The sequence below is a fragment of the Nestor notabilis genome, unplaced genomic scaffold (assembly GCF_000696875.1).
Source record: "Nestor notabilis isolate BGI_N333 unplaced genomic scaffold, ASM69687v1 scaffold33640, whole genome shotgun sequence".
NCBI classification, from domain to species: Eukaryota; Metazoa; Chordata; class Aves; order Psittaciformes; family Psittacidae; genus Nestor; species Nestor notabilis.
Window position 1 is genome coordinate 8,238 of NW_009911247.1, and position 64,795 is coordinate 73,032.

General features: G+C 46.3%; 2 protein-coding genes across 2 annotated transcripts; both read right to left on the reverse strand.

Moving 5' to 3' along the window:
• Positions 1-14,095: 14,095 nt before the first annotated feature.
• Positions 14,096-50,547, reverse strand: LOC104405237 (collagen alpha-1(XXVII) chain-like). The gene is made up of 10 exons (XM_010013889.1): positions 50,140-50,547; positions 41,029-41,082; positions 32,925-32,978; positions 28,046-28,099; positions 26,038-26,091; positions 20,847-20,891; positions 19,900-19,953; positions 17,801-17,845; positions 15,420-15,473; positions 14,096-14,197 (listed from the first exon to the last, which is right to left on the reverse strand). The coding sequence occupies exons 1-10, from the start codon at positions 50,545-50,547 to the stop codon at positions 14,111-14,113; spliced, it is 909 nt and encodes a 302-aa protein (XP_010012191.1). The 3' UTR covers positions 14,096-14,110.
• A 139-nt stretch (positions 50,548-50,686) lies between these two features.
• LOC104405245 (collagen alpha-1(XXVII) chain-like) lies at positions 50,687-56,840 on the reverse strand (the record flags this gene model as incomplete). Its single annotated transcript, XM_010013900.1, has 3 exons — positions 50,687-50,792; positions 50,978-51,572; positions 56,770-56,840. Coding segments are annotated over 3 exons (772 nt in total), but the record flags the coding sequence as incomplete, so codon positions are not given.
• Positions 56,841-64,795: the final 7,955 nt, after the last annotated feature.

Here is a 64,795-nt window from a genome sequence, read left to right on the forward strand (position 1 = left end):
GGAGAACCAATAAAGCCATTCAGAAAATAACTTGGAATAATTAATACAGTGAGAACTTTTGCAATCCACAAGGGCAAGTTTTGTGTGTAGCGAAGAACACAGCGCACACCCAACTGTTTGGTATTAAGCGCTACAAAAGAAGAGCAAAATAAACCTTATCAGCATCCTGCTGCTTAAATGGTCTCTGTGACCATCCTGACCCAATTCCCAGGAGGCACACCCCATTCTTAGAAAGCCAGCAGGGGTCAGATGGAGACCAGAGAGAAGCCAAGAACTCAGGAGCCTGAAGACTTCTCCCACTGCAGTCCTGGGAGCAGGGCAGCAGAAGCCTGGGCTATGGTGGCTGTCTCTCAGTGCTCCCAGACACTGGAATGGGGAATCTGGCACTTCTTGCACCAGTATTAACATTCATCTCAGACGAAGAATGGTGCTGAGCTTGGACTACTTTAGAAGCTTACTTCTACAGGTTAGAGAGATGCAAACCAAGCAGTACCAGTTTACTAACCTTCGTCATGAAATAGGATGTGATGAAATAGAGAAATGTGCCTCTTTATGTACCCCAGACCTCTACACAATCGAGTACTTGACCTGCTCCTCTGAGGGCTCACATGCACTCTAGTAGCCGCCTGTGGTGCCTATATGACCTTCTGCCTGTGGGCCCTTATCTCCCTGCTATGTTCATTCGAAGCTTCATGTAGAGCACACTAGTCAACAAGGTGATTCCTGCGGCTATCACAGGCTTTGCATCAGCCCCTGTGGTACAGACAACATGCTCCAACCTCTGCCTGCTCATCAGGAGCAACATCCCTGCCTTTTCTCTCTTGATTTCTCTTCTAGTGATACCCTCAGGATGAGGAAGCATCTATTGAGACTAAGGTGCAAGAAAAGCAACAGATGGAGATGGAAATCAAATGGTAATGTGATGATCTGACAGTTATGGGATGTTGAGTTGAACATGGGAATTCACAGCATGCTTGAGCAGAGCAGGGATATACAGTTGTTTTTCAGGAGGGTCAAACTAAATGCAAGCAGCTGACAGCAGATTTACAGACTTCTTTCAGTCTAAGTAGCATGATGCAGAATAGTGCAATCAAGAGATGAGGGAAAAGCCATTAACTTACTGGGTTCCCATCGATGCCTGGAGGTCCTCGTTCCCCAAAATCACCAGGAAAACCCTGAGGAAAGGAGGCAAACATGAGTATTAGTTATTGATGCACCCTGGTGTAAAGACAGTCAGCTTAAATGCTGCCCCCCCTGCACTCGGTGCAGCACTTTGGTAGCCAGAAGGTCACAAGGAAGCATGGACCTGCCTGGCCTCATCCAAACCATTCTTGCTCCGTCAGCACATCCTCTCAGCAAGGAGCTCTACAGGGCTCTGATTCACTGCTCTCTCCTGGGGCCAATGAAGGGTAACCAGGAATACCATTTACAAGGCTCTGCCATGAGCTACACGTGAACTGACGGGAGCATCGAGGGGAAGAGTCAGCGAGGAGACAGGAAGGCTTCTTCCTTGGCCAGGCTATGAAAAGCACCCAATGCTGAGGCTGCTGGACCTGACTTGTTCATTCCTTGTCTTGGATGCTGTGTCCAGCACTCAGACAGCCTGTTGGAGATGCCATATCTAGGCAAGGCTTTTGCAGTGCCATACTGAAAGACAATGTAAGTGTGCATAGCAGAGAGAAGGGGTGGAAATCAGTGCTTCTGTCCTCCTTTTGGTTCTTGCAACTACTCCAGTATGTCCAACAGCAAATAGACAGCCCTGAAGATTAGGTCGTGTATTTACATATGAAATGACAATCCCACATTTGGAAGATGAAGTGCTGTGCTTTTTATCCTCTTTCAGGGAGAAATACCCTACTAATAGGATCCTTCCTTAAAAATCAATTCTTCCTTAAAAGTCACTCCCAAATCCCTCATGTTGTGGAAGAATATAAACCTCACTGCAATGACTCTGCACAAAAATGGATTGTCAATCTGAGTTATTTCATCCTGTCTCCTAACATAACCATTTTGTTGAAGCCTGTGCAGATGCTTAATGGAGCTGATCAAAGATGCCTAGTGAATTCACTCCAATGCATTCACAACCTTTCAGCTTGCCAGAGGAACAAACAGTTCCAAGCTCATTACGGTCCACACCCCAGAGCTGTGAAAGACCATGTTTACTACACGAAACAGTCACCACAAAAGACTTCATCATCGTCTCATTATATCTGATACACATTTGGAAGACTTCAAACAATCATAGAGAACGGGGCGGAGGTACTGAGCCAGAACCAGGACATGGTGGTGTACACATATTCCCTCATGCCCTTGGGCAGATCCTGTGCTTCCCTAAGCCCCCCCAATTCCCTATTATAAACCATACAGTAGTTTGCCCTCCTTTGTCCTGTCGTGTTCTGTCTCCCTTAGGAAGAGCTCAGCAGAGGGGTACACAACCTCTGTCATTGGTAAACCCTCTTAGTCACTGCACCAACAGTCACAAGGAGGAAACAGTTGAGTTTAAGATGGATCGGACTCAATTTTCCCCTGGGTTTGAACTTCATTCAAAGGACTGGCAGGGACCAGGCTGCCAAGAGCTATCAAGGACCACTCAGACACCAGCAACTTCAGGGCTACTCTGAACTTCAGCTGCAGTCGGACCTGTTTTGGGAGGCTGTAACACCGAGGTAAGAGTGCTGTGATTCTCCACTGCTTTTTCTTGCATGAGCCTTATGATGGAGCGAGATAAAATATGACACAGCATCCACCTCTTTGGGCCAAAAGGGGACTTGTTTCCTGCTAGAGGAGCTCCCCATGGACAGAACACATGTAGAGCCTAACTCCAGGCTCTCTCCTAGACTTGGTGAATTCAACCAGGGCTAAAATCTTGCTTTATTTTCCACACTATTCTGAAAACTAAGGAATATATTTGCATATAAAAGGCTTCCCAGCCAAAGCATCTACTTTAGTGCTTCACTTCACAGTGGGAGCTTGTGAAGCAAAGCTCTGATCACCCCTGTTTCCTCTTTTGCTTATTGTGGAGCAGTCTTGGGGAGTAAACAGTATTGCTTAGATAAGGCTACACCAGAAGATGTGATCCAGAGACACACCAACAAGCTGCAACTGCTCGTGGGTACGTTACTTCTGACTCTAACTGGAACTCACAGTAATGCTGCCTTACAACCTTCGTTGGCTCCACCAGACCATGAGATACAAAGGACAACACAACCATGTTCTGAGCTAGGTAACAGCTTAAGAGACAGGGGCGGAGCAGGCAGGAGGAGGATGGTCCTTGCTGGCATAGAAGGATGCTCTCGCTTCCTGCCTGCTCCCCTGGATACTACAAACACTGGTTAGCCTGGAAAAGTGAACCCGAGGGAAGCAAAATGAGACAGCCAACAGCAACACACCTTCTGGAAACCCATCAGCAACACTGAAAACTGAAACAATCACAGCAAACAGAACAGGGAAACTACACTGGGATGCTCTGCAGTCAGATGTCAGCCCAGACCTCCCTTCGCCTCTGAGGGTTTACAACTCCTGGTCATCACAACTAGGTAGAAAGATACTTGGTCAAATGGGAGACCTGTTTAAGACAAGCAAAATTGCATTTCACCTCTTCTGTACCAGTTCCATACAGCATTCAGTACACAATCCTGAACAGACACAAGCTATCAGTCGCTTGCTTGGATTCAATACCTCTGTTTTATGGGCATCACTGCAAAAAGGAAAGTTATCTGCCTTTTTCCATCTGGGCACTACATCCCTCAAGCCTGTGCACATGCCAAGAAGCTGTGGTAAGCAACCACTGGAAACAGTCTTCTGCCATCTAGAGACAAAGACGTCAAATATAACAAGGCAGGGGGTGAGGGGGAGGCTACAGTTTTCTTTAATGAGAAAAAGGGGAAAAATAACTCTGCTACATGCTGAAGCAATAAGACCAGGACAGAAACGTGTGGGGAAAACTCATTGCTCAGGCAAGGAAAGGAAAAAGCAGCCTGTGTTGGAATATTTTGCTGTTTACAGTCAGATAACTTGCCAAGGAAAATAGGAGCGTGCACAGACTGATACTGTACTTACGCTGCTGCAGATTTCAATCACAGCCTTCAGCTGCATCTTTCCTTTCTCAAAGGGCAGATCTGGACACAGAGTGACCCATAGATGCCACTGAGCAGCCTGGGGCTGCTGGGGTGTCTTCTGCCAAGCTGAGGTCTTGCCAATGGGAAAAGGTTTTACTACTTTGAATAATACCATTAAATCAGTATCACTACAGCAGCATAATATCATCTAGAGGAATGCTTGCAGACTAAAAGCATTTTCTAAATTTGGTTAAAATAACTTCCAAAGTGATTAAAAAATACACTCTTCTGCCAGGATAAAAGTGTCCAGATAAGAAACTGTTTAAATTCTTATGTTTCCCACTAATCTCTTTTTATGCCTTGATTTCTAGTACTAACCTCACTGCTTTGGAGATCGGAGGCCCTTAGAGATAGAGTTAATAAAAAATACAGCTTTTACACAGGCTTTCCAACAGTAGATGTCCAAGCATTTTAAAAAGCAGATTATTCCTGTGTATTGAAGGCAGAGAGCTGAGCACCCGGGGTCACTTGGCCAGTGCTACCCAGTAAGCAAGAGATTCATCAATACAACCCATTCACAGCATCCTGCGACTCTCTGCATAGACAGGGTTTCTGTCCACCCTCGAGATGGGGTGGAAAAGGGATGGAAAAGGGATGGAAAAAGGTCAAAGTGGGAGGAAATGGAGAAGAAAACCCAGAACAGTGTGGAGTGGCCTCACTGCTCCAACAGCCAGGCCAAAACAACACTCATCAGTAAAGCCCTGTCCTTGCCAACGTCTGATCGCCCGTAGCACACCATGTGCTCTGCTGGCACAAGCACCCCACCTCTGGGGTGGTGGGTGGTCCCCTGGTGCTTTGTGGCCCAATGCACCGAACAAACTCAGAGGATGAGACGAATGGAAAGAGCAGCTTCGATTCAACTAACCCCAGGCATCCTAGCCCAAGATCTGAGCTTGGCAACGCAAGTATTAGCGATCTTGTGTACACTAAATGAGACCAAGGCTGGTGGCTATGGCATGAAGCAGGATATTCCAGCATCCATACAGCCTCCAAAGACCCAAACCAGGTTGTGAAAGTTATCCCAACACAGTCCAGTGCACAGCAGGAAGCAATCAACCCTCTAAGTCCCTAACAAAGAAGAAAGCACTTTCTTTCCATGGGGTAAGCAGTAGCAGTCTAAACCACAATAACAGTTCCAGTGACCACAGTGTCCTAATTTATTGGCCATCACGTGTCTGTAGAGGATATTTTTTCAGTGCTTCTCCCCTCCTGCCTGAGCCTAAAGGACAGAGATGCTCCCCAGGAAGAAAACTAGCACTATTCAACCAAAACAAGTGGACTTTGTTATCCCATTTGTTTCATTCCTGTAAGTGGCACAACCTCTCCTCTCTATGCACTGCTCCAGCAGCCTGAGAAGCCCAAACTGAGGGAGAACACATGGGGCAGGAAGCTCATTTTATGGTGCTGGCAGATAGGCAGGTTGCAACTGGCAGCGTGTTACAGGAGACTTGTGAAAGAGATTAAAGAGCCCAGTGCATTCAGAGCCTCCTGACCTTCCCAAAGTGAGCGCAGAGCGGGGTTTGGTACAGAAGATCCACTGGTTTTCAGGGTGCAGCTGTTTTTCCAGGAAAACTGGTCCCTGGAAATTATGTTCAAGAATTGGGATGTCAAAAATAACACCCTAGTGAAAAACTACTGAGCCATGCATCCTGCAGGCTCTGTAGGATGAAGGGGACATGCAGAGAAGGACCAGGACAGGGAAGGGATGGCAAATGGCATCAGAGCTAAGGGGAAAGTGCTTGACTAACAAGTCCTGTTGGCCAAGAACCAGTGGGGGGCTGCTTTGCAGTGGCTGAAGTCAAGTATGACGAAACTTTTGGCTCTATCTCACAGCTGGGAAATACAGAGGAAATGAGGAGAAAAGTCCAGCTGAATGGATTTCATGTTGTCTGAAGGAGAAGTTCAATGGAAGAAGCAAGATGAAGCTTTGAGAGGAGTTAGAGAAAAAGCATACAAGCTCATGCTTTGCACTAAGCAAGATCAAGGTGCTTCTGCGCTCTCCTGTCCGAGAGTTTGCATAGTTTGCCCTCGCTGCCCTGGGTTGAAGCTGAGAAACCACTATTAGAGAAGGAGCTGAGATAGAGAGATGCAAACTGATTTATGCCAGGTAACACAGAGAAGTCCAAAGCTGAACCAGTTACAAAATCTCTATTTTTGAGATCCTACAGCACTGCCTTAATTCCTTTTTGTCCACAATCCCTGCCAAGGGCATCCTTTCATGCACCAGGAGACACACACTGAGAACAACCAGACCTGGACAGGCACTGGAACCAGCTCCTCCTGCATAAGGAGATTACATCTCCCTGCACCTCTGCTTCCTTTCTCCCTCTGCTTAAAACAAAGTGGCCTTTCCCTTCTTGCTGTTGTCAGCCAAAGGGCTGCTCTTGGTCTGAGCAAACACCACCACTTCTAGTCTCCTGTCCCTGGAAGCCACTGTCCTCCGGGAAGCAGAACGTGGTAAGACACACCATGTCCTTCACTTCCCAAAGGCCTTTTCAGGTGTGCACATGTGGGTGGGTGTGTTGTATGTATACAACATCTGATTCAGTTTAAAGCACTTTCCCTGATGGAGTAAGGGAGGCAAATCTGGCAGCGGCCGCTCCGAGGAATCCTGGCAGGTCTTCGGGCCAACAGAATCCTTCTCCAAAAATAGGATTTTATTTTCCTGTTGGCTGAAGGTGAATCTGCTCAAACCAACCAGCCCTCCTGTCTTGTCTGCGAAAGACTCTACTTGCCAGTTGGCTCCGGCCAGGTGAATCACTGCCCAGGACTTTCCCCAGGGATGGAGATTGCAAGTCGAACAACTCAGACCAAAAGCAAGAGGTGGTGGTGGGGAAGCGGGGCTGAGGGTGAGAGAAGGCATTCACTGGAAAAGAAGGAGAGTAAAATAAACAAGTGTAGCTTATGTTGGCAGCTACGCCTCTGAGAGCATTCTTGGTGGAGAGAGCAGACATGAGCCCCTCCGCAGGTGGGCTGAAGGCAAAGCAGGCTGGTTCAGACCCAGTGATGGTTCCTAGAGCAGCAAGAGTCACCCCAAAGGGAGCTGGGCAGATCTGGTTCCTGTTCACTAGCTTAAATTCACACAGCTATACAGGAGCCTTTGCCTTCTGCTTAGACTAGACCTGGGATGGTGACGGCTTCCAGCCCTGCGAAGAAGGGAGATGCCATCCTCAACTGATGGTCCCACTGCAGTTCTGCTCCTTTGTCACCCAAAAGGGAGGTTTGCTTTCTCTTCCTGGGAGACTTCACAGCTCTGGGTCACATCCTTTTTGGATGAAGATTTCACAGCACCTTAAAACAGAGCTATCCCTCTGGCTGTGGGAGCACAGCCCTCCAGCGCCTCCCATTCCACCTGAACGTGAGCAAATGTTCTTGAAGCCTCTTCAGCCAAACATCCCTGAAGTTAACTGACAGACCCTCCACACTCTTGCCCATCTGCTTTGTTCCTTTTACACCTGTACATGATCTCTTCTCCCACCTCTGGGGCTCTAACAGAGAGCAGATGACACAGACACCACTACCTAATGCCAAAGAGCACTGAATCTGCCACCACTTCTAATTATTTGTGGCCAAGATTTCCAAATCAAGCATCCTCCTATTTAAGAAAGACAAGCAGGTTTGGAGTTTGAAATGTTTTCAGACTTAAAAGTGATAGTTGCATTGTTTTTCCCTTATAATTTCTAAAGAGAATAATTTTTGGGGTTTGATCTGATTTATCAATCAACATTTCCCTGCAGGAAGAAGGATGCTCTTGTTCTTAGCATATCTTGGTTCAATTCTCATGAGTTTTTGAATGAGAAAAACAAGTCACTTAGGGACATTCTTGGAAATAAACCATCTGTGGGTTTGTTTCTTTTCTCTCAGTAGAAGTTATGAGCTTTGGCACCTTTCAAACCCTTTTCCCTGTGTTTTTTCAGTACTGTTTTTTTGCCCATTCTTTAACAAAATGAAATACGTGCTAATACTGTCCACCTTGGCAGGTTATGTGAATGATGTAATCATGAACAGGAACATATGTTGATATCAGAGTGATAAGTAACCATGCAGGCACCTGACCACGAAGATTTGGGAAACTCCAGACATGTGAAACACAACTGAGGTCAAAAAGAGATGGTGACATTTGCTCTGGGCTCGTGCCTGCATTTCAGGCCCAGAAGGGAGGAGACACCAGTGCCCAGCTTCAGTGTCCAACTTCAGCATTAAAAAAGTCACTGATTGCTCAAACCAAATCTATTTAAAAAACTAGGTTAATAAAGAATGATTATAACAAAGAATTAACTTAGATGACTAACAGGAAAAACCCGATTTATGGGCTAAAGCAGTCTCAGTAACAGAGGAGTTTTGTTATTACTAATTTTCAGGACCTCCACTTGAGTTTTCATGCAAACAGAATAATTAGAGTCATATTTTATTAATCTTTTTAAATCAATCAGTTCCTGAAGAAGGAGCCAAGCTTTCTGGTGCTTTGCTGGGGTATTGGCACAAGGCACAGGAGCTACCCAATCCTGTGCATCAACTACAGTGCTCCTTCCTGCAGCTCATCCTGTGGATTCACCTGTACAAATAGGTCCTCAGCCTGTGCATTTCTCCACTAACTTTAGCTGGCCACATCTGAAAGTGCATCTGTATGTGGACAGGGCCTGCAGCTGAACCTGAACTAGGACACCAGCTGGGAAGGAAAGCTTTATGGTTTGGATAAGTCCAACCCATCCAGCTCGGTGGATGAGTCCAGCAAGTGCTCAGGTGAATCAGACCTGAGCTGTGAAGCTATGTGGAAGAGAAACATTAATTTTTTGAAGATATATATGGATAACATCATTTAGGATCAGTTAAAGTATCATACCCATTTCTTTCAGATCTTAAGAAATGGTTTGTGGACCAACACACTGAACTACCACCCAGCTAAGTGGGAAACCACAGTTTACCCCTACTTCTTACATAGAAATGTTTCTGTTTTAATTACAGTATTTCTTTAAAATGTTTCTCAATGTTTAAAGAGAAGAACAGCTCCATTCTTCCTTTTCTTTAGTAACTAACAGCATCTCAGTGACAGGAGACATGTTAGACCCTTAGCAGCCCATGTGCACCATGGTACTCAGTAGGTGAGAGCTCTTAGGGTGTACGCCTATGTCCTGTTTCTTATGAGAAAAGCCATATAGAATCATAGAATGGTTTGGGCTGGAAAGGACCTTAAGATCATCTAGTTCCAACCCCCCTGCCATGAGCAGGGACACCTCACACTAAACTATGTCGCCCAAGGCTCTGTCCAGCCTGGCCTTAAACGCCTCCAGGGTTGGAGCATTCACAACTTCCTTGGGCAACCTACCTTGGGCTGCCCCTCTGCAGCCCAAGGTAGCCCACTCAAGTCAGATGGAGTTTGGAAGAGGTACTTTGAAATGCTGTTACCAGTTTCTCAAATCTCAGCTTAAGTGGTGCAGGAGCCTCTGATTTGGTTCACTCCAAACGCAAGGAAGGACCTCAGCTGCATCCAAAGCAGAGAAAAGATTGGAGCAAGAAGAGAGGAGCTGTTCATCATCTTATTCCCCACAGAGAGGAGCAAAATCTATTTTCCCAGTGATTTGTGGTTATGCCAGCCTTTCCAGACACATGGCAAACCATGGCCCCATTGTTTGCATGGACAACAGCTAACACTGTGTAACTTGGCAATGCCCCGTGCACTTACGTTCACCACTAAGTTATCTTAGCCATATATCAACAGGTCTGGGGAAGCTATGAAACAAACCCTCCCTAACCCAAAGGCAGCCCTGCTTTGTTGCTCTCCAGTGTCTCCTACAGGGCAATGCCTTTCCATGTGATGCCCATATCGGTGGGGAGCACCGGGGTATCACTTGCACTTCCAAGAACTTATCAGATGAAACAAAAAGAACACACTGAGGCTCGGAGGCAGGAGCTAAGATGTTAACTTCCTAACTCAACATGGGAGAAGACAGCAGACACGAAAAACAGCCTGCCAAGACAGCACCACAGCGTTACAAGCTGAGAGCTGGCAAAGGGGACCCTGCCTGTGGTCAGCTCATGGGAAGCTGATGCCAGATGCGGCAGCTTGCCACCGCGCTGATGCTCACAACAACTACTGAGGCTACGCTGGAGTGGCTGCCAGATCATTGCTGGCTCTCACAGCCTCCACGCTGTGGCTGACAGGCAGAGGGAAGGGAGACTTCTGGGCTCACCAATGCACTGATACCTAACACCTAAAATCCACGTGCCACTTCATAGCACATCTTCCTTGACATCCGAGCAGTATAATCCTTGATATTTATATGCCAAGTTGCAGCTCAGATGAGAGCTGATTGTGTTATCCTTTTTTTGGCATGCAGCCGAGAAGCTGCTTGTCTGAAGTTGCATGCCACAGGCATAAACCAGGTCCTATATCCTTTTCCTCCTCCTGTGCAGCCACCAAGCAATGCATCTCCCCAACTTGCCTTGCAGACTCCAGCCATTCTCACAGGTTGCATCAACTTTTCTGGCCACACATCCAAGCACAAACCCTCCCTCTGGGCCTGCTATTAATGAAGTAGTAATCGACTCTACCTGTCAAGCTGTGTCCTCAGAGCAGCACTTCAGCAACACGCTGGCACTTGCCAAAGGCTGCTCGAAGCATGATGCTTGTCAGGATGTGTTCTCCTCCCTTGCCTGAGGGTAACAGGCAGCAGGAACCCCCATCACACACCCGGCAGCTGGTGGGACAAGGTTGTGTATCATCACAGATATAAGCAACCTGATCTAGTGGAAGGTGTCCTTGCCAATGGCAGGGTGTTGGAACTGGATGAGCTTTGAAGTCCCAGACTGATGGACCCTTCGGGCCAGGGCTTTTCTTTCGCAAGGTGTCTGCTCTGATGTGATGCTCCAAAGGGTTCAACTGAGCTCCAGGCATGGGACCAGCAGCACTAACAGGTTCTCAGGAAGCTATAAGGAAACCTCAGCTATGTTTGGCTAAACTGTGAGTAGACCTCAGCAAACCCAAGAATTAGTAAGTATGTGTTGGAACTAAACTTTGCTCCTTCCTTTCTATCTCTGTTAAGATCATACTACTAGTAAAACACATTTCAAGCAAACATCAAGCATGGTAGTGCAGCTGGTATTGACACTCTATTGTGAAAAAAGAGAGAGAAGCACGCATAAGTAAAAAAGATGAACAAAAAGAGAGATCAAAGCTCTTTGGATGTGTTTCTGGAAAGTTTGCCTTTAAGTCCCTAACAGAGCTTGAGAACTTCTGAAAACATTACGCTCTATTTGAAGTTTAATCTAACCTGCAGTGCAGACATTTCTGATTGTAACTACCCATCTCCCACAGCGTAAGAAAATCATACCACTAACAGCTTTGCACTTCTTGACTGATCACTAGCTATAGCACCTCTTCCTGTGGGTTACATCCTTCAGTGACAGTCCATCTCCTTTCTAAAGATGAACTAGGACTGGAACATTGGTTCTGCATGCCAGTACAGCATGTAACAGCAACTTCTCTCATTCCTTTTCCTCCAGCACCGTGCAGACCACAACCCTGCTGCCCTCACAGCAATGGGGCCTTTTTTATTCTCCTTTTATTTATTTTCCCTATCTGCTCAACTGAACACCATCAAAATCCACAAAACCACCATAAAAAGCCATTCTTTTCAGCCACTGCACTGGCAAGACTGAAGGCTCAAGTGACCACCAAGTTCAGCTCCACACCTCCAGCCTACCTCTAAACCAGGCAGCGGATCCAGGCACAGACAGACTCATGTTATTTCAGTCTCCCTAGTGCATTGTACGTTAATCACAGCTCTCCACGTAGCCCACCAGAGTTCACCAGGGCCCATGTGTTAGAAATGCACTTGCCTCCTGCACTGCCGATGCACTGCAGGGAGAGCAGAGTGGGAGGTGGAGTCAGCTGGTTCCACGACACATTCACCATGTCCCTCCTAGCTCTGCAAAACTTAACTTCTCTGGAAGGGTTTCAAGATCTGACTCATGTCCAGTTCTTCTATTTTAATCATTCCCTCTTACATCATTCTCGGAGGCCCACGGTGTCACATGCAAACTCCCCCAGCCCCTTGCTCCTCCTCTGCTGAGCACTTAATCTGTTGCCATCTCTCATCCCAAACAAAACTACGTACAGACATATGTTTGACACCAGCTCCTTCCCTGCTCTCCAGAGCATTTACCAGCTTCGGATGGCAGCTTCCAGGAGCCCTCCTTTGCAATGACAACACTGAAATAGAACAGGAACAGTAGCCACGCCAGCAAACTGAGTGGCGTGGGGATGAGAGAGAGCAGAAACAGATCACGGCAGGCTCACTAATGCTGCAAACCAGCTGGGAGACAGCACAGGCCAGGAGATAAGTGTTGGGAAAGGAACCAGGGAATGGTTCCTACTCTCCGTTCTCCCAGTGACTTCCTGAATAACTCTGGATTGTCACTTAATCTTTTCGTTCATGCTCAGAGTACAAATCATCAGCATCAGCCCATTCAAAATTTCTTATTAAGCCTGATATCATGAAATAGGGATGGAGCCAAAGCTCTTTGAAGGAGCAGAGGAGAACAAAGGTGCTCGTGCACAGCTGTTTAACCCCTTCTCTAGATCCCAGCCTAAATGCCTCCATGGTTGAGAGATTCCCTGCTGATCTCAGGGGAGCCCCTTGTTTGTAACAGTGACCTCCAAATAAAAACCTCTTGCCTGGAAGATTCCAGATGTTAGCCAAACAACAGCTGGAATGCTTTGAGCCTCCAGCGTGCTCTGTGCAGAAACAAGGCAGAGAGCAGAAACCCTGTATCTAACGACAGTTGCTTTGTTTGTTTTACTCTGGTCAGTGAGTCACCGTCCCATCGATGGGCTCTCTGCAATTATTCATCACAAAGGTTTCTGGTGCAACCAGGGGCTTTACAGAGCTGTCAGATCTGGTACAGATTTCCACTAGCCACCCTCAAAAGAATCTGCTCAACTTCCCTCCCCATCCCAAGGAGAGAGAAACAGTCAGAAGTGATGAATGTGACACTGTCAGGATGCTTGCATGGCTTTGACTGTGAGAACACCAGTGAGTGTGGGACTGTGGAAAGCAGGTGTTCACATGCGAGGGTGACAAGGGGAAAGCACTGGGTTTTTCCCTGTGTGGGTGAGTGGACATCTTACAAGGAGCCTGTGAGTGCAGCAATGTCAGGGGATCAAGAGAAACTCAGGCTAACATGAAGGACAAGGTGCAAAGTCAATGGGACGCGCCTGATCGGCCACTCGGAGCAAAACCTATTCTGCCCAAGGAACACACAGTATTGCCTGGAAGAAGGCTGTTGAGGGAAAGGCTTTTCTTTCTGTCCTTTCCCTGTTGCCTCTGCTCATTTCAGTACTTCTCCCACCTGCTTTTAATTTGCTTTTTGCTACAATCAGCACAAGCGCCCTTCTTCTTCTATGCAGCTTTCAGTTTTCCCCTTGTATTCAGCTCTACCTGCAAACGCCTCTTCCTCCTGGCCAAGCTCTCAAATCTACCTGGTCTCCTTACTGTGAAAACATATCTTCATCTGATCTGTAGCTGCATTACCTCTGTACCAACACCAAGGATAAAAAGGTTTCTATACAGAAGTGCATGTGCATTATACAAACCTAGATGGTACAAGGGCTGGGGAGAATCACAGCAAAAAAGAGGTGATGGGAGTGATGGAGCACAGAGCAAGCACAGACACCTGAGATGCTGCCATCATGGTGGGCATTAAAAAGTGCATTCAGGGTAGGGGCAGGTCATAGAAAGGACAAAGGGGAAGATGTTGCAGAAGAGAATGTGAGCAATGTAGTATCCAAGGCAGCATGGAGACAGTGCAAAATAGAACAAAAATGCATAGAAGAAAGAGCATCGAAGAAAGGAAGAGAACACTATTGTTATCTTTAGTTTTCTTCTTGCTTGAGAAAACAGATATGGAAAGGTTTGTTTGATCTCCCCATTCAGTTCCCATCAGAAGATATGAAGGGCCCCAGCCAAAAGCCAGATGTTTTGTTTCCAGTTTCATTCAACAAGGTCTGCATAATAGACGAGGAAAAACTTTACCGGCCTACCCATCTTGCCCTTCTTCCCAGGAACTCCAGGGATCCCCTGCAAGGAAAACACACAGAGAAAGAAGAAAAATAATAGGTCTGGTTGAGAAAGCAAACAGGCAACCACCAATACAAACCAAAACTAGAAGAGAAAGGGGAATGCAAACCAGGCTAATGACTGCGGCATTGTTCAGGAATCAAAATGTCAGCTACTTGCAGTCAGCTGCGAGAGCAGAAGACAATTAACCTTCACCCATTAGCTATAGCCCTCCCTGAGGACACGCAGGCAACATCCACACCCAGGGCAAGAGGCTGGAGCTGTGCTTAGCAGGAGCAGTCATTAAGCTACTGGTCTGGAAGCGACTGAAGGCCACCGCGAAGGCACTCGCTGGAGAACTTGTGTTTGTGTTTCTTATTTAGTTATACAAGCATTAAATCAGCCACTCTAGAGCACAGGGTAGTCCCCTCCCAGGCAGGCACACACACACGCTCACTCCCACACGCTCCCAGACCTCGCTTCTTTCTGGAGCTTCCATTGGAGGGACAAAGAGCTGGAATAAAACAGTCTTCATCGTACAATGACCTTCCTTAGGAGCTCTTGCAGGGGGAAAAGGGGGTACTTGGATGGGTTGAGGTCAGGCAAGTGGAGGGATATGGGAGAGAAGAGCAAAAAAGCAAAGGGAGGTCCTGCAAAGCTCTGAATATGTGGGTTTGCAGAAGGCTTGATGAAAAGGGTGGAGGGAAGGGAGGACACATGGGAACAGCAGCCACAGCTGCCCATCCGCAGGCCCCAGTCTTGGCTGCCCAACCTGATGTAACTGGAAGGAAAGGCATTGTCAGAAAGCCCCAACCACTGCCGCTTCCAAGAGCCAGGCTCTTTCCAGACATCTCTAGTTGGACAGTCAAAATGCTGGGATGCTGTGGCTGGGATGTTACTCCTGTGGGAGCAGGGAATTTCCATGTACATTCTTACCCCTGCCCCATCCCATGAAGATAAATCAGTAAGGAGGAAGAGGAAGGCAGGTTTTTAAGTGAAGAAAAAACTCTCCTCTCTACTCAAGTGAGGTGTGATGACCCTCTCTGAAGCATATTTTTTCCTGAGCTGAATGTCAATATTATACAGAGACATAGGTCTTCATGCAAGGGTAGAAACAGGCTAAAGAAGGCATGATAAAACATTAGGGATGCTCTCCTTTTCCCTCCAGAACAAGGGACAGAGAACGTCACAACAGGATCTGAAGAACTGTATTCAAGCAAGTTTTTCTTCACAAAATACTCACTCGTTCTCCATCAGCCCCTGGTAGCCCAAATAGTCCTGGGAGACCAATGTAGCCCTAAAGAAAAGAGGAAACAAGTAGTCAAATACATTTCTCCCATAGCAACCAGTCAGTCTGTCTTTCCTGAACAGCACAGCATCCTCCAGCGTTGGTCAATGGCAGCCGTGATGAAATAAACCTTGAGGCAAGTGTATATGCCCATGGACTGCATGGTGCTGGCTTCCACGATGTAGTCCAAGGGCACATACCCTCACACCAGGGATCATGAGGATTCCAGGCAGGGAGAGGCCAGCAAGAAGAAACCTTACCTGGGCTGGCACTAAGTGTACCTGGGGGAAACAGAGCTTGGATCAAGGTTAGCATGAGCGATAGCAGAAGTAATCCACATGCCTGCACCTCCTTGCATGTCTCCAAGGGTTCTTTCCCTGCCTTGGGGACTCGTTCCCAATTGTGTTGTGAAAGTGTCCTGTTGTACCAAGCCCTTTCTGCTTGTCTTCTACCACATGGTGGTGGCACACTGCAGCCCTTTCTCATGCAAACACCACCACTTCCTGGATTCAATGCTGTTGACCCTCCAATGCTCTGTTGCACCACCAAGACCTGCTGCAAACACTGTCAACCCAAGCACCAAGGCTGGGACTAGGCAGAAAGAGGCTGAACGTGCCACATCAGGCTCTTTGGATCAGTGTACGAGGCTCAGCCTGTACATACAGACCCTCAGACACCCTACTAATGAAGCCTCCTTTGCACCAACATGTTTCACACAAAATCTGCTCCTTCCACACTCATCGTTTTCAAATATGTGGCCCTGGGATCCTGCTCAGACAAGACACGCTGCATCCAATGCCACATTTCCCTTCCCTTCAACAATTGAAGCCTTGTGTTTAATCCTCTCTGCTCAGCAGTTAGTACAAAGTTACCTTGTGTGCTGGTCCTTTGCAAAGAACTAATTTCTGCCAAACATGCAGAATCAAAAGGAAGCGAATGTCAGCAGGGAGCCCCCTCAGTGGCACCTTTCTGTTACAGGAGCCAAGTGTTAACACTGATTTTCTCTCATCTTTCTTTCTCCATCATCACTACTTCTCCTACTGTCAACCCCACCAAAACTTTTCACCACTCCCTTTAGGTGGTGTTTCCTTTGGGGATAATACCTAGCTGGGAAATATGGCTGCATTAAAATGGTGCTGTCTGCCTTTGCCTCCTGAACGCCAAGGAAAACCACATAACTCCTGAACTACTGTCTGCAGGAGATAACAAAGAGAGGTAGGGGGTGGAGAGGAGCCCACAGTCGGTTCCCTGAATCCACAAATGCTGATATCCCATTTAGTACCCAGTTGTGATTGACTGCAGCTCAACTGAGAAATGGCTTTCTTGAGTAGCTATGAATATTTCTGTCCTCAGCACTCAGGGTGCAAAGTGGAAAATAGCTTTCAAGCCTCACATGCTGCACATCCACCATGTGGTAATTACATGAGGTGCTGGTTAGGCCATTGAAATAGAGGAGAACTTCACCACTGGCAGAAGTGAGGTGAGCAATCTCTGCTATCACAGAATCGTTAGGGTTGGAAAGGACCTTAAGATCATCTAGTTCCAACCCTATCTGAGATCTCCCTCTCTCCTGCAGGACACTGAACATGCCACCTCCCTTCCCAGCTCACAGGTAGCTACAGGGTCAGCATTTGTTTATTCCTTGCAGTTTTCCTAGTGATGGAAGCCAGCTGCTTGAATTTACTGCATACAGAGACAGCATCATGTTAGAGAAATGGGGGATTTTATTGGGTCTGAATCTCGTTGTGAATTGATAATTGCAGGAAAAGAACAAATGTGGTTAATGAGAACCTTCAGTGGTAAAAAAGAAAATAAAAGTAATCCTTTGCAGTGGGAATGAACGTCCAGCAATTCAATCTGATGAGCAAACCCAGGCAGAACAGGGATGCTGTTTGTATTTGCACATGGCTTCAAGATGCTGGCTTGCTATTCGGCATGATATAAATCACTCCCAAACCCAGGACTATACCCAAAAGAGCCCATATTCAGCGTGGTCAAAGACCGCTGAACCACACTTATTGAAATTAAAGAGGCCTTTGGGAGATGGGGCTTGCAGAAAGGCCAGGCTTTGGTCTTTGGTAGGAATTTGTATGCCATTCTTTCCTCTCCTGTAATGTAAGCTCTGACTTTATATCATCAGCACTTTAATCTCGGCGCATTCCATGTTTAATATAAAAAATGGAGCAACGGTTCAATAAACAAGCCGTGCATGGTTCAAACCCTCAGAATCCAACAAATAAAACCAAATAGTTTCAGGATTGCAAAATTAAGCATAAGGTTTCTTGAGAAGCATTTGGTAAAAACAAGTAGAGAAAAGACAATGAAAGGCTGCTTACCCGACTGCCTTTTGGGCCAGCTTCCCCTATGGGGCCAGGTAAACCCTAGAACAGAAGGGGAAAAAAGAGACAAATGTGGACAGGCTTTAACTTAACCCATCGAGCAGTGCCAAATCCCCAGCACCGTCCCTGTGTGGTTCTGCTTTCAGTGCCGAGTCCAGGGCATAGCAACAAAGGAGAAAATAAGGACAAAATATACAAATAACAAATCTCCCATTGTTGAGGAGCTGGGACTCTGCAGAACCTGAGACTGCTACACATAGTGAGCCTTCCCCGGGGCTGAAGTGCAGATTTCTGATCAAAAAGCCTAATGCAGCAGGGTGCACAGAGCTTGTGTTACACTTGAGATGCGATGGACAGTGATGCTCTGTACACAACAGCCCTCGATTCATTTTCCTGCCTAACTGAACACATGTAAAGCCAATCACAAATGTATTTCAATACCTGTTTAGGGAACACAGGCCCTGGTGCACTGAGAAAACATCTCTAATTCCTACAGCCTAGAAAGTCACTTAGCAGTGTGAGTAGTGCAATATCTCTAACCTCCTGCAGCATCAACAGCTATGGAAAGAGTTGAAAATACATTCCCCATTCTACGTCAATTGCTGTTCATTTAAAGTGCTGTGGAAATAAACCCTGTAAAAATGCATAATGGATTTTCATGTTTATTGTCTTCTAGCAAGTTTCCAGGTCAATTTTTTTTCTAGTTCCAAATGTTGTTGGGCTTTTTTGGAAGGGAAAATAGAAAAAGGAGAGGCTTAGTCTATATTTTCTGTAGCTGGCAGCAGTGTACACACCGCCTGGGATGTGAAAGTCAGGTTGTGCTCTTTCCTGGCTCTTGTATGGTTGCCAAAGATTTCAGCCACGGGGGTGAGGTTCACAGTCCTGCCTATGGGTTGCAAATCAAAGCAGAGCCAAGCTCTCTTTCCCATACTGCTGCAGAGCCAGCAGAGCTGACAGGAGTAACAAGTAGTAAAATCTCAGTAAAGTAAACAGTTCGGATGCTGGGTACACATTTCAGATAGGCTCAAAAAGCTGCCTTAAGAAAAAGACACTTTCCTGACCCAAAGCACATTTTAAGAAAGCACTTTTGTTCTTCATATGTCAATGGCAAAGGTTTCACTCTGCTTATCAGATGGGCAGAAGGCTGCTGTGAATTGCATTCATTAACCCTGATGTCCAAAATAGCTTGGACCTCTTCTTATTAGCCATCTAACACACCTTCACACCTAGGAGCTTCTTTGACATGCAAATCTCTGAGACCCTTTCAGAGTATGAATGGAGCATTTAGTCAGGTGCATAAAGCTCTTTATCCAGTTCTACCACCTGCACTCTCCAGTGTGCTAAGCAAGGTATCCATCTGATTGTCAGTTTAAAATGGATCATTCATTATTGATAGTCTAAGACAGGGGGATGCAGGCATGTTCTGTGCATATACATCATGTTTAGTCCAATAACCTGCTTACATAGGAACTCATGACAAGCCTGATAGACTCATGACAGACTGCTTGGGGTCTCTGACACCTGCCTAACATCTTAACATAGATTTAATGTGGCAAAATCCAACATTAATGTGTCCATTATAGAAAACAAGGACAAACTCTCTTCACTGTGCAATGTTACAGGGCAAAGTCTTCTTGCCATTTAGGGTCTTACAATTCTTTCCTCTCAATTTCTTCCTACTACTCAGCATCTTACATCAGTGAGAAATAACGTGTCCAAATCTTCCTCCATTTTCCTTTGAAAGCAAAGGCTTGGTTTTCTTTCATCATCTTTTTTTTTTTTTGCAGCTGGAGATATGATCTTTATATGTATTTATGGTTTATACATTTATTATATGTATCTGTATATGTATATATGATTATGCTACTGAACTGTAGTCGTGAGAGTTCATCTAAACCATTTCTTCCAGTAATACACCTTTTTCTGTCCCAGATTTCTAACCTGTCCAACATCAAATGCAAAATGTGCCTAATACTTAGGCGTATTCCAGATGTCTGCACTGTCTATAGTGGGGCATGTATTTAGCAGGGCATACATTTAGCTACCTGCACACCCAAATCCCTAGTCTGTGCACAGCATGATGAGATTTACTGCACCTGCCTGCCAGGATAACCTTTGGCTCCTGGACTTCCATCTGGTCCTCGTTCGCCCTTTGGGAAGAGAAAGAGAAGGCACATTAGGTAAGGGGGGTGTCACACTTGGGAAGTCTTTTTAGCTGCTTCATTCTCTGAATGAAAGGGGGGAAAGGAGGATGGAATGGATTAACCTGGTGCAAATTTGTAGAGAGGAAGAAAATATTAAGGGTAAACAACAAGATAAATTAATGAGGAGGGGGAAGCACACAGAAGCCAAGTCAATAGGGTCCATGCATTAAGCAAGCGTTGCTATTCCTCCTTCTCCCTCCATCTGCAGTAAAAGCAGCAGATAGTTTTAAACAAGGAGGCTAAGAGAAGGTGTAAGGCTGCATCTATATCTGGCATATGGAACCGTTTTACTGGTGGGGAAACACTGCCAAAATTCTTCAGAACTAAATGGATTCATGTATAATATCCTTTAACATCACCGCTAACAGGGCCTGCTATTCATTGCCTTTTTTTTATTCCTGAACTGCAAACATTAGACTTAACCAAATAGAGAGGGGGGAGAAAAGGGGAGAACGGGAATGGGCTTTGGGAGAGCAATTACATGTTAGTACTTAATACGATGTGGTTAGTAAACTCCAGGTGAAGTCAATGTAAAAGGAAAAATAAAGGGGGAGTAGGGAGCTGGTGTTTCTTCCACCACCACGTGCACTTAACATTGGTTGAGCAATGAAAATGAGAAATCAAATAGAAACTCCAAGGTAGCCTCCTCCCAGCCTGCTGGTGCTTGGTCAGTGTATGTGTGCAGCTGGAGTGCACTGCATATCCCTGTGTCTTAGGCTGCCCTGGGAAGGAGCTGGCTGGCCACACCAAGCAGGCTGTACAGCATCCAAATTAGCTTCAGAGTCAGCAAATCCCTCCCTCTCTCTAAAGGTTCAGTGATGGAAAGTGGGAAGACTCACCTGGTCTCCAGGATGACCTGGCGGTCCAGGGTAGCCTTTATATCCCTGTTGAAATAGGATGGAAGAGATGAAGAAAAAATATAAGAATAATAATAAAATAATCTGGTTTTGGTTTGAATTTCTGCAGGTTTTGGTTTGAGGTTTCTTTTGCAGTTCTAAGGAGAAGCAGGCTTCTAGATATGGGATAGCACTGCACAATCACACACACTTTTACAGTGCTGCTTTGTGCTTGCATCACCCAAACCCTGCAGGTGTTCCCAGACTGCTGCAACAAAACGTGGTGGCAGCAACAACCTGCACTCACTGGGGTCTGGCCTGGTGGTTACTCAAGGGCTGGCTCCATGAACACACTTAAAAGTAGTATCTACACTCAGATCAGTCTATTTGTAATCTACACCTTCAGCAAAGCCATCAGGAAACCACAGGCTTGTGGGCTGGGGTTTGGGCAAGTGGGGGGACTACACAACATGAGCCGCTCCCATTGCTGAGCACTCACTTATGCTTAAGGACTTGAAATGCCATAGAAAACTCCAAAATAACCATTTACTATCATGGAAAACTTCAGGTTGTTTTTCCAGCTTGGATTTGTCTAGCTTCCAGCTTTTCTAATCTAATTATTACAAGGTACGAGACAATCCAGAGTCCTTCATTATGAAGTTACCTAAAATGGTGAGCATCTGTCTCTTGACCTGCTCTCTCTGCTGGATTAATGAGAAGGAGTTTCCTAGTCTAGCTTGCTAGCTGGCAAGCACTGCAGGCTTCAAATCATTCTCACAGGTCTTCCATAAACCTGCTTCAGGACAAAAGCGGCCTGTTCAGCTGCAGACTGATCACTGTGTATTTGAAGAGTTTGTTTTCTCCAGGATTTACCTAGAGCTCTTTTCAAACACTGAGTAAATCCTGCAAGTGACAGGCACTTCAGGCACATTTTTTTGCCCCCATCTCCTTTATTATCTTGCTTCAGCTATTTAAAACAAATTAATTTCTATCAAGTGGAGTCGGAGCAGATGAGATGAAATTTGGCTACAGTTTAGCTGGGTTACTAGGAGGATTTATAAACAAAAAGGGGCAGAAAATTTAACTTGAAACAAACGGTGAGAGAAAATAAACAAGAAACAATCCTTGCAGAAATAGCAGGATGCTTCCAGGGTGGGTTACAACTGCTTGTTGTAACTCAGTCTCTGCTACTCACTGTCCCCAGCCAGGGCTTCCAGCCACATTGACTGTCTGTGAGACCCTCAGGGGAGCATCGCCCTGCTCTGGAAGCCACAACCAACCCCTGCTTTGGCCAAGGGCTTGGCCTTTTGCTTCTCTCACCAGATGAACCCAGGCCTGTTTCTGCTCTCAAGTCCACACCTCTTCTTAATGGCTTTTTTATCCTTCCCATGAGCTAGTGTAGACCCACAGCCTAAGGCTCTGCTGGCGGAGGGATGCGATGCTCACAGCCATCCCGGCTGCTGCCCACTCCCCTCTGCATTCCTTCTTGCTCATAATTCAGACATTTTGGCTTGGAAAAACATTGATTCCCTTTTCACCAGTTCTCTCCTGCTTGACCTTGCTGATGTATCATGGTCTGCTCTTTTGACTGAGCTGCACCTCTTAAGGAGGTGGTGGCTGACCTGAAAGACCGTATGGCTACTGGATGGCTCTTATGTGAACCACCTTGAAGGTCTTTTATCTGTATTTCAGACACTGGCTCCTAATTGGAAGTGCCTCAGCAGTTCCTGGAGCAGGACCAGCCGACGGGACTCCCTGCCCCTCTCCAGGAATCTGCTCCATGAGATCCTTTCTCTCCCTGGCTCCTTGACAGGGGCTCAGCATCAGAAAGGAGGAAGGATGCTCCACCCTGGTTGAGTGTCTGGTCTGAAGGTGAAGGCATGTTGTGAAGGTCCAGACCCACCCAGTACTGGTATTAGCCATCTCTGGAGCGTCGACCAGCAGAGTGTTGTGCAGACAGAGAGCATCTGTTCTGGCCCTCTGCTCACCTCTTCTAGAGAGAGCTGCCAACAGAAACAGCCCCGGATTCAGCATCTCCAGACATGCCCTGGGATTTAGCACAGAGCCCATAGGGTTGCCTCTGTCCAGCTCCTCCAGCCACAGCCTGGAGCAAGAACTGCCTTTGTCTCCAGGCAGCTGGAACACCTTTTTCCATGGATACAAATACTTAGAGATGTCTGCTCCCTCCACTGATAAGAAAGAGGTGCCCAGCTTGGCTGCTCTGAATCCTTCTGTTCTGACTGGGATCCTGCAGCAAAGGTATTAGATGATAGCCCCTGGAGGTGCTCACAGCATGTCCTGACCTAAAGTTTGCACCAAACACTGCATTGCTATCTTTCTAATAGTAAGTAACTGACACTTAAGATAAATATGGAGACACTCTACTAGTGTTGCATCCTTTTAAATATCCCAAGCAGAAATACAGGCTGGGTGGAGGATGGATTGTGAGCAGCCCAGAGATGCCCCATCCCTGGCAGTGTTCAAGGCCAGATTGGATGTGACTTGGAGCAACCTGCTCTAGTGGAAGGTGTCCCTGCCCATGGCAGGGGGTTGGAACTGGATGAGCTTTAAGGTTCCTCCCAACCCAAACCATTCTAGGATTCCATGAACTATATATATCATGAGCTCTGGGAAGCTTTGAATGTGTGTTTCTTCATAGTATCCTGCCATTATTTCTGTCTCAGGTTAATTATAGCAAGGAGAAAACTAAAAAGCTTGTGAATGCTAAAGCTGGCTGCAACATGGAAGTATTTACCTGCTAAAATCCTCTTCAAATAGCACTAAAATGACAGGGCAGAGGGTATGAAAACAACTGCTTTTTCTCTTTTATCCAGACACTTCCTGATGATTACAGGGTGCTCAACACAAAAGGCTGTGATTCAGAAAGGAAATTGCACTCCAGTGAAGGATTTACTCATCTGTGGTGATATTTATAATCTACTCTCTCCTAGCTAAAAAGGATTATCCTACACTTTGATAGGAAATGTGAAGAGTAAAGAGGCCAGCGAGTGAAATCTGCATGACAGAATGTGTTTTGGAGCACTGACCAATTCCCAGCTGTCTTTACTCTCTTGAGTGACTTAAACAGAGCTTTTTCTCTCTTACTGCTGCTGTCTTCTATGATCCTCTGCTTTGCTACAACCATTTTTCTCCTCCGGAGCATTTGAGGCTGGGAGCAATCGCACAGCAGTTTGCAGCCCCCAACCAAAACTCAAAGCCCACAGACACCTCACAGGCACCGAAGGGGACAGCCAAGTCCCACCACCATTCCCAAAACGCAAAAGCAACTCTTTGTGTGGAGAGGATGAGAATTACATCTGCTGCTTGAATGCAGTTCCATATACTCGGAAGATGGGTGCAGGCAAAATAAGGTCCGCATTCACCCTGTGCTGTGAGCTGCGCTATCCAAAACCATATGCTGCTTGCTTGTGGTTCCAACTCATGCTGCTGAGCCAGTTGTTTCATTTAGTGGGAAAAGTATTTTATTCCCCCTTGTGAAATATTTTGCCTGTTTCAAAGTTCCTACATGGCGTTTTCAGATCAAAGCCCTTCGAGCTCTTTTCACATGGGGTGAGCAGGAGGGATGTCCATTTCCAAGGCGTTGCTGGTTTCTGGTAGCCAAGATGCTTTGCCCACCATCAGCCAAACACCAGCATATTTTCACTGGGACAATGCCAGCAGGGAATCCAGATTAAAAAAAAAAAAGGATATTTTTCCAAACATTTCTCCAACAGCTGTAAAGTTTTTCTTAATGCAGGATTCTAATAAAAGCCAGGTTACACCAAAGCCGCTGCCAGAACAGTGCTACTGGGAGGTGGGGTTTTCTTTAAGCTGCACCAAAGGAAAAGATTCAGCATCCAAATTGCTCATTGCTTGAGGAAACAGAAGCATACCCCTTCCTTTGCCCTGTCTTGAGGGAGCCGAAATCAGATGTAAAGGCCATGTGCTGGACTCAGGAATGTTTGTTCTATCTCCTGTTCCTTCTCTGCTTTTTCCACTATGGGTCTTTGCGCTCCTGACGTTGCATTTTGCTGATCATAACCACAAGGTTTTGGTTTATGAGCTGTCACAGCAGGAAAATGGCATTCTTTTCACCCTATTTGTTAGAACCCTCTGTGACAGCAAAAGATCAGTAATTAATCACTCTGCTGCTCCTGGTTCCACACAGCACCCCAAGAATGACCAGCCGTGGGAACAGAAAAACGAACCCAGACCCCACTCTTTGCAACGTGACTCTGATAGAAAGCATACAACAAACAATCAAGGAGAGGGAGTGTTTCTTTCAGCATCCTCCGCACCTTCTTTCTCTCCCCAGAGGCTTAAAACACACCCAAGTAGGTGTTTGCGTGCAGCTCATTGGCCTGAGGATCAGCGTATCTTCAATGGCCCACTGACTGATGAAGTAATTGAAACAAGATGCTCATTTTAAGTGTTCAGCTTAGCTATGCTTGTTGGGGACTCATGTCCACTGAACCCAACTATTAAACAGCTCCCTGCAATAGAACCACCTTCCAAAAACCAACCTACCAACACAGCCTGGAACTGGAAGGACAGATGAAATATCCTTGGTATGTAAAAGAGGTGAGCTCAGGGTATGGATTGCTAAAGGTATTGCTGTGCAGACTTGAACATATGAATGCAAGCACACACACTGCTGCAATATGAAGGCAGGGATGGATCTTGTGCTCTACCTCTACATATCCTTTTCTAGGCATACGTATGTTGTTGGTGTTGTTAATGATGTTCAATGGAAGTAAATAAAGTAAAACCTGGCTAGTGCTGTCAGCCTCCAAGAAAAACAGAGGGAAGGAATACAGGTATTTTTTGAAATGAACTTTACCACGAAAGACAGTCAACGTTTCGATGGAACACCTAAACCTGTTCTGAACCCAGCCTCTGAGCACTGATCTTAGCTGTAGATCCATTTAGTTATCATGTTGCCTGAACCAGACCTAAATTCAGCTTGCTGGTGAAGACCCATGATGAAGAAGGAACAGATATCCGGGTCCAGAATTGCATTTCATAGTCTTGCTGACACAACCTTTAGGCTATGTTCCAGTTTATAGACCTATGGAACAGGCATGAGACCTCTTTGCTGGGTTCTAGGACTTAACTACATCTTTTAGGCAGAGTTAGAGAAGAAAAATTAAACATAAAGATACTGCTCTAATTCACTAGGAAAGAATACTCTTACCTTTCTACCAGGTGGTCCAGGGAACCCAGCCAAACCGGGTAAGCCCACATCTCCCTGTAGGAAGTAAGCTGAATTAGTTTTTCAGCATGATTATCTATGCCTAGCATATGGTAACTGAAATTATCTGCTGACAGGAGCACCCAACATTGGTATTTCTGATTCTAATTACAATGCTTCAAAACCTGACTGGGTAAGCAGCTCAGATTTAAACAACAACTCTATTAACTAGCTCATATAAATCATAATCCCAGTTAACTAATGGCAGCTGCTGCTGGACTCCAGTTTTTTGCCAGCAGAATGAATAATGCTTTTCCCCCCCAATGATCTCATTCAGTCACATGCTCCATTCACCTTTTGATAGACATTTAAATCACCAAGGCAAGAAAATGTCTTATTTTAAATGCAATAAGAACAACAGGTACCTCCTGCCAAATCCTGTGATTTGCTCACACTCTGCTAGTGCACTGTCTCAGCCCACGGTTCCAATGCAGGTGATGAGGTAACTATTTAACCTGCCTATATGACATGGATTGAACCTTTGTGGCCTATGCTTTTGGAAAGGGATTGCATCACATCCCAGCTGGCATACCCAAATCATCATAGGAGTGGGTAAGTGCATTGCTGTGAGACCTCTCTAACATCCAACCCGTTTGCACGAGCCCCTTTTGGCCTCCTCTGATTAGGATCAAAACCTCCTTCAGAGTGTCTAATCCTCTGCTGTGCCTGCTTACTAAATAAGCATTTGGAGTATCTAGCCCCAAAATTAGGCATCACTCCAAACTCCTGCTGGAAACTCCTTGTTTCTATTACTGCTAACAGGAATAAAAGCCTTGTTAACACGAGCTAAAAGTGATCTGGATGTCTCCCTTTCTTACACTGAGCATGCTTGTGAGAAAACAGTTCCAGACTGCGGGTGGATGATTTCCATGCGATGCCATTCCCATGTAAGTGTAATGGGAATTTCAAAAGGCGTCTCGTGCTGTTAAGTTAAAAGCATCGTTTCAGGCTGAGCCTTCCAAGTGTTTTCTAGCGTCACCCTCCGTCTTGCATCTCTGTGGCTTGCTGTGCTTCACAGAGGCATCTGGTTTCAAACGAAGGGCTCAAGTTCTTCATGGCTGATGCTTTCTATTAGCTGTGCATTTATAGCAAGGCTTATGATGAAAGGAAGAGAACCAGGCTTCTTGCCCTGGACGTGAGTTATGAAGTATTGTGCAGGCACACCACTGAAGGAACTAATTGAGGTGGATGCTGTGGAGCCATGATCACTCTACTCTTCATTTCTAGACTTCTGTGAGGCCTTGTTGCCTCAGTAAAAACTGCTCAGCTGTGAAACAGCAAAGATGGGAGCTGTAACTTACTGAAAAGAATTAGCAGAACTCTGATCCTTAGCAATTACTAAATCCAGCAACCAGTTACACTTCCAGTTGTGTGCTCTGCATTGATTTGAGTAGACCTTGGTGGGAAGACCCCTGGTTATCATAAAGAAGGGACCATTCGCTGGCAATGCAATAGTCTGGGAAGCCTCCCATTCTCTACCAGTGGGACAGCAAGGCTGCTCTCCCAGTGGTGGCCTGCTGTGGGCTGTGTATGTGACCTAGGGCAAACCAGGCTTCTCTCAGCTCCTTGGCACGAGCATCATTTCCTTTGCATTCAAGGTTTTTATTACCGCAGCCGCATGCCCAGATCTGTCTCTATCTCACACGGGCTGGTCTAAATACTTCAGTGGCCACTTTCCTGCAGCGTCTGGGACATCAGTTTGGGCTGCAGATTGTGGATAAAATGGATAAACACTTGGAGAACAAGAAGTTGTGGAAGCAGGCACTTCAGTGCGCTGTGCTCAATAACTCATCTCTCTTTAGTCCTGAATCCAGGGTCTAAGTCTTAGTTTTTAATCCTAAATCTACCTGAGTAGCTGTGATGCTTGTGACTGCAGTATGGACCCCTCCATGCGTATGCAACAGGGCTTAAAGCACGTGCTCTTACTGCCTGTGCATGAGCAACATCTTACCTTCTGCCCATTGCGAGCTTTGCCAGGCGACAGCCCAGGATCACCTTTCTGACCCTAAAATGATAAACTTACATTAGTGACATAATCCCAGGACCCAGCCCATGGATGTGCTTCCACTCCTCCAAGCCTCCAAATTTGAAAAACATCTTGTTTTATCTCAGTCTTTCTCTGACATCCCAAGCACATTAAGTCCCCGGGTATAGCTGTTTTGCTCGAGGTGGTTTTGGCGAGTTACTGCTGATGCTAAAGCATTGAGTTTTAAATAGTATTTGACAGTATTAAATTGACTAAAGAAAGGATAACTGGAAGAAGGCAATGTCAGGACTTTTGATGCTCATTAGGTTAGACAGCTGTAATTTCTTCCTTGTCTACAACTACCATCACAAAAATAATTACCAAGCCTATTACAGTGGCTGAACTATCCTTCTTAACAACTTGCAAGATGCTCTTGCTTTTTTAACTGTGGGGAACAGATGAAGCTGCAGAGAAAGTTACACTAATTAGACACTGTGAACAGCCAGAGTAATTGTGAGGCTTCCAGGCTGGCAGAAGCAAGAGGCACACTTTGTCCTAAGTGGCAGTATTCTTGATTTTCCTTTTGAACAACCGTGACGAGAGAAATCACAGTTTAAGGCTGTGATCTTCCCATGAACACGGGCTGGAATTCCAGCAGCATTTGAACATCTGTTCCTTCAAAAATCCCAGTTCAAACTCTTAAAAGGGGAGGTAATGTGTGCACCTAGAGGGATGAGAGGTAGAAGCAGGGAAAAACTAGAAGAGATTTGAAGTCTGCCAAATTCTTTTGGCAGGGGAAAGGGGTAAGACTTGCCACACAAAGCAGCTTAAGTCTGTCTAACATCTCTTCTGGCACAGCTAGAATACAGGTATCAGCCACTGGCTATTTAACACCCCTGGGATCATAAACAAGTTGTAACCTCTCTGTGCCACATCAGCGGCACTGGATTTAAAACTAACTGCCCAGCACAGGATAATGGTGAGGGTTAATTAATGGCTGTCAAGTAAAGTGATTGGAGGGAAGGTGAGACCCTACAAAGGAATAATAGTATTTATTAACTTGCATTTCTTGTGGCACAAAGGTCTAGTTTTAGCCAACTGAGCCTTGCTGAGACTACATTCAATGTGTAGTTCCCACCTTGCACAGAGTGTAAATCTCCCTTTCTCCTCCTCCACCACAAGCTGCAAGGCTCACAGGGAGTGAGACTACTTGGCTACGGACTGTAGGGAGCAGTGCTGATTCAAGGCAGATGCATCTGCACAAGTTCTGAATGAAGGCTGCCTGGTTTCCAAACACTAAATGAAGTCATGCAGATAATCCTGCTTTGCGTGCAGCTGTTATCAGGGCAATTCTCCCACTCTCTGAGCTTCAGAGCAGTCAGTGGGTGCTTCAGACACTTGGAACAGATTAGAACAGCCCTCAGGATCACAGGGTATTAGTTTGCTGCAGCAGGTAGATAGTCACCACTCTCCCTAAATCCTGCCATGTGCTCAGTGCAACGACATTGAGCCATGTAAAGGAATACAAGCCTCTTACGTTGTACCATGGGAGCTGCAGATCACATTAGCGTGATGCTGTGCTTTGCATCATGGTTCTGTGTTCAACACTGCTGAGACCATCACAGAGAACTGCAGTCACCAGTAGGATCTCACGTCCCTAGTATTCAGCAGCAGGGTAGCATCAGGGCCAGAGGGAACAGATGCCTGGATGCGAGGGCTGGAATTGTGGGTTAACTGCCCACAATTCTTGCCCAGCAACCACAACACAGGAATTAGCCCAAGCCTTGTCCATCACTAAGCCACAGCACCTTGCCCACAAGCTTCTTTCTTTCCCATCCCAACCGATTGAGCAAACTACTTCTTCTTGTAAAGGAAGAAATTGTGTTCTTCTGTTTTTTCCTTATGTGGGAGAAGTCTGGAGCTGTACAACTTAAACACCTCAGCTTTGCGATCCCACTAATAGTATTTTAAACAGCAGTGAGCCAAACTGATGAGCTATCTTGGAGCCAAACCATTCACTAAAAGGAAAATTCAGATTTTCCTAGCGCTATAACAAGAGAGGTTCATCCAGAGCAGCTAACTAAGCAAACCATATTCATGTCTGATGCCAAAAGCCTCCAGATGAGAGATGCAAACCCAACTCTTGTAATGGCTTTTAAAAACACACCCTGTCTGACAGCCAACCCTCCTCCCAATCCCAAACTCTATTAGGGCATCCTCACTGCTACAACTGCTTGTTAACAACACCCCTCCTGCCCCACGCTTCCAGCAGCTTACAGGTCACACAGCCAGCCACAGTCCTAGCCCAAGTCTACAGCCATTTAATAGGTTATCTACTATAATCAGTCTTTGCTAACTAGATGTAATGGCAATTTTGCAGCTGCCAAGGACAACAATGAGAATGCAAATAGTGGCAAGAAGCCCCTTTTAAGCAGTTGTGCATTATAAATGGCTGAGAAGCACCATGGGCTAAATTCTCAGGTGGCACAAGTGGGTATAATGCCACTGAAGTCAGTGGAACTTGGAGCTCAAGCTCCAAGCAGGAATTTGACTCATCAGCTACAATCTGTGCAAGAGATCAATAATAAGGTGGCTCCTGCACAGGATAGATTCAGAAACACAGCAGCCCAATAACACAGCAGCAGTGCTCACCAACACATCTGGACAAGCGATGTGCAGAAACACACACATCTCTGCCATGCCACATCACATCCCTTGTGCTGCCTGACCTTATGAGTGCTCTGTTAATTCAGCTGATAAAAATTATGCTCCTGGGTTACTTCCTAAGTGACAGTACTTTGGTGTTAGTCGTTGTTTCCAAGCTGTATCTATCTGGGAAACTTCAGTTTCCTGTCTTGGATTGCTTGTTTTTTCCATGGTATTGTCTATCCAGGGAAGATCTAGTCCAAAAGCCACTTGAGGGCTCTCAGCAAGAGAAGTTCTAGTTGGGGGTGCTCTGTTTTTTTGCCCAGATTGGCCTTCCACAAGACCGTAATATCAGCCACGGGTTGGGTCTGTTAAGAAGGTAGCAAGTCCCAGGTCCAGGCTTGTTAAGCCTGGTGAAGGTTTGAGGCATTTAAAACGTAAGAGGGTGAAATAAAACTTTTTTTGTGCAAAGTCTGTGTTCTGGGACTGATGTCAGAGAAACGAAGGGAAGGAGGGAAGACAAAACTCTGGGATCTGATACACACCTTCCGAAAAGTGCTTCTTATGCAAAGATGTTGCAACCATGGCTTACCAGGCTCTTCCTTCTAGAGGTGAAGTTATGCCCAGGCCTGGGTTGAGCTGCAGCTCTCATCTCCCATTGCAGACTTAGTACTTCTTTTGACAATGCATCATATAGAATAGCCTGACCCTGCAAATGGTGTCTGGCCGAAGTACAATATATCACACAGGCTGACGACACCAGATCTCTGCTGCAGACTGTTACATACATACACACATCCTCTGAGGGCTTCCTGCTGCCAGAGCACGCATTGAGATGGAGGGAAAGTGCTTACGGGAAGTTTTATTTCTAGTAGGAGACCAACTGAAAACAGCTTTACAGCCAAAAGATGATTTCTGACCAGGCATTAGGCTCAAAGTGTTTTAAAAGTAGTCCTATGGCACAGAAACATCATTTGACTCTATAGAGTGGACCAGGCTGAATTTGCAGGACTGGAAGTTAGATAGAACTCTGATGATATAAAAGAGTTATAAAACTCAACAAGTGTGATCTGGAAGTCATTGCTGGAGAATAAATGCAGAACACTAAAATGTAGAGATTTTACAGCCTCACTTTCAGGCTATATAACTACAGTGTAGAATTTAAACCAGCTGCTGTTCACCAGCGTGTCTCCAGTGCCTAATTTTCAATCACATAGAGGCAGTGGGCCAAGTTTCCAGAATCTTTTTCCCAGAGCATCAATAGCGTTCTAACATCTCTGCCTACTGATGAGATCATGAAAAGACCATCTTTTCATGCACAGGACTCTTGCTTGTACCTTTATATTTGGCTGAGACATCCTACAGCTTTCCTTGTTGGTGAAAACCTCTAGTAAGCATTGCCTTTCAAAACTCAACTGTTCTTTAGACCCAGATAGATGTTTTAAAGCTGTTTCTGTGTAAACAAAACCACTAAAACAATCCAAACCAGTGTCCCAGGAACTTCCCAGTCTCCAGGTAACACAAAGCCTCATACACAGGAACGGGCTGGGAATTAAAGCATCTTTCTGTGCACAGTTTGCCGCACACTAACTTAGCTCCCCTCTGGAGCCACATATGTGCTAAAGTCTCATGCAAAGGGAGGAGGAAGCCTCAGCACCCTGGAGGGAGTGTGTATGCAAGAGGAAAGGACCAAAGAGAGTATCTAGAAGGAAGCAATGGAATCAGTTTTGTGGAGGTCAGGGATCCCAGAAACTGGAGAAGGAAGGAGAGATAAGGGAGTTTCAAGAGGAGGAAGGCAGAGGAAGAAGCCGGGTGCTGCCAGTCACCCCATTGCTGTCTGGACCCAAAGGTGGAGGAGTAGGGTGCAAAATCCAGAGGAGAGGAATAAAACAGCAAAGAAATCCAGACCTGGTGAGGCTCTGGAGTGCAAGGACTCCACTGCCCTCACCTCAACATAGTTTGCTCCCTCGCGGGGACATAGCTTAGGCAGTATCCTAATTAGGCAGACTTGGAATTTAGGGAGAACCAAGAACTGAGGCATGCAGCAGGGTCTCAAAAGCACAGGAAAAGGCTTTGGCTGTGCTGCTGGGGGGCCTGTGTGTGAGCAGAGGGGAAAACAGCTTCAGCTCCTTGTTTTGTACCGAGTGAGATAAAGAAAAGCTGCAGTTCCTCCACTGAAAGAGGAAGGCAAAAGCTCCTCATGCCAACCAATACTTACTTTCAGGCCGGGGGGGCCAGGTAAGCCAGGGTTTCCATGGGGACCTGGAGGACCCTAAAAAACACAACAGACATAAAACAGAGTCAGAAGGAGTTGATAGGCATCTGTGTTTGTCCTAGGAGTGTCTTAGTCCCAGGCTGTGCTGTGGCCAGGCTGGAGAGCAGAGCACACACAGTACACGTCACAGCCCAGAGACAGCGGGACCCTCACTGGTGCCTCTGGAGTGGTGAGACTTGGCTACCAGGTCCCACCTATCTCTACGGAAGGGGATGTGTGTCTGTTGCCACAAGATGCGTCATGACAAATGAGATGATTTGGGTACACCAAATATTCCACAACCATGAACAGAAACTACCCTGGGGTCAGGGAAGTCAAAGCTCTGCAAGGAGTCCCAGCAGAAGGAGATGGAGGGAGGCAGAAGGGAGCAGAAGTGTGCTGGGGTGTTAATTTTTTGGCCAAGATTGAAGAGAACAGAAGGAATTACTTCAAGGAAACTATTCAGCTATTTGGGATGAACTCATTTCCACCCCAAGTCAACCAGGCTTTTGCCTTTATAGGTTAGAAAGAGAATGAGTTGCTGGGCAGTAAAACACAGGGAGCAGAAGTCAGACCCTGTTTAAACCATTTAAACCAGTAGGTCTCACAAGCTAATGACACTATCAGAGCATCTACCTCAGGTCACATACAGCAGTATCTCCTTTCACATCATATTTTAAAACCACCCTGTGTATCTTCTGAAGACTATTTAAGGAGTTATCTGGAGAAGCAGCTACGGATAGTTTATCCCAGGATTGTATACAACGTGGAAGATCTGTTAACCTTTCAGGCAGAAGTAATAATTCCAAGTCCTCTCGAACACGTTCCTGGGAGATGAAACAACCTGAAGATTCAATTCCAAGGGCTACTGTGCTGCCAAGACTGTGTGTGAGCTTTACACCACCACGAGGAGCACTTTAATGTACCCCCTAGTTACAACAAGTACAGGCTGGGGGATAAAAAGCCACTCTGACACTCCGCTGTAGTATTTCCCATGAGCATTTCAGCATATATGGGGCCAGAATCTTCAGGGTCTGGTTTCCAAGGAAAATCACTGCATGTGACTGCCATCCAAGTTCAGTTCCCTTGCTCTGTTTTGGGAGAACATCAGGGTGCTGATGTCTATTCAGTTTTATTTTTACTGCACTGTAATAGAAAATGCTGCTTTTTTCTTATTTAGCTATTGTATCTTGTGGTATAGAGAGTTGCTGAGTGCTCAGTGCTATTTCCCAACACATGCTGCTCTGCTGTAAGAGCAATTAAAAGGCCGAGGCTGAACTTTGTAAATGGCATTTATTAACCCAAATGTATTTAATGTCCCATTCTTAAATTCCTTCAAATTTTCAGCCTGAAACCCAATACATTTATTGGCCCATTCTTAATTCCCTTCCACATTTTCAGCCTGATATTCTCAGGTGCTTTAGCCTGGCTGTGAATTTCCAATGAAACTGAGACAACTTTAAAGTAAAGGTGTCTGAGTATCAACTTGTCATTTGAAAACCCATAGAGCTGCCGTAGCCACAGAAACTGAGCACCAAGAAGTCCTAAATAAATCCATATTCCCAGCAAACTATGGCATCGTCTGTTCACCCCATTGGGTGGGACACTGAAACACAGTTTTAATTTGCTGCTTAAGGTGGTGCAGTGAGTCTGTGGTAGCAAAAGAGCTTCAACCCAAGTCTTCCAAGTCTCAAGTATGTATGAAGATTAGCATTAAGCAGCAGAAATCAGAACAGTAAAGTCTCTATAAAAAGATGAGTTCCTAAAAAGCTCTTACACGTAAGCAATAATCTAGGTGGCTCTTAACAGGGTTCATAAATCCAGATTGCTGCTGGATTTGAGGAGGGAATTCAGCTGCTATTCGACTTTGGAGTCAGGCAGTTTGGCTTTAAGCCCATTTTAGTGCAGTTAGTTGAAATCCACACTCCACCATAGCCTGGGGCAGGCTTAAAACAGTGTCAGACTGGAGAGAACAACATGGTTTGGTGTGACTCCTCGCTGAAAATGAGTTTTTCCAGGAGGAAACCTGGAACATAGGGAGCTCAGCCACCAATTCTCCTGGATAAGAGACTAATCACACCTCCAGCAAAATATGGTGCACATTCTTCCAGAGCTAAACCAAAGCACAGCAAGAAAATCATAAAGAGCTTTAACCAAAAGGAGGGTATAGGGAGAATCTAACCCTAGTATCCAGTGGCAAAACATGATTATGAAAAACAGGCTCTTGACAAGAGATGGAGCCTTTATCACTGAATTCAATGAGAGTCATAGCGTGTAATCCCAGCAAAGGAAGGTCAGAGATCCATCCTGTTCCTAAAGACCAATGTGGTCTTATCCTAGTGAGAAGTGGCCACATCCTGCTGATGAAGTGACAGCGGGAAGAGTCCAGTCTGGCACTCAAGAAACTGCTGTAACTCAGCGTGGGGCTTGTGCTAGATGTTCTAAACTGCTCTCATAACGTGGAGAGAAAAGGGTGTAGCCTGGCAGCAGTCCTAAAGAAGGGAAAAAAGAACTGATCTTGATGTGTTCCAACACGGTTAGTCCTGAATCCATGATTACACCCACATTCTTGGCAGAGGAGAAGGATGCGGTGCAGTACAGTTAGATGGGCTGAGTAACAAAAGGTACAGGACAGCATCTGCCTCGGGAGCTGTTAGCAATGCAAAATCTGAACAGGCAGGCCTTACACATTAATCCATGCACCAAGCTGGAAGCCCCAGTAACAGTCATCCTGCCCCCAAGCTATCCTCTCTTGGTTTATTAAACCCAGTCCAATGTTCATTCCTCTTCTACTGCACCCAGAATTACACATCTCCAAACAGTGCTCCCAAAAATAGCCTTCTTGTCATGGAGAAGCAACTCAAGAGCTAATCTCTTTGTAGTACTATATTTAATTGCTATATTTTACCCATGTTATCCTGAATTTAATTCAATTTCCCATTGATATCTAGAAATTGGGATTCTCCCAGACATATTTATCATCAATGCATTAGTTCTACTCTTCTTTTCCACTCACAGGATGGGACGATGCTGAGACCACTGAATAAGAAAGTCCCACAACATGTATTACTGTTTGCATGTGTGCCTGTTCAACTACCTGGTCCCTTACAGTTGCTTTGGGTGCCTTAAAACTGCTGAAACAATCCAATTTATTGCAAATGCAAGCTTGCAGCTGAAATCTTCCAAGCCTTGCACCAGAAATTCCATGGAAAATTTTACCGTGGGACAGCAGTAGCCCAAAGCTCAGTGGCATGGAGACCAGAACAATCCCTGAATGTGTTCTGCAAGGGAGGGGATGGGGTTCCCATCTCCCTGGAATGCCTTTTACGTGAATGATGCTACTTGAGAACCACACTGTGCCACCCAGTTCATCTCAGTGGCGTGCCTGGAGATGGGACTCTGTTCACAGAAGCTCTTTTATGCGTAATGGTTCCCAGCCCTCAAACATTAACAAAAGTGTAACTGTGCACAGTACTCACAAAGAGGGGGGAAAATCCTACAAACTCCTGCTAAATGCTGGAAAGCTTCAGACGGAGCAATGACGACTCATTCAAAATTCACTATGTCTTGGGGTTTTACTGAGTAGAAGAAGCAGCTTTTTCTACTCCTGACCTACAGATCCCACTCTGACCTCTGGCTTGCTGAAAAAAATGAGCTAAATATTTGAAGTGAAGCCAAACAAACTGTTTCTTTAAACGCTTCTATTCAGAAATTGGAAAATCTTCCTCATGGAATGAGGGTACTGGGGAACCTCTGCAGCTGAGTTAAGTTCTTGCTTGTTTTAGGAGGGAAGCCCTGCGTTTTGAAGGAAAGGGAGACTTTTTGCAACCACGGACCAAATGTAACAGAGACATGTGACATCGGGACCCTGCAGTCTTTCGGGCTGCTAAGGTTCACAGGAGAATGGCGAGAGATTCCCAAAGCATCAGGGAGCGCATCCGTATTCTAGTCACCCATCCGTTTGGATTTCTCCTGTTACTGTATCAGAGAGGTTAAATAAGAGCAGCTGCAGCATGCCAGGCTTTTTATTCCCAATTCTGCCTCTGACCTGTTGTGTGAACATGGGTAAAGCGCCTGCATTGTACCTGAGTTTGCTCACCTATTACAGATGGAGATAGACTTCCAGTGGGACCTGGCTTCCTAAATTAAAGTGTTTTGGAAAGTCTGGCTTTCCCACTATTGCTGTCCTGGGAGTGAAGACAACCACCACTCTTGTCTCTCATGTATCAGCTCACTGTCTCCTCCACATAGAAGAGGAACAGACAACTAGGATTGCCATAGAACTCGTCTGAAAGGCAGCATTTAAGACCAAGTGTCATGGTTCACAGCACTTTGGTGCTAGTTTGCTGGTCTAACTACACTGGAATGAGTCACAATTTGTGATCAACATGGATGTGCTGGCAAAAGCCCCTCGTGCAGACAGCATGGGAGTGAAACTAACCAAGTCCTGGGTGAGGCAGAGATAAGTCACAATGGTGCAGAAGTTATTGCTCCTTTGGGAGTCCTTTGCTGACAGTTCCTTGTTGAGCTTGTTAGCAGAGCTCTGCTAGCAAATCCCAGCCTCTGTCGCTGCCTCCCCATTCAACCTTCATGTTTGAAGAAATGCAAAGGTCACAGACTCATAGAATAGTTAGGGTTGGAGTGCAGCACACATCCGTTACATGGAACTGCTGCTCTTGTACCTAAGTGCCTCCACTCATACACAGAGCCGTGGGAAAGCTGTTCCACTACATGCCACATTCATACAGCTGGGGAAACCCTTCATTGCTAAAACTGCCCTTCAAGAGGCATCTCAGATCTTACACAGACACTTGCCAAGGTGCATTTACCTGAGGAGAAGTGGCATGGACAGGTCTCTTGCTTGTGCCTCAAATTCTTTAATACAGAAAAGCTGAAAACAATTCTAGCTGGACACGGAGAGGAAACATGCTGTAAAGCGTACGGCCAATACAGTAATATCTATACAGGTTTGCAGAGCTCCTGGGAAACTCATTAGCCATCATTTCTCATCATCAGAATTACAATATTTTTACTCCTTCCCCTTGGAGTCCTTTACTCAATAAGAAGAAACACCCAGTTTTCATTTGCTATATACCTCTGCCTTCCCAGCTGCAGAGGGCAGAGCATTGGTGTAGTCTGAACCTGTGTCCATGGATCCTTGATGCTGAGAGATAGGGTGTAAAATTAATTCAATCCTTCTAAACTGGGGACTGGCTTTTCAAAATTGAGAAATTGTTGTTTTCAAGACGACTGCAGTATCCACTACCTTGGGTTGCACTTCAATGTGAGAGGTGTCCCGGACACAACCTTTTTCATGCTATTACGAAGACTGGCATTTGTCACTGCAAACCAGGAGGCATTGCTTACATGGAAGAGCAACACCTAAACTGCACAGACAAGTCCAGTGTATCTGCTAGTTTATCTACTTCTCTGCTGGAAACACAGAGGCAGAACCATGGGATGAGCCAGCTTTGCTTCCCAACTGCCACTGACCCCAACCTCAAAGCAGAAGCTCATGAGGGCTTTCGTTTTACCCTGACCAGTATGAGGAGAGAAAGGGAAATGAACCAGAGACAGTACAGAGTTCAAAGGAGTGGAAATATTGAGCTACGTCAACAACAGAGCAACTTTATGGGCTTCACAGCTACAGAAGGTCAGGAGTCTAATGCTGCTACTGGATTTTCACATGAGCCAACTAATTGTATAAGCATTAATAATGTAGAAATTGTGCAAGCTACAAGAGTGATTACACCTCATCCTTTAGATCATACACTGCATTGGTGGCAAGAAACAAGCCTTCCTTTCCCCTGGCACTCAACACTGCAAAGTTGCACATAATATCCACCTCCCCTTGAGAGCTCCTGTCTTGGGCTGGAGCCTCAGGGACACCTCATGGGTTACCCATGGGCTGGTGTAAGAGCTCTGCAACTGGTTCGTCTGAGGATCAGGTTGGGCAGAGGTAGAATAATCCCTGCAGCGATGCACATCTATTTTTATGTGGTTCATGCACAACAAAAGCAAAAGATGCAAGAATTCCCCTAAGCCTGTCTTAGTTTCTGGCAGCTCTTCTCCTCTGCAATGAAATACTTAAACCCCAAAGAGCCACAGGAAAGAAAAATACTAGAAGAAACACGTTGCAAAGTCAAAACAACTGATGCACAGAGCAGTTCTGTCTCCAGTGCTCCAGGCCAGACATTCACAGATTGACCCTTTTGCCCCTTCCCAAAATTAGCACAGCCTCTTCACAGAGGTCCAAGCCAAGCCAGGCTCAGCTGTGCTGAGTGCTTCCTAACTGGGAACTCTTTTCTGGGATGATTCTCAGCACCTCTGGCAGGGACTGAGCTCCAAAATGCACTGTTGCTTATTGTCTTTTGGAGGACCATCTTAAATATAGGATGGAGCATGCCACAGCTGGAGAATAACACAGAAAGGTTCTTCAGAGCAGGTTTTGGTAGTGGAATTTGGATGTAGAGATGCAATTTGGTCATTCACACATGGGATGCAGAGATGTCTCGGTTTGCACACCACAGGACTGCAAGAAGTAACACCAAACAAGTCTTATGAGTAGGGCAAGAACCACCTTCAGCCTTAATGGGGACTTGCTAAGAACTGCCAGCTCTGGGCAATTTGCTGATGTGGTTGCAGCTCAGAAGACATCAGAGCTGCATGACCAGTCATCCTGGTGTTTCACTGTAGGAGGTATCTAACCATAGAATGGTTTGAGTTGGAAGAGACCTTAAAGCTCATCCAGCTCTAACCGCGTGCCATGGGGCAGGGACACCTTCCACTGACCAGGTTGCTCAAGGCCCTGTGTCCAACCTGGCCTTGAACACTTCTGTTGTATATAAAACACGTATATATATGATACGAAACACGTTTTATATATAAGCATCAAGCTCTTGAGCTTAAAACACATGAGCTTGGTGCTCGCCTTACACTTACAGTCCAAATCAATGCTTGTAGCTGTTGATATCCATGCCTAAAGGGCTCCTGCAGAGCTTTTGGTTTTCACTGTTGTAAAGAGAAGGTGCATTTATCTTTACCGGTTACTGCAAGATCTCACAGGACTGTACCAAGTGTCCTCAGGGAACGCACAGCCTTCTCGCTCTTAGCATCTCGGTTGTTCTTCAAAGACGTTACATGGGGTTGAGTTTTAGCCAAGTATGTGTGAGGAAATCTCCTGCTGCTGCCAGGCCAGGATGCTGCCTGGATCACGGATCCAAATATTCCCTCCTTCCAGCCTCAGACACCTGCATCTTTTGATTCCTGACCCACGTCAGTTCAGTGCTCATGACTGTACCTTGTGGGACAGCACCATGTTAACACGAAATTGATGCCAACAGTTAACTGCATCCAGGTCAGGCATGTTGCCCAGCTTTGGGAGACTACTTTTGCAGCTAGGCCAATGCAGAAAGCTTTGCTCACAGCTAGCTACAGCACTCAGCACCAGATGTGTCCTCAGCATAACACTTAATGTCTAAGATCTGCATCAGAAGTTAATGTGGGGAGGAAGAAATTGAGGAGTTTGCAATGATCTTGTAGAATAGCTAAGACATTTTGCTCTAGACCTTGAAAAGGAGTCAGAGAGCAGGTCTCAGTCTGAGGAATGCAAAAGCTCACTCCTGTGTGTTGAGTCCTTGGTCCTAGACCATGGTCCCACTAGTGAAGGTATAGTGATGGTGAAGGAGCAAAAAGCAAGCCATTTGGAAAGCTGGGGAGCGTGAAGTACAGAACAAAAAGCAACCAAAGCTCATATTCAGCACTGGGTCCACAAGAAGGAACAGATACTGGAAACAAAATGAGACAGACAGAGTTCATTCTTCTGACAGCCATTTGGAAACATCCAGCCCCAGCCCTTGCAATGCCAAACCTTAGCTCAGGGAGGCTGCAAATCACCAGTGTGGCCTCCTGAAAACCTTAAACAGGGAATGAGAGAAAGGAGGAAGGCCAGACCTCAACAGTGGGGCTTAAAGCAATCATAACTCAGCCACGGGAACATACAACAGCCCTTGGAACAGCACAACAGGCAGATGCAAGTACAAATGGATAGGAATTCTACATCACTTACTCGAGACCCTCTCTTGCCAGGTGGTCCTGGTAAGCCCGGCAGTCCTGGTGGGCCCTAGAAGAAGAAAAGTAAGTATTAATGATGGTTCTATAACAGGAGGGTGCTCCTATTTCCCTTCAACTTATGCTGTTACTATGAAGGGATAAAACGCCGCGCACAGCAACATCTGCACAAGCATGTACTTCCATAGAGACAGAACCTTCACATTGTTCTGCTGTGGACCACATTCCCATAATCACAGCTGTGTTTCCACCTTCCTGGACCCATGCTGTAACTGTCTCTCAGCTTTGGAGTTCCCTGCTACGTGCTAGCACACAACAGAAGTAATGTGTTAGCACCTTGGCAAAGGAAGAACATCATGTGTTATAATGTACATCAGCTAAGAATGTATAGTTCTTGATATTGTAGGCTTCTAGATGAGTTACAACATAATTGCATCCTGTCATTTTGTAGTAGAATGTGATAAATGCAATAAAACTGGTGTCAGTGTTGGATATTCTTAACTATGGAATACAGGAGAGGTCAACTCATGCATGTCAGAGTAGTGGGGGTTCTTGGAAGAGAGTGAGAACAAAGTGGAGATATCAGGCGCCCAGCTGTGCACTGATGTGAAACAGGTTAGGAAAAAATACTCAATAATGTATCGAGCTTGAATTTATTCATTTATTTATCCATTTTTTCAATGAACTGGAGAATTCAGCTTTCTGGAAAGCCATTTACAACTCCGAGTAACTCCTCAAAGCTTCTTTTCCCCCAAGCCAAGCATGTCTAACAAGAATAACTGTTAATTAAGCGTCTCCCAGAGGATTTATATTCTAGTAGCTTGTTATAAAAGATGAGTTTCCATTGCATCCAGGGGAGAGACAGATCCAGAGCAGCAGGCTGAAGGATGTTTGGAAGGCAGTCTGAGCTCTCCAACTGCATGGTGGGCAGGAGCAATGCTCCATGGGGAAGAGGGGTGCATTGCACAGAGCGGGACCCACTCCCCACTGGCATCACTACTGTAGGACCTCACTTGCACCACCACCCCGAGCAGAGCCTGCTGCTGAAGGGTTGCCAGGCAGAGCTGCTCAGGCTCTGCAACACATTGCTGGCCCTGAAGAGGAATGGAAAGCTCATGATCTCTAACACAGTTTTCGGGAGTCATCAAGTGTGTTGATTCAGTAACAAAACCCCTGGAGATCCCTACCCTGAATCTCATGCCCAGGATAAGATTCTGAGCAGAGAAAACTTGCCTGAGCCAGATAGGTAACTGATGAATACATACTCTCCTAATATTACCAACCCTCCCATTACCATCTTACTCTATATGATTCTATGATTCCCATAAGCAGCAAATTAATTAGTATAAAAGCAATCTTTCAAAGACATTCAGCCAAATGTGGTACCATAGGAAAAAGTCAGGGAGGAATAAACAGAGCCCCAAGCATCTCTGTCTGTACTGCTGATTTGTCAGGACACCAAATGAATCATAACATGTTTTTTCTGCAGTTAGTTCTATCCATGGTAAGGGTGACAAGAAAAAGATTGTTTTACAGTAAGAGCCTACACAGCATAGAATAGACCCATTCTGAGACAACACAGGGATGGACTTCAACACCACATCAGTCTCTGCTATCACCCAACACTGCTGCCTGCCCTGAGATCTCCAGTCTCTATAGGCTGAAACACTTCATCTGACCCCTCTGCAAGGTGCTTATTGCTGGTAACACCATGTTACTGGTGTTTGTATGAACAACCCTTATTGATACAGCTGACCCTCACTTCAGCAATACACACAACACGTTAACCTGCCATTGTGCCAGCTCAGGGCCCCGTGCATAATGCAATTATACAGCTGTGCAAATAGACACACGGTTCTGGGGGTTTTCAGCCTTGTGGATAGTTGTGCTCCAGAATCCAAGCTTTTATTAAAAAAATCCCCTTAGCCTTTAGGTAAGAAGGTAACTATCAAAACATGAATCCAATGCAACTGATACAGCAACAGCTATAGAGTTTACCAAAGATGAGTTCAAGTCCTTAATGTCTTCTCCGTCAAAATCCATTCCCATTTACCCCTAGACAAAGAAGTAAAAGCGAAGATGCAACTGTCTGAACTGCATTCCCTGCGTACCAGGGTTGAGGTGACCTTTTCCACCTTCCTGCTAACAGCAGCTGCAATTGTACTTGGCCACCTGAGTAAAATACTTCTCCAAAAATGTGGACTGTTCACAATAAACTGAAGCAGGCAAAAATAAGGAGAGAGTTAATACCTGCACTGGAGCGGGAATATGGAGTTAAGGAGTCTGGCTGAACAGCACAGAAAGAGCAGCACGTAATTCAGGAGTCCCTACCACTTTGCTTTGGTTTAATTTACCTTTTCTTCAGCCTTTTTTATTCCTCTCCTAAAAAGCAAAAGGAATAAGGTGACCGTGGGATGAATGGCTAAAAGGTGCCAGCCACTACGGTAACTGCATAAGGCAAGAGCACGACATCTGTAAATCAGAAGCAAGACAAGGTGAAAGAGAACTAGGGTAGCTGGATGAACACACATAGCTGTGAAATGTAAGAATTGCAAGATCACCTTTTGTCTTTAAGGTCCCTTCCAACCCTTGCCATTCTCACACGATTCCTGAGCAGCTGGATTGGATGGGACGTGTACTGCACCTTCCCAGTGGCTCATTTCTCCTGCCCCGTGCACGTGCCTCTATCATCCAGGTCAAGCTCTCGAACAAGAGGCCCATGTCAGAGAACTGGCTTTGCCTGGGGAGAGCAATACTGAAACACACACGGAGAAAAACGCACATCCGGAGAGGCAGCCAGAGAAGAATGAGACTGGATCAGGGCCCAGCTACTTACAGATGATGGATGTGGTCCTGCTTACATCGTACGGCTCCGAGACATGGAGGGTAACAGACGTCTATCAACGAGGCACCATGCAGTGAGCTGCCAGGAGTCTGCTTGGAGGTGGTGCCTGTGCGGTCCCTATGCTCACCAGAGACATCTCCACCTTCACCCGTAGTGCAGAGGCGCAGGGAAGAGTTAAACTGATCACACAGAGCCTGTGTGGATCTTTCCATTATGCCCTTCAAGAGCATCCTTAGGGAATTCCACAAGGAGCAGTGGGAAGGGCTCCGCAAGGCAGGAAGGTTTTCTTTCTCTGGCACTTCTCTGCTCCTGCCCTCCCATTGCATGAACACCTCACAAGACCAGCAAAGCTGACAGCCTCCTGCAGCGAGCTACTGCTCCTAGCACTTTGGTTCTTGCCTCTCTGGCTTCCTGCCTGCTCTGCAAACTGATGGCAGAGAACACACACACCCTGCTATCATACAAAGCAACATCAGAGATCAAGGAGAAGCAGGGCAGAAGTAGATACTCACTCTCTCTTCTCAAGCCAACAGCTGAATTGTTAACCAGCCTGAACAGTTCTGTGAAGCACCTAATAGCAGCCACATAAAAGTTTAACCCTTCTCAGTTTCCCACGGTAGCATTAGGAACAATGACTGATCCTACCAAATGATTATAGGATTTATTCTAAGCTGCTGCTGGGAAACTTCCTGGCGCGAAAGGGACCTCTCTTTTTCTTAGCTTTTGGAGCTTCAAATTGCAAATGGAAAATTAAGCTAAGTTGTCTGAAAGGGAAATGAATTGGGCCCTGAGGACAAGAGAAATCTCACCGTTTCCTCTTGCTGCTGAGACCAGCCCGTTCATATCTCTGCCTCTCCCCCATCGTGACCCTCCTCACACTTCCCTCTGCCTGCAGCACTGCCCCTGGGAGCTTGTGTCTTTAGATCTCACAGTCTAAGCAAGGCTGAACCTGCCGGGAGAGGGCTTGGAGGGAAGCATAATCGGTGCAGGAACTGGTGATGTGGGAAATGACTCGCTTCCTTTCGGATGCCTACTGAATTAACTTGCTCAGATAGCCAAGTATTCCTGTTATCGTTCACCCAGGAGCAAATTACCACGGACACAGTTCAGCTCATATTCCAGTGCACAGCTGATGGACTGACACATCTATACTTTGGGGTCTCTCTGATGTATTTCTGCCTCCCATGTTCTGTACCCCATTAGTAGTACAGTTCTCCTTTACCCTAGACAAGGCTGTGCTTCAGGGGTGGGCATCCTGCACTGCACAAAACACTGCAAGGACTGAAGGGAGAACATTCTTTCTCAGATGCTAATGTATGTGGTAAAAGCCAGCTTAAAAGGGAGTTCAGAAAGCACATCAAAAGCTTCTCCCTACATTGGCATTGAGTTCTGAGCAGTGACGTTAGCCCTGCAGATAAGAGAACCTGTCTTGTTTTCTTCCCAGAGGAAGATGAGGCACATTTCATATGCAAGGCCATTGCCATGGATCTACTGTTTAGCCTTGTACCTCTGGAAAGCACCAGCACAGAGGGACTGAGCAGCTACAGGGGCAGCACTAGAATGAAAAATCCCCTGCTCGGGGGAAGAGAAGACCTCATCTTCACAAGACATGCTAACCCTTCCTAACCTCACCATCCTGCACAGAGAGGGGGACAGGACCTAAACTAAAACCCAGCTTGAAGTACTGCCTAAAGTAAACCTGGAGGGCTTTTTTTTGGGGGGGAGGGAGAGGAGGGAAATCAACATTTTGGTTCTTTCTTCTCCAAGGCAGGCTGATCATGTTAAATTTGGACACATCTGGGTTTCAACCAGCCTAGAAAGAAAAACTCTCATAATCCTGGCAGGAGCAGAGGTGTTTGGGGGGAAGCCAGTGTTGTAATACGAGTTCCGCAATAGACACAGATGTTTATTCTGGGTCTGTACAGCACCTATCAGAGACAAATCCTTGTCCACAGCTCGATTCCGAACAGAGCAGCAGCACAATACGTAACCAAACGTTAGTATTGCAGCTTGATGAACACAGCTTTTCTACAGAGGCGTTGCAGAAACAATCTCTGCAGGAGGCACTTGAGACTTGAGCAATGTCAGACCTTGGAAGGAAGTCTGAAGGGGTATGAAAAAACAGGGAGCTCGTACTCTGTCACTTGTAAAAATACCTGTGTGTATTGCCACAATACATCCCTACATCCTTTTGCAGCACACTTATCTCAAGCACACTTTCAACTACTGCTCTTCAAAATCACCTTTGTTTTACACAAATAGAGCTCTCAGATTCTCAGTCTTTTGCCTGCAAGATGATTTCCCTTTGGGGATAGTTCTGGTTAAATTAGCAAAAAACAGTGATCCAACTGTGTGAGCAAGGCTAAAACTTTTCCCATGAATTATACAAAACATGTGATTCTCTATTTTTTTTTTATTAATATGACTCATTCATTAAGAGACATTCAAACACATTGTGTGTTCCTCAATTTATCACAGACTATCAGCTCGAGTAGCCTTTTCTGGTACAAGAAGGATTGGAAATAAGCACTTCATATTTTATCAGCGTTCCCAATCACCTCTCTCTCTCCCCTATTCACTGATTGATTTGGCAGGGATTGCTTCTCTATGAAAGGAGCCAGGCTCCAAGGCAAATTGCTCATGCAGAAGATAGAGCAGTCTAGACTGGGGATGCGCTTAGAAACACATGTGCTGGTGGAAGAAGGCTGCCTACAGGGTGCCACCACATCTCCAGCTAGGGCTCCTGGCCATGCATCACAGCGTGTGCAGGGGAGCTCGAGGTTACTGGTGCTTCCACTCAGGCTGTTTTCCAGCTCAGATACATGCTCCCCCCATTCCCACTCCTCTTGTGTTACTTAGTGCTTCCACAGCCTCATAGAGAACTCGGCCCATTCAGTGCCAGGGATTTTCTTCCTCTGAAAATAACCCTCAGACACTCCTCAAATAGTCAATATGTTTGGGTTCTTCTGTTTGTAAGGGACAAAAAGGTGGGGCATTACAGCTTTACTATACAGGAGGAGAAAGTGGGTGCACCCAACTGGGGTCACATCACTCTGCAAGCTGAGCAAAGGGCCCTGTGCAGCAATGGGACATCTCCAGCAAGGCTCTGCTGAGGTGCTGCGGGCAGCCACGGGGATAATCCAGAGGGAGCTTTGCCAGCTGCTGAGTCAGTGCTGCCTTCCTGACTGAGCATGATGATTGGGTGGTTTGTGCTATTTCCCCCCTCTCCAAAAGAAATGCTGAGCCGAGATCCCAAATGTTTGTGGTTATTAATGGTTCCCAAGAAATTCATCTTTTTTAAGAACATCCCCTTTCCTCCTCCAGCCGCCCAGCAAACCCAACATTCCTGAAGAATTAATGTGCTGCCACTAGTTGCATGTGGGATGCAGTGGCTCCGTTTCCTGTTGTGGAGCACTGTGGTGGTGGTGCAGGATTAATCCACAATGGGTGCTGCTGTTTATTGCTAGGTGAACAGACCCTTTTAGCCCCTTGCTTGCACTCCTCTAACCATGTGGACACCTCAGTTATGGGGATGGGGCCCTTCTGCACAGTTAAAATTATACCACAGTTATTTTGGTAACATTCACAAAGCCAGAATTGCAGAGACCACACTGAGTCATCAATGCCTCACACTGCGACTGTCATTCACATCCTGGTTTTGGGACGATCAGGGTGAAAGATGGTCCCTTCTAAGTGGATGTGGACAAGCAGGGTGCTGTTGGCTGGCAGCCTCCTTCTGCCCATAAATGATAGAATCATATAGAATCTTAGAATTAGAGTTGGAAAGGAGCTTAAGATCATCTAGTTCCAACCCCTCTGCCATGGGCAGGGACACCACACACTAAACCATGTCACCCAACACTTGGTCCAACCTGGCCTTGAACACTGGCAGGGATGGAGCATTTATTACTTACTTAGGCAACCTGTGCCAGCTCCTCACCACCCTCACAGCAAAGAACTTCTTCCTTATATCTAATCATTGCCAAGGTGGCCCCAATCCTTGCTGACCAGGTAGAAAAGTTTCCCACACACACTTATCTGCTGAGAGTGACAATTTCCTTGGTGACACCTTGTACCAGGCAACACAAGTGGGAAGCCTATTTAATCATCTTATCCGTCCACCCATGTGCCAGACTCCACGAATGACATTCCCAGCCCCATCCAGGGAAAGTGGCGGGCAGTGATATCACACAGCAGAGCAGGAAGGGATGCACTGACCTCATCAGAAACGCCTGCCCAACAGCACAAGGCCGGCGCCAGGTAATTACTCAAGCACGGAACATTTATCAGCACTTGCTCTGAAACATGCTCGTCTGGCCATGGAAGTGCTCTATTAGTTTCTCAACATGTCATCCCTATTCCAGTCTTTTCTCCTCTTTCTCTTCCCACGTCAGAGACATCCAATGAAGTGTGGTACAGAGATCTCCAAGTGAGTCACAGGAGCTATTGAGCATCACACGCAGCCAGCACCAGCCAAACCATAACCTTTCCCTCCCAAAGTGCCGACTGTGTTTCCAGCAGTCAAAGAGGAAAAGGCCAGACAAAGCCTCAAAATGTTCTCCTTTCCCTCAGTTCGGGACTCCAGTTATTCTCAGACGGAATGGAAAAAATCCTGCCACCTCTTCCCTCAGCCCTCCACAGCCTGAATCTGTTCCTTTACTATGATTCACAAGCTGAGAGGGCTTTTCCACTCCAATTCAACAATAAGCTCTTTACATTGCAGGGAGAAGTGGGGGCTTGGAGCTCGGTCACCCTCATGACACTTGCAGGTGAATAAGGTGGGAAAGGTCAGGATTCCACTGGGCTCAGAACACTCCACCCTGATTTAGCCCTTACAGGTAAGCAGTGTTTTAGGAGAAGTTCAGAACTGCTTCATTTCTCCTCTTGGAAATATGCCTGAAATGACTCTTCATGAAACACAGAAGGAAAAACCACTGAGTCTCATTCTGTCTACTCAGGGATTTAGCAAAACTTCTCCAAGCACAAAGCCTACATCAGGGATATGAGCCTGTAAAGCCAGGCAGGGGTGCAGGGCTGCATCCCCTGCCCAGGGCAGCATCTTTACCTCTCAAAGTGGGAACCTTAGAATAAAACACACCCGATGGTGACTCCCCACCCAAATTACAACGCGAGAAATCAGCGCATTGCTCTGAAACAGGACAGGCAAGAAATGCAAACCTAAAAGGTGAGCACCCAGCAGGGCCTTAGGGACAACTACCGTTATCACCTTAGGTGTCACTTGCAAGACAAGCAGCACATCTGCAGGCACAAGCGCTGTTGATAGTGTTCCTTCAGCCAGCCTCAATATTTCCATTGTAAACCCTTCTCTCACTATTTTAAGAAGTCAGCTGTAATAATTTGCTCTAGGCTGGAACTTGGCAACACAAGACTCCGTCTGGGAGAAACTTCTTTTACATGTACAACCCCTCACACACACAATATAGCGAAAGGCTCGGGCTGGAACACCAAATCCTCCTAAAAGTTGGCCAATTTAAAGATCCTGTTTGCATTCTTGCACTTAAAGAAAAAGCAGCTAGCAGATAATTAGTGTGGCCTGACTGCTTTTAGCATTACAAAATGTGTGTATACTTTTACGATGGCCAAGATATACACCCTGAGAGTAGTTATTGTGCGTGGAATGCAGTAGTTAAATTTATAAAGGAAGCTCTTTGCACGTTTTAAATGCAGGCTCTGAGTAATAATAATAAGAAATCAACTTACACCAGAAAAAGAGAGGAGAGTTTGTTTAAAAAAAGTAAATCCTGGAGCAATCTCTGTACTTGCATTTACTGGAATGGGGCACTCTTGGAAATGGGGATATTTTGGGTACTCAACAAATTAATAACCAGTGTTAAGTAATAGATAATCTGGAGCATGTTTCTGAGACATTTGGGTTTTCTTTGGAAGGGGACCATCAGTTCTGCCCTGAGCAAAAAACAGGGGTGAGGAACAGAGCCCCAACTTAACCATCAAAATTAAGCAGTAACTTGTAGGAAGGAAGGTGGGAATCAGTTTTCTCCCCTTTTTTCCTTTTCTTAAATCTAATATTAAACAACAACTTTAATCACAAACTTGAGGAGTATCCACCATCACAGAGCACTCAAGTTTACAGTGAGATATGTGCTAAAATTGTGATAATAGGGAACATAATAGTGCTTGGCTGCTATTTCGACCTGTCACATTCTGCTAAAAGCTTTATAGAAACCCTTCTATGTTATGATGAGCTGTGTCCAGGAATAGTCAGCATCAAGAGCTTGAACTTACCTGAGGTCCTCTCTCCCCTTTCACTCCTGGATATCCCAGTAAAAATGGAAAAGGAGTGGGTCCGAGGGGGTCAAAGATTTGATAGCTATCAGTGGCAGCTGGGGTTGTGAGGTTGGAGGCCTGTGCCCTGCCTCTGGAGACAGGACGGGCAGACCCCAGGGGCGGTTTGGTGTACACCAGAGGGATGTTACTAGGATCCACCTTCCTGGTGGGGGACGGCACGTGCTTCTTTGGAACAGGCCCACTGCTTGGGTTCTGCCTTAGGGTCACAAAGTGGACGTTGCTGGTTGTGTTATCAGTCACCCTCCTCATTGGCATTACAGTACTGGGTGCTTTAGAGGGCTCGACGGTTGGGTTTTGGTTGATCTTCTTTTTGGTCTCTTGCTTGGACTCCTTCCCCCTGGCCATGGCAGGGCTCTGGCTTGTTGGTGGGGCCTTTTTGGCAGCGGGAAGAGGAGTTTTCTCCATGCGTGTGCTGGGAGTGGGACGGGACACCCTGAGGGTTGTCACTGTGCCCCGAGGGAGCGGATGGGTGGGTGGCTGTGATTCAGTACTCGATGGAACAGAAGATGGGGCCACTGTGACCTTTGTGGCTTTGGTTGTCAGTTTTGGCAGTGATGGTGGGGATGATACCCATGCGATAGTTGTCGTACCTGAACCCCGAGCCTTGAGGGGTGCAGTGACCCTGCCAAGCTCCAACGATGGGGCAGCAGTGGTCAGGTTTCTCAGACCCTGCAGCGAGGGCTCCATATGCTGTGGGGTACTGGGGGAGGCATGGGGATCCCTGGGCAGGAGGGGGATGAGGGGAGGCAGGTTTGGCCGGTAGGTATCTGCTTGCCTGCACTGTTTCTTCAGGTATTTACAGTAATGATGAGCTGCCTTGGCGGAAGGATAAATATCAAACTGGCAGATGGCTCCTTCAAACTGCACCGAGTGCTGGTTTATCTTCCCAAAGAGGAAAGATCCGTGTGGATCCAATGCCTCGTCCTTTTTGTAATGCAAATCCGCATGTACCCTGCGCTTCCCACAAGAAGTAAATAAAGTGACTGTCTGGCCACGGATGTTGATGGCCATATTGTGCCATTGGCCATCGTGGACATTGTAATCAAAATATACAGAGCGCTTGTGGCCCACGTAGACAATGATCTTCCCAGGCACAAACTGGATGCCCAGCTGCAGTTTCCTCTTTTTGCTCTTGACAGCAAAGAGAAAAGCGTTGTTGATGCGGTGGGAGCAGAGGCTCAGCACCAGGAGCAGCTCAGTGCTGGAGCCTGCAGGGAGGATGGTGCTGAGCGGCGCTTCGACGCGTGCTCGCTGAGTGAAGATGACCCCTGATTTGAAAGGAATGACTCCTTGAGGAACTGTACGTGATGAGGACCATCCGCTTGATGGCCTTTTCCCTGATAGGCCCAGTCTTTGAAGAACATCCACATCTGAAAGGGAAGCGCAAAGACAACGTGAGGTGTTGGGCAACCCAAGGGCTGGGTGGGTATGGGAAGCATTAAACCAGTCCATGCAAAAAGGCAACCCCAACCATCCTTTCACACATATACATTCAAATACTCAGAACGAAGAGCCTATAGCTCTTCTTGCATGTCATGTTAGGAGCAAGTGCATGCTCAGCTTGGTTACCAGCAGTTGCCAAAATGCATCAGCTCCGTGGTGTGTGCCTGCCTAGCCATTCTGTCCCACTAGGGACCAGCTCCAGATGTTCTGGAGGGAGCTGACCTCACTACAAGGAAATGTCCCACTGAGTACCAATAGTCCACTTCTCTGGGATTTAATGCCGAGAGCTGACCACACAGCTGGAAAGGAATTTGAACAACAGACTGAGCTGGGATTGCAGAATTTTATATCCCCAGAGGGCAAGAAACAGAACTTTCAAAGGGAGCAAAAGACTTGTATCTGTGTGCCTCCAAATTAGTAGGAAGCAGCTTTTGATCTCTGAGACTCTGAGGAGTTTAGGGAAGCAAAGGTGCCTCCCAGCATGAAAAGATTGCACCTAGATTACACTGAACCACTTCAGGTTCTCAAAGCAGTATATTTTCCCAGCAGATCATCTTACAATATTATTTTAATAGGTTGGAGTAACCAGACTTGGTTTGTGGAGGGGTAAGAATGACTTATAGAAGCCACTGAGCAGAAGAGGTAAGACTTGCCTCCAGCATTTGCCACCTAGGAGATAGATGCTTTATTCAAGACAGAATGAGAAGGATCGATGTCCTTTCTCCACCAACCCCAGGAGAAGTCCACAATGGACAGACGTGCAGAATCCTCTGGTTTCTGGCCCCAAGGTCTAACAGGAGTCACACATAGTTCTAAGTTCAAGGCAGATTAACAGGCAACCGCAGCTCAGACTGGAGCCAGCTGGCAGCAGTCTCGGCTGAACTACTGAACTGGGGAAGATGCTGAGGTCTATGTGAGGTAACTGTGCCCAGACCTGAAAAAGGTGCTCATGCACCCAAAAGCTTGTTCCCTTACTCCAGCTCAATCGTCCATGTACCAGCAATAGTATGGCCAGCAGGACAGTGATTGTCCCCTGTACTTGGCACTGGTGAGGCTGCACTTCGAATCCTGTGTTGGTTCTGGGTCCTTCTCTACAAGATAGACATTGAGGTGCTGGAGCGGGGCCAGAGAAGGGCACTGGAGCTGGTGCAGGGCCTGGAGCACAAGTGTGATGAGGAAGGGCTGAGGGACCTGGGGGGTTTAGTCTGCAGAAGAGAAGGCTCAGGGGGGACCTTATCGCTCTCTGCAACTGCCCGACAAGGAGGATGGAGCGAGGTGGGGTCAGTCTCTTCTTTCAAGTAACAAGTGATAGGACAAGAGCAAATGCCCCCAAGCTGCACCAGGGGAGGTTTAGACTGGATATTAAGAAGAGTGTCTTCACCAAATGGTATGTCAAGCACTGAAACAGGTTACCCAGGAAAGTGGGAGCCGCCATCCCTGGAGGTATTTAAAAGACATGCAAATATGGCACTTAAGGACATGGTTCAGTGGTGGAATTGGCAGCGTTACATCAACAGTTGGACTTGGTCACCTTAAAGGTGTTTTGCAACCTAAATTACTCTATAATAAAGGTAAGGCTGTAGTGATTGCTGTTACACTATCACCATTGCAAATGAGCGAGGATAACTATTTCCTTCCCTCTTCCCTGTCCAAAACCCTGTTACTCTGTGACTCTCACGTTTGAGTGCTCTTTGGGGAAGCTCACTTGGGCTGTACGATCCAAATGCTGATCTTGTAAGTTAAGCATTTAACCATCAAATGCACCAGTGTCAATCATGGCTGCACCTCAGCTAACACTATGGGACTGCAGCTTTCCTTGATTAAAAGAAGTAAATCAAAGGTTGTCTAAAGAAAAAACAAGCTCCTTCACTAAAGGGGCCTTAGAATTTGGCTTATTTTACCCTTAAGTATTAAATATTCAACATAATACCCACTATTTGGAGAACTGGCACTTAAAAGAGATCCTCAATGTCATCCAGAAGGGTTGTAGACTCAACCAGTCTGACGTCTGTAATGTTGCTGGCCAGGAAGGAAGAAGAATAATGAGGAAACCTCTGTTCCTTGACTTTGGCAAAAACCTTGACCATTTTTGCAAGAACAAGTCAATCAATATTTACTTTGTCTGGGCTCAGCTTTATTCCCACCTTCCTTTTTTAAGGCATCTTGACTCATTTTCTAGCAGAGACTGCCATGGAGAAGATGCATCAGATGTGAAAGCAGATGGAAATATTCCCACTCTGTGCAAAGCAAATAACTTACTGCACAGCATGTGCAAGTGTTAATAATGGTGCTTCTCCCATACTATGATATCCTTGGTCCCCCACTGTTTTATTGCCATATTGCCCAACGGGGCTGTCCCTCAGCATAACAAAGGTAGAACCTTCCCCACTCTGCACTAGATGGAGGAATCACAGCGGTATCTTCATATTTCCAAACCTTCACTATTTCCAGAGCCCATCAAATAGTAAAGGCCAAAGCTTTTCCAAGTGGCACCCTTGCCTCATACTTCAAAGGCACCAGGATTTAGCTCTAAGGAAATACTTTTACTACTTAAACTAGGTGGAAGACTCCTCCAACTTCTACATGTAATTTTAGGTTCTCTCCCAGAGACAGACAGTGGTGTCTCTGCTGGCAGAGATGCTTTACACTCCAGGAGCTATTCATTTAGTAGTTGCTCTGCAAAGACATAAGGATGTGTCCCTGCTCAGGGGGTGCTGCTATTTGCAATACCAATGCAACTGCATCTAACAGGGCTTAAAGGAGAAAAAGCACAACCCAACCACTCCTTCCCTCAAACCCTACTAAGGCAGAGCCAAATCCTAGATGCCTATGCAAAACCTGATGAAAAGAGACCTCATACAGGACATGAATGTGGACTTTCCAGCACCAGGTCCAGGCACACAGCTCAGGTCTCCAGCGCACCCAGCCCATCTGCCGCTCCATCCCATGCTGACTGCTGGTGGGGCACGTCCCCTGGGATGACGGGATGTCATCAGCTACCATAAAACACAAGGTAATTTTTGGCTTCCTTAAATGGCTTCAAGTTTAGCAAAGCATTTTTTCCCCTTCAGATTTTTTCCTCTGTAGATTTTTCCATCAAAACACATATTGAAAAACACATTCGCTTCGAGCTGCCTGGTCCCAGGTGCCTTCAAGCTAGTTACAAGCATTCCTGTTGCAACACTTGGGCAACTGGGAAAAACTTTTCTAGCAGACTCTGTGCATGAAGTGAGATGCACAGAGATTCCTGAACAACCACATGATCATCTCCGAAAGAGGGGATAAGATGTTTTATTGCTCCATCGCTCTCTTGCCCTCCCTGTTTCCCCATGCAAAAAGCTTTACAAGAAACAGCCAAAAGGCAGGAGAGGAATAACTTAGAGCTTCCTAGATTCCAGCAGCTGAGATGTGATGCCCATGGCTAAAATTGGGTTGAATAAACACTACGTTTCCAAAAGTTACTGCCCAGACCCTTAGTCAGTGCACATCAGATGAACTCACTAACCTCATGATGTTTTGGATTTGTAACACTTATGGAAAAACCATCCTCCACGTTCCCTGATTTTCCAGCGTGCAGGAAGACCCCTAAGCCTTATAGTAACAACTACAGTGTTTTCAAAAGCCCACGGCGTTGGCTTAATTTCATCCTCACACAGATCTACAAACAAGCCCTTGTTGCTTTTGTAAATCTCATGTTTGGAAGTTCTGAGTGATAATACAGCCTCGAGCCACCAGTGTTTCCTTACAGCCTGTGCTTCCTTGGAAGTGTTGACTTTCTGGTACTTCAAGGAAGAGCCTGTCTGATTGTGGGGAAACCGAGCACATCACAGAGAAAGCATCTCAGAGGGGAGTTATCCACCGTGCTAAGATAACGCAATAGGAGCAAAGAGAGAGTTTCCTTTAGGTTCATGGTAACAATCAAAAGCCATAGCACCACCCATAATTATCATGGGATTAAAATGATGGATAGAGATGAGTCTAAACAGCATATTAAAAATCGCCTTGAAAAGAGAGATGCCAAGACACAGTATTTGTTCTGCCTCTTTATGAGCTGACATAAAACTTGCTCTGAAAACTGCTTGACTAAGTGATTCAGCCAGATGTTCACCTCTTCTGCATTGAGGCACAAGCTGGAAAATATGACATTTTTCAGTATTGCTGATGGCAGGGATGGATTTTCTTTTTCCTCTGTAAAAAAGTGCTCCATGGGCTGGCTTACAGCTGAGCATCGACCAACTTGCTGTTTTTCCTTCATGTTTTACAGACTAAGAGGAGAGCCCTGGAGCCTGCTAGTCCACTTATTGTTGTCTACTGGTTGCAGAGGAAGCTGCTCGGTTCCAGCATGTACCCATGTAAAGCATCCATGTGGAAGAGGTGTTACTATTTTAAGAGGAGATGGCTCCTTTACAAACAGAAGCTGCAGAGATGCTAAGCTCCTGCTATCAACTCTAAAAGACAATTGTGTCTGTTGGCTCTGAAGCTTTCAATCTCTCTGATTACTATATCCCAACTTTTTATCCTGTCCCAAGCAGCACTACGAAGGTGATGCCTGGAGAAGAGATCTAAAGACTGGGTGAAAGCGTGAAATCATTGCCTTACAGAATACTCCCACTGCAGCACAGAGACTGAACCAGTAATTCTACTATTAACCACCCCTGTAACGTTTCTCTTCCTTAAATTCGCTTTTACTTTTAGAGCTCACATCATTTCTGTATGCACAGCATCCTGTGTGCCCGCAGAGGCAGGATTGGGTTGCATTCAAATCAAGGTAAAACCTCTCTGCCAGAGACGCTTAATTCGTTAAAGCCCTGGCCTCAAGGGGCACTTTCTGAAAGCAGTTAAGTCCCAGCCAGTGCAGGTAGATGCCAATGACATTTTAGTGCTTCAACCCCACTAGTTCCACCAGACAGAGAGGCACTCATGGAAACCCTGTGAGGCACATAATCACCTGTAAAACCTGGTTCTCTTGCCAGCTGTTAACTGCATCATCTATAGCATCAGTACTGCAGAGATCAGCAATAAATGCATCTAATTCTGTGCGCTAGACTCAGAGATGGTCCTGAATTGATACCAAAGCATTTGGCTTTTACTTTGGTTGAAAAGAGAAAGAAAAGTGTAATTTACCTTCAGAATTTCCCTGTGTGAATCCCAGGAACCAGGTAAAACATAATACAGTCCAGAGAAAGCAGAATCCCCTGAAAGTGGAAGAGAAAATAATGAGTTCATACAATATTAGTAACAAAAACTAGCCCCACTGTTAAGGGTCTTCTCCTTGATGACAAGTTTACCAGAGCCAGTGCCCATACGTCTTTGGGATATGGAGAATGAGTGCTCAGCAGAAGAGCACTTTGTTTCAACTGAGATCTCATTTTACTACTTAAAAGTCATCTAAAGGCAGCAGAATTCGGTGGAATGTTTTCTCACTGGTGTTAGGTGCTATTAATCAAGCCTTGGACTAGGACCAGACTAGTGTTTCAAGGTGCAGGGACATCAGTGCCAGGCCAGCAGTCACCACTGCTACTCTTTGGCACTCACCCCATCTAAGACAGAACATCCTAAATGCGAGAGGACTGAGAAATAATTCAAAACTGGGAGGTCAAAAGCCATGCTGGGAGCGCAAGTGATGTCTGTGAGGGTATGGGCAAGAAATGGGCTGACATGCAGTGACACGTCACCTGCATCTCAGCAAACAAATTCCATGTCCTAACACTTTAACTACACACTTAAAAATACTCTAAATGTACAAAATCCTCCATGGATCTATTTCTCTTTTTACACCCAGATACATAGATGGGAGCAGCTTCTAACCACTCAGCACTTTGCTGTTGCCATTAATGACTTTGTCACTAGCTTGGTAGAGCTGCAGACTCCGAAGCACAGTGCTCTCGCAGACCCCTTCATGCCTGAGAAGGAATTGGACAAACCTTTCTGTTAGCTCAGCTTTAAGCCTTGAAGTGCCATTGAAAAGCAGCAGCAGAGAGGAAAGCTTTTACCAGAAAGGTAGCTAAAGTCCCCCTCCTTCCCTCACCACCTACTTTGATTTGCAGCCAAATAACGAACATAGGAAACTCCTTGGTTCAGCTCACTTAAAGCTGACAGTGGAAAGTTTGAAGATTGAATTCCCGCATCTTCTAGAGATGATATTTAACAGCTTGATCAGCAAGGGCTGCTGGAGGGACAAAAATGTAAACTACAGACAGTCCTCAGCCAGAAGAAAGCAGCGTGGGACATTCACAGGTTGTTCTTCATTTCAGCCAAGTCAGTGCTAACACTGGGATATGCAGAGCAATGCCAAAGTGCAGTTTGCTCCTCTCTTCGGATCTGACAAAGAGAAATCATTTATCACATGGGATTAGAAACCACTCTTCTCCTACCATCAAGCTTTAGCACAAGAAAGCACCCTCTGAGACAATATATTACCCTGGGCCAGATCCTCACCCATTGCAGGAGACCCTTTTCCCACAGCTAAAATGAAGCCACAGTGATTTGCATGCCAGTGAGGAAACCTGGCCTTGAACGTAAAAATCCATGCAGGAATCCAGCCACTAACTCATATTTTAAGGCTTGAAGGGACAAAATACTGGAGCAGCCCTGCATGGGCAGAGAAACAGATGAGATGGACCACATCATTCTTTGCTGTTTCCATTATCCTGATGCTGGGCTGCACAGTTCAGGAGCTCTGGGGCTGCTTTAGTTTATGCATGAAGGAAAACCAGCTTGGAACAGCCAAATCATGGTATTCTTCTGCCATGTCCTATAGCCAGGCATATGCCAACCAGGAAACCCTCACTGTACTCAGGAGATCTCCAAAAGGAGAGACTTGGCTGTTTTCTGCCCACTTCATCCCATGGGACACCGCTATCAGGCTGAAGACACTGCTGAGTCCACAGAGAGCTGTTGTCCCAGTTCATTGCAGGGATGTAGGAGGGGAAGCAGAACAGGACAATTCTTCAGGGCTGCCTCTAGCAGCCTTTGTATGACTGAAAAGAGGATAAAATCCACTTCATGGAAAATCTGCATTTCTATGCTCACCTCCAAAGGAACAAGGGAGTGTTAAGACATGGACACAATTCCACGTATGCATGGATCAAAGATCTTTGTTGGGTATCATCAACTGGGTTTGACTGCCTGATGAGGGCACAGGAAGATGAGGGGAAGAGAGCGACCAACATGAACACCAAGGGCAGCAGGAGCCTCAAAAGCATTAGTAACACCTTTCCTCTGTTGTGGATCAGATTTGTACAAACACTGGTACACACAACACACCAAACAAAGTCCAGATCTTTCTCTGAGGGATACCTGCACAACCCAAATTGGCTTCCAAAGTCCTCCTTGACCAATATAGTGAAGGGAACAAGCCGTAGGGGAAAATCCAGCACGTAATTTCATTCCAATGACACTGATGGGGCTATAAAGGAGACGAATGCTCAGCGTGGGATCCAGCTGGCCCCAGCCCCGCTCCTGGACCCCTCAACACAGCCAATACTATAAGAGCAGAGAGCGGGGGCTGGGTGCCAGAATGCTGAAGAAAAACACTTTGGCAAAGTTTACCAACTTAATGGAAAAAGCAAAAGCAGGTTCCAAATGGCAGAACTGTGACTGATGGGGCTGGTAATTATGGCAGGCTTTTATAACGCAGGCCTTTTCTGTTACAACTCTGCAGTGACATGATTGCATAAGCAGCTTGAGGAGCGATAATAAAGGAAGATTCTTGTCCTTATATAGAGCAATCAAACTCACCTTGCCTTTATCTTGGCATCATCCCACAAGCAGTGATTTACACCAAGACTCTCTCAAGAGGTACCCACTAAAGGTATTTCTTTTCCTGCATAGGGCCTATGAATACCAGAATGAGGATCCCCTTGCTAGTCACTAGGTGAAGAAGTGCCCCTAAATACATATTATGCAAGCTCATGTGAACCCTAAAAGTTTTGCAGTGCAAACTCCCTTTATAGCAAACTGAAGCTACTGAATGCAGCTTAATTTTGCTTCACTTCTCTTTGTGTACTTCTGTGATCAGTCCATGGGAACTAAACAGTGCCAAAAGAGCATGACAAAAGACAACAAAGAGGGACAGAGAAGCGCAAAGACTGGTAATAACACTTCTCAACCTTAATGGTGATTTTACCATCTTGCCAGTGAGGAGGTAGCAGCCAAGAATAAGTATCCTGAGGAGCTCCCACAAAAAGCAACCAGAAGGCGAAGGCACCGCTTCTGGCAGGGCTTCAGGATAGGAGGTCTCTGCACATGGTGGTCTGTACCAATACAGGGACCTGATAATATCACAGGTTCTCACTAGAACACAACTGCTGCATCCGTGGCAGCGTTCAAGCCCAGGCTGGATAGAGTCTTGGATGACACTGTCTAGTGTTTGGTTGGAACTAGATGATCTTAAGGCCCTTTCCAACCCTAACTGTTCCATGATTCTGTGAACTGCAAAACCATGCCCTGGGTTTCAGCTTCCAGGCTCACTTATCTTCTTATTGAGCGCTCAATGATTAGACTTCTGAGAGCAGCAAGTGGTGACCTGGAGGCTAAAGAGGAGTTATCGCCTCTTCAGTTGGCTTGTGCACAGTGTGTCTTGCTGCTACAGCCCCAGTAAAGTCAAGGTGGCAGCCTCAAGAGCAATAGCAAAGGAAAAATCCTGTTGTACATATCGGTTCTTAGCTGACAACCGCTGGAATAAAGCAGTGCACTGAACTAAGGTCAGTAGTAAAACAATAGTCTCTAGGGAAGACTTGGTCAGGAATTATCCTCCAAAAAAGTGCAAGTTTGACAAAGCTGAAACAATCTGTAAAATAGCTGTGATCAGCCAATACTCCAGTTTCTGGAATTGGCTGGAACAACTTCAGCTTTTTTAAATGAAAAGACTTGCCCCTGTCTTAAAAAAGAAGTCCAGAAGATTTTGACATCTTCTTTGCTTAGATGATAGGTTGAAGCTGAGAAAAATGTTACATGGGCTTTATTTTGTTTTCTCCCTCATTTATAGCAAGGAAATGTCTTTGAAATTGCATTCTTGCAGGGTGGAAAAATGATTCTCCCCTCATTCTCCCCCACTTGGGCGCATTCTTTTCTGTCCAGAAGACCAGAAAGCCAGCTGGATGCTGAAAATGGGTTTTCAAGAAAAGCAAATTTACATTTCTAGCTATAGATCAGGCAGTGTATCACAAAAAGAGAGAACTTAAGATCCTTTGCACAAGACTGGAGGTAGTATAAGACCCCCAAGCAGTTTTAATAAGTCAGTGAGAAACAAAAATCACAACCTACAAAGTGAGGCTCCAAACTGCACCATGGTATCGATTCCAGTGCCAGCTTTTGGGGTCGAAGTCTTATTTTGTACTAGTATCATCCCTTGCAGAGCAGATTTCTGCTCTCTTGTCAGGCCTTCTGGAAACTATTTCTCCTCTCACCCTCAGTTTCTGGAGGGAGCAACAGGAATATAGAGTTACATACATGTCCCTGTATCAACCCTGCACAAAACCTTTGCTGGACCCTTTCTGCAGTATATACCAGCTATTGATTTACCCCTCCAGTCAAGAGATTTTGTCTGGTGTACACAGGCACTCGGCCCAGCATCCTAAGGGAGATGACTGCAATGGCATTCATTTTGAACCCCCATTCAGCATCTCCATCTTTAAGACAAAGAGGAAAGCACACAAGCAGATATGCCCAGAGAGATTCATTTCCATGGTCATTTAAAAAAATACTAAGGAATCTAAGGGTGATGTAGAAACTGTTAATACTAAGTGGGGAAGAACGAAATTCAGTACCCCTCTCTAAGATTTTAATGTTCAAAAAGCTCCCCAAAAATACCATCCAGCATCAAGTACATAAAGCATCCAGAATTCACCCCGCTCTTCCTAGGAGCATGTTTATCAAACCTGATTTATAGATGTCAAGTAGAAACCCATTGCACGTGAAGCCATAAGGGAAGAAGATGATGTGGGACATGAGTGCAGCTGCCTGAGTTTAACAGTGCTCTGAGCAGAGTACAGAGAAGAGGGTTACAAAGATTGCTCCACCATTATTACTGGAGACTCCAGTAGCCCAAATGGAGCTAGTGTGGGAAACTCTCTAGACCAGACTCCAACCCATCCTTGGGGTGATCCTGAGTGGGAACACCTGAATTCTTCCACCCTGCCCCAGAGTTAGGAGCATGTGTGCAAAGCCAGGAATTCCCAGGGTTTCTCTGGCACCATTTCTGCCCAATCTAACCTTAATTCAGGGTGAAAATGCCCTCAGTGCTGTGCCTGTGGGTTCTATCTGCAACTGCAGCCCAGGAAAAGCTGCTGCTTCCTTCGGAGGCCCCCGGTAGCAGAGGAGGGACCCATCGGGGGTTGACAAAAGGCAGCAATCATTCACAAAGGGGAGGGACATTGCTCCTGGCAATGGTACAGCAATAGGTCTCAAAGCAGCTTTGCTCTCCTAAAGCCTACACATCAGCCAGGCACAGGGGGGTCTGGATGCATAAAGACCTGGTATTTCCTCGCCCAGAACTTACACTTCCTCTTCTTTTTCCCTTCTTCAGGAGGGAAGTGCAGATCTGCATATGCAGAATGGAGACAAAGCATCAGTGTGGCAACCCTCCATCCTGCAGACACCTTATTCTTTCAATGGGTTTATGCTGATATCTGCAGGCAGAGGAATGGATGGGTTTCAAACCGCTGGTCCTTGTCCTCCTAATTGGGAATTAGAGCTTGGGTATTCCTTGCACAGAGCTGGCCCAGAGCTAACCAGCCCCTCACCGCCCAGACCAGGACTGACACGGCTGTGATGACTGAAACACCCTCCATACACTTCCCAGCAGCTTCCCAACAGGGGATCTTCCCTGATAACCCATTACTCGGTCTCCTCTTTGCTCCCCAGCCCTCTCTGCCCGCGTTACTGACTTTGCTGCTGTGTGAAGTGACAACACTCGCTACTGGCCCTTGCTTTTGTGTTCTCAGTTAGTAACTGGAGCCCCCGACAAACAGAAGTGCTAAGCGTGATCTGTCATCTAACTCCTCTTTTTGTCCTTCCAACAAGCGCCTTTGCATTCCTTCATTTTGTGAATGGGGTTTGGCAGAGCCGTATAGAATTCCCCATTGTTTCCGTTTGCACTTCACTAAGCGTCCATCATTTCTACTTGTGCCCCCAACAAATTGGCAAAGAAAGAGGGAGGGGAAAGAACCCACATGCTCAGTGCCTGTCCCTGGTCAGAGACTTCCTACAACCCCCTCAGCACAAGTCCTGGGCAACCCTGGTCAATAATGAGACCTCCATAAACACTGGTTTCAAGCAGGACAGATTTTATCCCCCTGACCCATTGCAGAAGGGGGATGAAACTGGAGCTTTATTAAAGGGACCTGCTCAGAGGGGCACACTGATGGAGGGGGACATCTGGACACTGGACCTCAGCTCGTAACCTTGGCTGTGGCACTGCCCTTCCCTCCTGGAACACAGCTCCAAGAAGCTCTGCAATTGCCTCCCCTCTACCCCAAGGCACCCAGCACACACACATCATTTGCTTGCCTATTGCTTTCATAGCTGAATTTGTCCAGCAGTGCTATAGTTCATCCCCAGATCACCTGCTTGGCTTGCGTGCAATGGTCTTTTCCACTTAAAACAGGAGCTGTGCCTTCCTCCAGCCTTGTCTGGATGCTCTACCACCACATGTGCCACTTCCTCACCCAGCACATGGACCAGGCAGCCCAGAGCAGCACCATGCCAGCAACCTAGGGCTGTGACAGCAAGCAGGAGCATCAACCAGACCTCCTCCATGACCTGCATGTGGCACTGGGGCTGGAAGGAGCCAAGGTGGCACAACCACAGCTGAGTCCTGATGTCTGGAGACGTGCTCAATGCATGGCTGAATGTGGAATCTTCTCCTTATGGCTTAATGAGCCTGTGCACTCTAAAAGTGCACCAAGAGAAACGACCAAGAGGGGCACTTTGAACTTGCAGAGCCTGTAAAACTTTGTGTTCTGGTTTTACAAGCTCTTGGCTGCTCGAGCCAGGACAAAGCTTCAGCACACACTGCAACTGCTTCTACTTCCATGGTGAGCCAGCCTTCCCATTCCCATGCATAGGTCTCCTGAACATCTGGCAGCTCCTCAGCCACCAGCCTGGCTCCAGAGGATGCTGCAGGAGCACTGGGATAAGCAGGACCCCCAACACCATGTGGGAACGCACCAGAACATTCCCATTACAAGCTGCCCTCAGGCAGCACAACCCTCACCCACCTCGAGGATATCTTGATGGTGCAAGGGTGGCCTCAGGAGCCAGCTCTGGACTCAGAGGACCCTTTCCAAGACTAGCGGCCTCAACAGGAACATCCAGCTGTGGGAAGGGTAGGATGCACAGCACTCTGCCAAGCAAATCAAAGCCCAGCACCAAAAAGCCCAACGGGAGATAATGAGAAGGGTAGCAAGCGACCTCTGCTGAGGAGGGAACGGATCAGCAGCACGCTGGTGAGGTATTGGAGCCAGAGGAGATCCTGGCAACAAAAGGCACACGCACTCGGAGTCACCAGAAGAGACCAAAGCGCACATTTCCCATGGCACTGCAACACAGCTCTGGCCTGGGACACAGATGCAAAACCAGACGTAGACCTGCAGCGAGCAAGCAGCATGGTCCATCATTTCCTAAACCCATCCTCAACAGGGTCTGATTCTCCTGGGACTGGAGCAGGATGTCCCCGTTCTCATCTGTACCATGACTGTGGTCACCTTCTCCATCCTGCTCACAACTCGGGGCTCTGTGCAGTGACAGTGCCTTGTGCCAAGTATCTCCCCAGGACCAGGGCCCTTCAGTGTGAAGCTGCTCTTGGTCCTTCAAGGCAATCTTTATCTGTGTGCTCCCCTTTCCACCTCACCGGTGACACACAGATCCCCTCACACAGTCCCGTGCTAGCACTTCCTTCCAGACTATGCCCAGTATCAAAAAGGTGCAACTGCAGTTACCAGCATCCCTGAGTGTGCCATATCCACATCTGTGCATAAAACCCACCCTAAAGCACAGAAATACGCTCTTTGTGAACATAAACCCCCACAAAATCTCGAGGAGAGCTGTTTGCAGCCCCTGGGAGCAGTTCTGCTTCTCTCCACATAACTCCACACACACAGACACAGGCAGGGAGAGCCTGCCTCAGCCTACAAAGGAAACTGCACAT

Coding starts and splice junctions, on each gene's coding strand:
- LOC104405237 (XM_010013889.1), bottom strand. CDS start 50,547: ATGGCCAGGGGGAAGGAGTCCAAGCAAGAGACCAAAAAGAAGATCAAC. Junction 32,979..41,028: donor CTGGCAAGAGAGGGTCTCGA/GTAAGTGATGTA, acceptor TGTGTTTTTTAG/GGTCCTCCAGGTCCCCATGG. Junction 28,100..32,924: donor CTGGCCCCCCCGGCCTGAAA/GTAAGTATTGGT, acceptor TTATCATTTTAG/GGTCAGAAAGGTGATCCTGG.